This window comes from Paroedura picta, chromosome 1, assembly GCF_049243985.1.
Source record: "Paroedura picta isolate Pp20150507F chromosome 1, Ppicta_v3.0, whole genome shotgun sequence".
In the NCBI taxonomy this organism is placed as follows: Eukaryota; Metazoa; Chordata; class Lepidosauria; order Squamata; family Gekkonidae; genus Paroedura; species Paroedura picta.
Window position 1 is genome coordinate 17,952,010 of NC_135369.1, and position 68,043 is coordinate 18,020,052.

The window sequence follows — 68,043 nt, forward strand, 5'->3', positions numbered from 1 at the left end:
AGCTTGTTTTGCACAAGGGCAAGTGGGGCATTGCGGTGAATCTGCATCGAGAGCTAGAGGTATGGGATCTTTGTGGCAAGAAGATTTGCTCCTTCCTTTGAAAGTTCAGGGTTGAGAGGGAGGACTTACAAGCTGCAACAGAGCCAAAAAGGAAAGAGAAATTACAGGGTTCCCTAAGGATTTCTAATGGGCCCTGCATTCTGTTAAATAGATTTTCAAATGATCTGTGAAAGATGGAAGGGGGAGAAGACAGCAGTGATAGAGGGAATTTTCCAGGTAATGCAAAAACCATCCGCTTCTGTACAAGATGCATATTTGTAGCTGGGATGCAAGCCAGCCGTTTATAGGCCAAAGGACAAGAGCAAAAGCCGAAAGGCAGGGCAGGTTGGGGGCGGAGGTGGGGTGAGCTAAGAAGATTGTGGAATACCGCTTGAGAGAAAAAAATAAACAATTTTGTGGAATGTGAGCAGAGAGGTTTAGGCAGTGACAGGATCCAAATAGGTGGGGTGGAGAAAACAGGTTCATTTGTCCGGGGCAGCCCCAGATGCAAACACATTATAATAATATGCTCTATTTATTTGCTAAAATATTTATATTCCACCCTTTCCTTCACAGCTTAAAGCAGCTTATACTTCCAAAACTTTTAAAAAAGACCTTGTTTTAGGGCTGCCATTTAGCCCAAAAGGAAATCTGTCCATTGACAGAAGAACCATCTTGGCCTAGTGGTTAAGAGTGGCCACTTCTAATCTTGCAAACCGGGTTTGATGGCCTATTCCTCCATATGCAGCCCGCTGGGTGACCTGGGGCTAGTCACAGTCCTGATAGAGCTGTTCTCACAGAGCAGTAATGACAGGGCTCTCTCAGCCTCACCTACCTCACACAGTATCTGTTGTGGGGAGAGGAAGGGAAGGCGACTGTAAACCGCTTTGAGGCTCCTTTGGGTCGTGAAAAGCGGAGTATAAAAAACAACTCTTCTGATGGAAATTTGATCTTCGGAAACTAAGAGATTAGGGTTGCCAATTCTGGCTTTGAAAGTTCCTGGAGATCTGGAGGCGATGCCTGAGGGTTTGGAAAGGGGAAGATACTCGACAAGGACATGATGCCATACAGTTAGGGGATGCCAGTCCCAAGGTGGGACTTGAGGCTCCCCTGGTTATACAGCTCATTTCCAGGCAACGTGGATCAGTTCCCCTGGAGAGAACGGCTGCTTTGAGGGGTGGACTCCACTGAGCTCCCCCCTCTGCCCCAAATCCCACCCTCTTGTAGGTCCACACTCAAAACATTTCCCAACTCAGAGCAGGCCACCCTGCCATGCACAAACGAAGCTTATACCTTAAATAAAACTTGATTGGTCTTAAAGGCACCGCTGGATCCAAACTTTGTTCTGCCGCTTCAGGCCAACAAGGCTAGGTGCCAACTAGAAATTTAGATTTCATTGGAAATTCAGGACCTGGGTTTGCAGCTGCCTCAAACAGGCACTGAGTTGCATTCTCCCAGTCTCTGGACCAGGGGTAGTCAAACTGCAGCCCTCCAGATGCCCATGGACTACAATTCCCAGAAGCCCCTGCCAGCATTCGCTGGCAGGGGCTTCTGGGAATTGTAGTCCATGGACATCTGGAGGGCCGCAGTTTGACTACCTCAAACCTCACGGTCACATGGCCTCCTGGAACCTTCGGATGCATTCCAGTTCTTCTTGTCGCCATGGCACCGAACAACCGTTTTTTGAGTGAGCTGGTGGCTTTGAGAGAGGCCTGCAGGTCTTTTCCTTCCTTAGAGGGTAGGAAAGAGGCAGGTTTTTCAAGCCCCTCTTTACCTCACAGAGTAGAGGCACCTGAGGGAGGGTGGTTTCTACCCGCTGGCAAAGGAAAGACGGTTGTGGAGTAAGTTTCCTTGGGGTAGAGCAGACTTTCTCCACTCTTCTACCGTTGAGAAACCCCTGAAACATTCTTCTGGCTTCCAGAAACCCCAGAAGTGGCAGAATAGGATTGGGAAGCGTAGCTGTGGATAAACCCACCCATGGCCCCTTCCCTCCCCACCCCCTGCAGGCCCGCATTGGCCATTTGGGGTGGGGGTGGGTCGACATGACCACATATGGTCATATCATCCAATTATCATTATCATTATCATTATCATTATCATTATCGTTATCGTTATCGTTATCGTTATCGTTATCATTATCATTATCATTATCATTATCATTATCATTATCATCATTATTATTTAGATTTATTTCCCGCCATTCCCCATAGGCTCGTGGCGGGTCACAGTAGTCTTGTCCCCATTAAAATACCCATTAAAAGACTTTAAAACAATCCCAACATGGCGGAAGCTCTCATTATTCCCACAAAAATATTCCCACGTATGGTCATATCATCCAATAAACTATAAAAAATATATTAACATTTAATTAATTCCCACCCATTCAGAAGCTCTTCCAGGGCCATCCAGAAACCCCAGGGTTTCATGAAACCCTGGTTGAGGTAGCCTGGGGTAGTGACTGAAATGTACCGCAGGTGCATAGCTCGTCCGTATAACAACATCATGTGGCAGGCCAGCACTTCTATTCTTGCTGTATTGAAGGTGGGCAGCTAAGAGTGATTATTATTTATTATTTTCATGTATACTCTACTTGCTCATTGGGAAACAACCTTAACCTCATCTCCTCAGAGCTTGGAAGCTATGCAAGGAGAGCCATCTTAGTGTAGTGGTTAGGAGTGCGGACTTCTAAGCTGGCAAGCCAGGTATGATTCCCCAATCCTCCTCCACATGCAACCAGCTGGGTGACCTTGGGCTCGCCACAACACTGGTAAAGCTTTTCTGACCGAGCAGTAACTACAAGACAATCTCATGTAGAAGCAACACTAAAACCCGCCAGCAACCAGAGGCTGTCCAGGATAGAGTCCTTGTGCAGAATCAGTCAGAGAGAAGCTGGAATGTGAACTTGGAACATGGTACACACAAAGTGTACTAAGCCACAACCCCACTGAAAGTGAGGTCCTGGATGATCATGGTATGTGGAGGTGCCCATATACCTTCTGTTTACCAACAGGCTTCTGAATGGAGCAAATTAAGGACAACGCTGGAGAAGATGATGCTGCCACAGACAAGGTAATTGTAGATTTTCCAGCTCTGGGTTGGGAAATTTCTGGAGGTTTGGAGGTGGAGCCAGAGGAGGGCACAGTTTGGGGAAGGCAGGGACAGAGTCCACCCTCCAAAGCTTTCATTTTCTCTAGGGCAGTGGTTCTCAACCTTGGGGTCCCGACCCCAATTGGGGTTGCCTGCGGTGGCGGTGGCCAGTGATGGGCAGTGGCAGCAGCAGCAGTAGCGGTAGCAGGTGGTGGGCGGCAGTGGGCGGCAGCAGGCAGCAGCAGGAGGTGGTGGGGAGTGGCGCTGGCGGCCAGCAGTGGCAGAGCCGCTGCAATGGCCACCTCCACGCTGCCTCGATCATTCTGCGCCTGCACGCATGTGCACACTGCCAACACCCCCACAGTTGGGGTCACAGCCAGAAGGCAGTTGAGAACCGCTACCCTGGGGGAATTGATCAGCTTTAATTCCAGAAGAATCCTAGGGCCCACTGGGAGGTTGGCAACCCAAATTGTGTGGCGCATTATCTCTGAGAGAGGTTTCATTCCAAAATCCAAATTATTCAGTTATTCTCCAATTTAAATGTATATGTTTCTAGCCCCTCCTAGGCAGCCTCATTTTTACAAAATGTTGGCACACCATCCCCAAAGGCCAACGACAGATAAAAACTAAGGGTAGTTTAGTGATAGAATTTAGAGACATTCTCTTATATTTAACAGTGCTAGGGAGCTAGTTAGTTTGAGAACTTTCTCTAAGTAAGATGAGTTGAGTTCTAAAACCAGACTATTCTTCATATTAAAGTTCTTTTAAGCCATTTCAATTTTCTTAGACAACCAGCGTGGTCTAGATCAGGGGTAGTCAACCTGTGGTCCTCCAGATGTCCATGGACTACAATTCCCATGAATGGGACTCATGGGAATTGTAGTCCATGAATATCTGGAGGACCACAGGTTGACTAGGACCACAGGTTGACTACCCCTGGTCTAGAGAGCAAGCAAGGGAACTTGGTTAGAGTGATGGAATAGGATTTGGGAAACCCACCTTTGAATCTCCACTCTGCCCTGGGGGCTAGCTTTGCGACCCTGGGCTACTCACATATTCCGTACCTACCTCAAAGGGTTGCTGTGAGGATAAAACGCAAGAGAAGAAAATGACATCTGCTTTGAGACCCCATCTGGGAAAATGGTGGCATATAAATAAAATATAGATAGATAGATGGATGGATGGATAGATGGATAGATGGATAGATGGATGGAGAGAGAGAGAGAGAAAGAAAGAAAGAAAGAAAGAAAGAAAGAAAGAAAGAAAGAAAGAAAGAAAGAAAGAAAGAAAGAAAGAAAGAAAGAAAGAAAGAAAGAAAGAAAGAAAGAAAGAAAGAAAGAAAGAAAGAAAGAAAGAAAGAAAGAAAGAAAGAGATTTATTGTATATGGCCAAAGGCCTTTACAAAGGATAACAAACAGTAAAATACCGTACCAAAAATAGGATTGTATTTCTCCAGTTAATTCATAAAAAGAATGGGTATTATCTTGGCAAAGAATTTGCGCTTACTTTATGTAAGTAAATTCTGTAAGTAAATTCTGATACTCTTGGTCTGTGGACACTGAAATATTACAGGCAGGGGTCAACCAGGAATTGGAGATGTATTAAATAGAAGCCAGTGGTCCATGCCTAATAAACAAAAAGTAGCAATTAATTAATTATATTTTTAGCCCACCACTCTCCATGGACTCCAGCAGTCCGTATAAACCCATTAAAACCCCTACCCCATAAAGCCCCACATAAATAACATGGGGCAGAGGGAGTAGTGCTCCCTCTGGGACCCCACAAGGGATAAATCCTTCCCCACAGCCCCCCTCTGTGTCCAGTTGTGGAGAGAGGAACGCAGCCACTGAAGGGCTGTCCCCCAAATTCTGGCCCCAGCAAGGTGGTAGGCCAACAACTCATGGTTGATCACGTCAAACGCGGTTGACAGATCAAGCACCACGAATTTGGCCAAACCACCTGGTGGTTTAAGCTGGTGCCGGAGATCATCTACCAAGGTGGCCAGCACCATCTCCATCCTGTGGCCAGGACAGAAGCCCGACTGGTATGAATTGAGCACTAAAGCTTCCTCCAAGTAAGCCAGGAGCTGGTCCAGCGCAGCCCTTTCAACCACCTTGCCCAGAAACACAAGATGCGAGACTGGGCAGTAGCTGGCTGGGTCCAACAGGTCCAGCAATGTGTTTTTTTTTTCAGCAAGGGACAGACTGCTGTCTCTGAGTTTGTGCAGAGTGCCTTTTGTTCACCCTTAAAGGGTCAATCTTGAGTTCTGGTACCTCTTCAGTTGAGAAATGAAGCAATGCATTGAATGTAACAGGAAAACCCTGGCCAAGGCTGGGAAGGACATCGGCCAGATTGAAAACCGTGAAATGTCATTGTGCTGTTGCAGGACGAGTCATCTGATGTGGAAGCGAAGACTCCGACAGGGTGAGAAGAGGGTTCCGGGTAATATGGGGCCACTGGGAAGGACGCTTGTGGTGTAAATTACAAGACAGCTAAGTGGGCCATGGTGCTGTTCGGGGATAGTAAAGAATCTTGCTTGCTGTTTTCTAGAAAATAGCCAGGCCTGCCAATTAAGGTAGAGAAAGTGGACAGAGATTATCTGTCTCCCATAATATTGGAACTCAGGGAGACTCTAAAAAAGGCAGTAGTTTCAAGGCAGGCAAAAGGAAACACTATTCTGTGCACCTGGATGATGGGATGTTTCCAGGTACCTTTCTGTAACTCATTGCCACAAAATATGGCAATTCTGTGCAGAATTGCATAAGGTCTACATTAAACTGCCTCAGATGCCAACCAAATCATTCTGTGGATTTTTCTGCAGTCTGGGCCCAGTGTACCTAAGGGATCGCCTCTCTGCCTACACCTCTCGGAGAGCCTTACGCTCTGCTACTACCAACTGCCTGGTGATCCCTGGCCCCAAGGAAGCTCTCTTGACCTCAATCAGGGTCAGAACTTTCTCCATCCTGGCCCCCACCTGGTGAAACAAGCTCCCAGAGGAGATCAGAGCCCTAGCAGAGCTTAAACCGTTCCGTTGGGCCTGTGAAAGGGATCTCTTCCGCCAGGCATTTGGTTGAGGCAGACCTGAATTCAGTCACTTTCCATTGGTCCCTGAGCCCCCTTTCCACGAGAAACGACACCGACATGTCCATCCCACAGGGCCGTCAGGATGTTACAGTTCAAAACGGGATGTTGTTACCATGTTTGTTCTCCTGTAATTACTGTTTCACTATTGTTCAATTTATCAAGTTATCTGTACTGTTCTTTTTTCCCTCTCCAGTTCCATGTAAACTGCCCCGAGCCTCAGGGAAGGGCGGTATATAAATATAATATATAATAAATAAATATTTGTATCCTACTGTTCCTCATGGCTGGCAGCTGCTTCTCAGTAGATTTACGGTTGTCCTGCGATTGGTCTAATTCTTTTGTTTTGTTTTGCAGCATGCTATTGGTATTTTCTAGTTCTGCTTTCTAACACTGTAACACTCTCCCTACCAGTTCATTGTTCGGTCGTTCTGTTTCGTGCTCTACTATAACCCAGGATGCAGCTTCCGCTTCTCCACCTCAAGAGGTACCAAGGCTGAGCAAGATGTGGGTGATTTCATTGCATGGTGGCCACAGGCAAAACCCCAGGCACGAGAGACGCCTGGATGCTTAACTCGGCTGAGGGAATCCTCCTAAACATGGCGTCATTTAATTTGCAGAGAAGAAAATCAGCCCCGGAGAGGCAACTGCAGCAACCTTTGAAGGGGCTTCCCGGCACCATGGCCAAGTAAGAGGCTGAAGTGGGTTAGTGGTACATTCTCCAGCTCCGGGTTGAGCCAGTTCCCAGGACGGCGTTATATAAATAAAATAAATAAATTCATTTCCAGAGGTTTGGGGAAGGGAAGGGAAGGACCTGAGCACGGCATAATGTCATAGATTCCATTATCTGTTTTCCCCAAGGGAATGGGTCAGCTGTTATTCCAGGAGATCTCCATTTCCCAATTGGGAGGTTGGCAACCCTTGTTAGTAGACAAAGTTGCCAGTTCCAGGTTGGAAAATTCCTGAATGGTGGGGGAGGAGAGGTTTGGGGGAGGGACTGACAGGGACATAATCAGTCCTCCAAAGCAGCCATTTCTCCTAAGGGGAAACTGATCTCTGCAGTCTGGAGACCGAGACATCTCCAGGCTCACTTGGATTTTGGCAACCCGGTACCCAAACCCTCAGTAAGCCTCGGGAGATTCAGCGTTTTTTTGAATGAAAATGGCTTCTGTTTAGGTTTTGCCAGCTCTGGGTTGAGAAATACCTGCAGATTTGGGGTATGGAGCCTGGGAAGGACAGGGTTTGGGGAGGGAAGGGAGCACCTCAGGGTTTAATGCCATCAAGCCCACCCTACAAAACTGTCATTTGCTCCAGGAGGCAATCTTGGACAGCTCGAAACCAGCTGTAATAGCAGGATATGTCCAGGTCCACCTGGAGGTTGGCAGTCCTACTTCTCTTCATCATATGCACAAAGTTCTTCCCAGATTCACTAAGTCTGCTGGTTGGAGCTGCTTCCCTAGCCCCGCGCGGAGCCGGTTTCCTGTTCCCTTGATTGGTATTTGGCTAAATCAATTAGTGCCGCCCAGGGAAAGCAGATCAGCTTTCACAGATCTCAAGGCTTTTTAGTGGGTCAGTACTTATACAATTTCCAGAGCTCACTCCCTTGGGAGATCATATTCTCCCTGACCTCCCCACTTAAGGCTTGTTAGTATAGGAAGCTTAGAACTACACAAAGTGTGAGTGGGGCAGAGCTCCCTAGGGGGACAGCTGGGCAAGCTTCCAGGGGTGAAACTTGGACTCCTCCGTGAACATTGAGGTGCGTGGCTTCCTCGCTGTGAGTGGAAGCAAAGCTCCTCCGCTACGGAGAACACCTACAACATCGTGTATTAGTACAGTCCCGTGATTGGGAAATAACAGGGCAATGGAGCCAGAACCGAACCACTGCCCAGTTCTCAGTGGGGAGGGCAGTGCAATATATCTGTCAATGTATGGCCCACCTGGATGAAGTCCATTTATCAGAGCCATTTGGCCTGCATTTAAACACGAAAGGTTGCTCCAAGTAATGGCTGCAGATCTCCTGCTATTGCTATCGATCACTCAGGGGACAGAGATAAGTTCACCTGGGGAGAAAAATGGCCACTTTGGAAGGTGGACTCTTTGGCGTTATATCCCACTGAGGCCCCTCCCCCCTGCAAACCTTGCCCTCCTCAGACTCCCATCAGCAAAATCTCTCAGTAGACTATAATGCAATAGAGAGCTTTGCCTCCTTCTGAGAGCCAGTTTGGTGTAGTGGTCAGGAGTGCGGACTTCTAATCTGGCATGCTGGGTTCGATTCTGCACTCCCCCATATGCAACCAGCTGGGTGACCTTGGGCTCGCCACGGCACTGATAAAACTGTTCTGGCCAAGCAGCGATATCAGGGCTCTCTCAGCCTCACCCTCCTCGCAAGGTGTCTGTGGTGGGGAGAGGAAAGGGAAGGCAACTGTAAGCCGCTTTGAGACTCCTTCGGGTAGAGAAAAGCAGCATATAAGAACCAACTCTTCTTCTTCTTCTTCTAGAGCAGGGGTGGGCAAACTGTGGTTCTCTAGATGTCCTTGCACTACAATTCCCTTGAGCCCCTGCACGTACTGGAGATACATGGTTTGGCCAGTGCTGCCGTAGAGTCAACCCTACAAAGCAACTGTTTTCTCTGGGGGAACTGGTCTTGGTCATCTGGAGATCAATTTTAAGAGCAGATCTACGGGTGCCCAATGGAGGTTGGTAACCTTAGCTATCAAGGGCAGAGTCTGCACTTACTTTGTTTATTCCATTGCCAATCCTGTTGAATTCAAATCGATTTGAACTCTGGTCTTCCTCTTCCCCCCCCCTCCCCATTGAAACAGAAAAGTGTTCTGCACGTGGTTAGGATAGTTCAGAAGGGGGGGAGCCAAGCCTCTTTCTTTCTTTTCTTGAAGGGGGGAAGAGGAGCCAAGCAGGGTAGCCTCTTTCTTTTCTTGGAGGGGGAGAGAGAGGATTGAAGAAGGCAGAGGAGGGAGAAAAAAATCCAAGATCGACAGAAGTTGAGAGAAATTAGGAGCTTCTCCTTTAAGGCAAGCTTGTCACATGAGCAGCTTTGGCCAATCAGGGGTTCTCTACCACAGAGCTAAGCCCAGATTCAAAACAGCCTGCTTTCTCAATTCGATTCTTAAAATATTGAGCATTAAAAGCATTCTAAAGATATTGCACAATAACGGTAAGGTCACTCCGGATCAATCCTTCTTGTTGCAGAAGGAATATTTAAATCGCCCAAAATCAAAACGGAAATCGCATTCTGTGTAAACGGCAGGGACTGAATCGACCTGGGGTTGGAATAAAAGCTCCGTGCAGTTTACACCAAGCTATAGAGTCCCCTTGTCAAAGCAGCTGTTTTCTTCAAGGGAACAGTTCTCTGTCATCTGGAGGACAAGTGGAATTCCAGGAGATCTCCAGGACCCACCTGGAAGATGGCGACCCCATTTATTTTAGGGACTAATGCTTATCTGGCTTTGACCAAGGCTTTCTTTCCTCCTAGGATCCGCACCAAGGACTCTTTCACCGCCTGGGACAAGGTAAGCAAAGGAATTTATCTCTTTTTTTTTCTTTCCATCATCTCTGAATAAGCATTACAGTGTATTCAAGTACCAGGCACAAGTATCTGGCACAAAACTGGAAATGATGTCATTGCATCAGGAGGATGCTCTAGGATTTGCCCCGTACTCTCTAGAAGCTTTGCGCCCTTCTTTAAGATCTTGGATGCGGAATATTCAGCAAAACAGAAGCTGACTGAAATGTCCTTTTGTATTTCTCTCTGCCAGCCTGACTCTTTCCTCTGACAATGTTCTTGCAGAAACCAGCATCAAGAGGAGGAAGAAGTAGAAGTATTCGCCCTCCCAAGTACGGAACTGCACCTACTTGGAACTAAATGGCAAGACTCACAAACGTTGCCCAGAATTCAGCCGTGAGGACAGCATTCTCTTCAAAGAAAGAGCAGGGACCTTGCCGAGTGGGAGCACTTTGTATTCCCCCACCCGGGAAGTTCAACAGTTCCAAGCTTAAGAGCTGATTTCCTTTGGGTGGAACATAATCCCCAACCCTGTTCCCCCCTCTTGCTCCCAGATGCAGAAAGCTCTTAGGAGCTCTGTGGGGAGATGCCCAGCAGCTACCTGGAGGTTGGCAATCTTACTCGGCAATCAGGCAGCTCTGAGATTCACAAAGGGAAAAGGAATCATCTCAGCCCAGGTGCTATGGGCTGGATGGATGCCCTGGGCCCATTCCATCTTCTCTCAGCACCAAAATACTCTCACCACTGATGATACAGATCCTCTTGAGTCAACCCTCTGTGCTGCAGGACAAGACTCTCAGCCCCGCCACACAAACACACACACAATTTGCCACCGATTTTCCTTTATATTGTTGGTTGATGTACAGTTGCCTCAACATTCCAGGCCTCTTGAAGTGGGCCCTCTGGGCCCTCATTGTCCCATGCCTTTCTCTTTTCCCCCAAGGATAGATTCAAATGTATTTAAAAGGGCGCCATATGGAGGATGGAACAGAATTGTTCTCTCTTGCCCCAGAGGGACGGACCAGAACCAATGGGATGAAATTAATTCAAATGGAATTCCGTCTAAACCTCTGGAAGAAGTTCCTGACGGTTTGAGCGGTTTCTCAGTGGAACAGGCTTCCTCGGGAGGTGGTGGGTTCTCCATCTTTGGGAATTTTTAAACAGAGGCTGGATAGCCATCTGATGGAGAGGCTGATTCTGTGAAGATCAAGGGGGTGGCAGGTTACAGTAGATGATTGATTGGGATGTGAGTGTCCTGCACAGTGCAGGGGGTTGGACTAGATGACCCATGTGATCCCTTCCAACTCTATTATTCTATGATTCTATGAAATGGGTAGCCGTGTTGGTCTGAAGTAGCATACTGAAATCGGAGTCCAGTAGCACCGCCTTTAGCCGCTTGGAATGGAACCCCATCAACCTTACAAATTTTATCTTTGTTGGTCTTAAAGGTACTACTGGACCCTGATTTCTTTCCCCCCAGTTTACACAATATTGTGTTTCGATCCAAGTGAGGGGTCCCCCTGTATGCCCAGGAGAACCAACTCTGGGCAGATTGGCAGAAGATTCCCTCTTGGCTTGCCCCTGTTTTTTCCTCAAAGCTGAACATGTGCTTGACTGGAACTTTCTGTCTTTCTTCAAGGTTTTCTCGGCTGCTCAGCAGCCTCAGCGAGAGTGACGAACAACTGGTTTCCCAGGTCAGGACTATAGATTTTGCTCCCTCATCCCTGAACCGCTGGCTTTACAGGGACTCTAGACAGAGGGCTGCCAACCTCCAAGTGGCGCCTGGAGATCTCCCGCAATTACAACTGATCTCCAGCGGCCAGAGAAAATGGCCGCTTTGGAGGGTGGACTCCATATCCCAGCTGAGCTTCCTTCCAGCTTTGAAACCTGCCCTCCCCTGGCTTCACCCCCAAAAAAAAAGAAGAAGGAGAAGGAGAAGGAGGAGGAGGAGGAGGAGGAGGAGGAGGAGGAGGAGGAGGAGAAGGAGAAGGAGAAGAAGAGTTGGTACTTATATGCTACTTTTCTCTACCTGAAGGAGGCTCAAAGCGGCTTACAGTCACCTTCCCTTTCCTCTCCCCACAACAGACACCCTGTGGGGTGGGTGAGGCTGAGAGAGCCCTGATATCACTGCTTGGTCAGAACAGTTTTATCAGTGCCGTGGTGAGCCCAGGGTCACCCAGCTGGCTGCATGTGGGGGAGCGCAGAATCGAACCTGGCATGCCAGATTAGAAATCCACACTCCTAACCACTACACCAAACTGGCTCTCGGAAATCTCTGGGAATTTCCTAACTTGGGGCAGATAGTGTTGCCAGTTTTGGGTTGGGAAATGCCTGGAGATGAAGCCTGGGGAGGGCAGGGCAAAGGGAAGGGAGGGAATCCCAGCCAGGTTCTGTGCCATAGAGTCCCCCCTCCAAAGCAGCCATTTTATACAGAGGAGGAGCTCTCTGTTGCCTGGAGACCAGTTGTAATAGTGGGAGATCTCTGGGCCCCACCTGGAGGCTGGCAACCTAGGAGGGAGGTAAACTGGGAGATAACTATATAGCATTGCTTAATCCGAAGACCTATGTATTCCTGCATGCCATTTTACCCCTTCTAATCTCTGTTGTTGTCACCGCAGGCATCAGAGCCGGAGCTTCCGAAAGAGGTGTCAGAGGATCTCATCCCAAGGTATTTAACCAAGACACAGGATGTCTGAAATCAACAGCCAAGTGTACAAGCGCTGCCAAAAGTGTAGTAGTTGGGAGATTTTCTGGTCTGGGCATCTGCCCCAAAGTGAGAGAGAATGCATGTTGGGCACCAACTTTGGGCTGGCAAATTCCTGGAGACGTGGGGATAGAGCCTGGGAAGGTGGGATCCACCAGGATAGTCTCTATGGCATTATACCACAACGATCCATCCTCAAATCCCAGCTGCCGAAATCTCCTGGGCTTAATCTGCACTTACTTTGTTTATTCCATTGTGGGTCCTGCTAAATCCAGATCAATTTGAACTTGGGTCTTCCTCTCCCCCCCCCCCCCGCCCCTTGAAACAGAAAAGTGTTCTGCACATAGTTAGGGAAGCTAAAAAGGGGAGGGGGGAGCCAAGCGCTGCAGGAGTCTCTTTCTTTTCTTGAAGGGAGGTGGGGAAGAGGATTGGAGACAGCAGAGGAGGGAGAAAAAAACCTCCTTGTAGCATAGTCCCATAGAGTCAGTCCTCCCAAGCAGTCATTTTCTCCAGGGCTGAATCTGCACGGAGCTTTTATTGCAATCCCAGGTCGATTCAGTCCCTGCTGTCTACACAGAATGCGATTTCCGTTTTGATTTTGAGCGATTTAAATTTCCTCTCTGCAACAAGCAGGATTGATCCGAAGTGACCCTACCTTTCTCCCGCGATATCCAGGAGTGGTTTTAACCCTTGATATTTGAAAAATCGGCATGAGTAAAGGTGCAGCTCTCTGCTTTCCCCGAAATAACTTGTTGCTGCCTCGTGGTTCTAACGCTGTAACAAGGAAGCCTGATTGGCTGGGTGCCAGTTCAAAGAATTCTTAGTTCCTTGTTGCAAGATTTAATTTTAAAAAACTTTAATGTGACTATGCTCCACAAGCCACACTTCTCGCAGCAGAAATTTGCCTCATTCGGTGAGAGGCTGCTGCTGTCTTGTCTCGGCTCTCCTCTCACCCGCAGATTCAGTCCTTGTGAGGTAGGAGAGGCTTGAGGGATCAGGGAGAAAGTACTCTTAATTCTCTGTCCTCGTCTCCGCTCGTCTCGCTCTCCCTCCCCCTCATGCGCAGCCTTGTGCAGATGGGTTTCTGTTCCTGGGGGGAGAGCACAAAGACTCTGGTTCAAAGCAATCTTAATTCAGCAAGATCGAAAGCAGGGGGGAAAAAAGCTCCGTGCAGATTCAGCCCAGGAGAACTGACCTCTGCCATCTGTAGATCAGTTGTGACCCTGGGAGATCTCCAGGCGCCACCTGGAGGCGCACGCATGATATGAAGCACAGATTCCACACCCACTTGCTGGGCTAGTCTCTACAATACCAGTTCAATGCAGATGGGGAATATGGTTGCCAACTTCCAGCTGTGACCTGGAGGTCTCCTGGAATCATTTCCCATGGAGAAAATGGCTGCTTTGGAAGACACCATCCCCTGGTTAGAGTTTTGTCTCAGAGAGAACATCTCCTTGACTGGAATTTCTTTCCTTCTTACAGGCCGCCTCTCCAGGAACAGCTCACTGACCAGGGGATAGTGCCTGTGAATTTCACTGCTCTTTCACTCCAAGATCCCGAAGAGGTGGGCTTTTAAAGCATATTTTTATAAAGGGAAAAGGGATATGGTGAATGGTATTGTGCAGGCAGGCAGCTTTCAGAGTTCTAGTGTTATTTGTCTGTAAAAATGTCAGGTGTTTTTCTTTTTCCTCCCCCTTCATGCTGCATCTTTTGGTGGGTGATTGTGAAATTCAGTAGGATGCTGTTTTTATTTCATTTGTTATGTGCATGAGCCAATTTTATTGAATTGCTTATTGCATGGACTGTTTTGGAATCTTCATTACATTGACTGGTTATTTAAGCTACAAATTCAGTATCTTACCTTTCTGTCTTCACAAGAGCCATTAAGGCAGCTAACAATTTAAAAACCACATTTTAAAATGAATGCAATCAACCTCTCCCCAAGATGTATATATCACATTTTAAAATTAATTAAAATAGAGTTAAAATGCAAACGAAGACCTAAAAACAGCACTGTTAACATGGGACAGTAAGGGGGGAATCACCGAAGGAATGCCGACCAGACCAGAAAAGTCTTGGCCTGCTGGCAGAAGATGGCAATAGAAGAGGACAGGAGAATCTCCCTGAGGAGAGAGTTCCAGAGATTTGGTGCCATGGCTAAGAAGGCCCTGGCTAGACTTTAGACTGGAGATCTCCAAGGAATACCAGGGTTCTTACACGGAGGCAGGTTATGGAAAATCATCTCTGAATGTCTCTTGCTAGAAGAAGAAGAGTTGGTTCTTATATGCCACTTTTCTCTATCCAAAGGAGTCTCAAAGCGATTTACAGTCTCCTTCTCTTTCCTCTCCCCACAACAGACACACTGTGAGGGAGGTGAGGCTGAGAGAGCATTGATATTGCTGAAGAAGAAGAAGAGTTGGTTCTTCTATGCCGCTTCTCTCTACCCGAAGGAGTCTCAAAGTGGCTTACAGTCGCCTTCCCTTTCCTCTCCCCACAATAGACCCCCTGTGAGGGAGTTGAGGCTACTGTGATTTGATGGTACTCCTCACCACCTCCAATGTGTGTAAGGGAGCGGGCAATTCTCATCTATTTTTCCCCTTCCATAGCAGACCTCTGCCCAGACTTGAGAGCCAGCTTGGTGTAGTGGTGAGCAGAGGCCTCTAACTTGGAGAACCGGGTTTGATTACAACTCTATGATTCTATGATTCTGGCATTATATTCCCCAACTCAAACCCTGCTTTCCCCGGGCTCCATCCTCAAAGTGTCCAGGTATTTCCTAGCTTCACATCCCTACCCTCAGAGTATTTCTAGGGTTACGGGGAGGTATTTTGAGTTGGAGAGCAGAGGGGTGGCCAAATTGTGGCTCTCCAGATGTCCATGTACTACAATTCCCATCAGCCTTGGGCTGATCCTGCGTTGAGCAGGGGATTGGACTAGATGGCCTGTATGGCCCCTTCCAACTCTATGATTCTATGATTCTGTGGTAGAGCCTCTTGTGGCGCAGAGTGTGTAAAGCAGAGTGTAAAGCAGCAGGCGTGCTGTTTGAAGCTCTGCCCATGAGGCTGGGAGTTCAATCCCAGCAGCCGGTTCGAGGTTGACTCAGCCTTCCATCCTTCTGAGGTTGGTAAAATGAGTACCCAGCTTGCTGGGAGGTAAAACGGTCATGACTGGGGAAGGCACTGGCAAACCACCCCATATTGAGTCTGCCATGAAAACGCTAGAGGGCGTCACTCCAAGGGTCAGACATGACTCGGTGCTTGCACATGATTCTATGATTCTAGCCCCTGCCGGCACAGTTTGGCCACCCCTGCATATACTTCCACAGATGAAAATCCTTCCATGCCTGGGAAATGGGGGACAGGATCCAACATCAAAATTGCTTCTCCCAAGACGAACTATGGGGGGAGGGGGGGGAGAAGGGTGTGTGTGATTTAACTGTTTCCTGCCCTGCAGTTTTCTGAGTGAGCACCCTCACTCATGCTGGGGTGGAGGAGCAAGTTGCTGCAGTGGGGTGGAGATTCTCTTTCTGGAAGTGGTGTCCTCATCTGGAAATGTTATTGCAGATACCAGCCGTGGAGACAGTGGAGACTAAGCCACAAGGGCTGATGGATCAAGTCCCAAGGTATGGAACTCAAGCAGCCTCTGGGGTACCATGCCCTGGAAAGAAACATGCATGGCCAAAAATATAGGTAGGGGAACAGGCCCTTCTTGCAGGATCTGTCATTAAGGAGGGGATTTGGAAAAGACATTGTCCCCCAACTAGGGTTGCCAGCCTCAAGGTTGAAAAGCAAAGCAAAAAAGCAGAGTCCAATCAGCCAAAGAAGTAGGAAGGAGAAAAGGGCTAAGGACAGTTAAGAGTAATGTAATGCTTCATCTTTAATTGCAAGCCAGAAGGTGTTCTGGTAAAACACCCGTTTTCAAAAGGTGAATTCTTCTTCAGTGGCTTTGGATATCTATTGCATATCAATAGGATCTGTAGTTCCAATCAGTCTTCGGTGGAGCATCAATGTGTTCATCATTCTGGTAGACTCACATCACATTGATCCTCACCAAAGATTGATTGGAACCATAGGGCCTATTGATACGCAATAGTAATTCAAAGCCACTGAAGAAGAATTCACCCCATGAGAACGAGTGTTATATGGGAACTCATTCCGGCTTGCCGTTAAAGAAGAATTATGCTATTCTTAGCCGTCTCGTCAGCTTTTTTCCCCCTTCCAGCCTCCAGGTTTAGCCAGGATATCTTCTGGAATTAAAACTGATCTCCAGACTACACAGATCTGTTCCCATGGAGAAAATGGCTGCTTTGGAGGGTGGGCTTTATGGCCCTGAGGCCCCTCCCCAAGCCCCACCCCCTCCAGAAGCCACCCCAGATCTCCAGGAGCTGGCAACCAACTGCTACCCAGGAGGTTCAAACGCTACATGATTAGAAGCTGAACCCTTTTGTTTTTTAATGCTTCAGTCATCCATCCCTGCTCCCACTATGGTGGGGAGTCTCATGGCTCTCAAACTGTGGGCCTAGAGGGGGAAAACATGGCATTCCCCTGTTTCTCCTGACTCTGTATGGCCCCAAACATACTCTGCAGAAAAGGGTCTCTCCCCCACTGTTTTAGGTTCTGGGGCTTTCTTCTCCTCCGCCCCTGCAGGGGTTTATGGCACAGAGGTAGGATGTGAGGTCAGAGTTTTTTCTTCTTCACACAGTCCATCAGCAGCACATTCCTTCACCAGGATCTTTTTGTTTCCTTCTCCTCCCAGCACTTCCAGTGATGCTGAGATCATGACTGATCAATCCACCAGTTCCCTTATTGAGCCCAAAAAGGAGGTAGGGGAACGCACGGCTGGCGAGAGTTGGAACTTATTGAAAAGTGTTTCCGGAGGGATGAATGAGTTCCCCTGGTGGCCTTGAGCCTTTCTGCTTCACCCCTTTTCATTACTCAGGTTCCTGCTACGTTTATGCCCTAAACGTATATGGGTGCGAAACTGACGTTAAAAACTGTATTAACATAACCAGAAGCATTTGGTGCCAGGAAGCCCCGTCCAAAAATGAGAAAGAAAGGAAGAAAAAGAAATAAGAAAGGCATGGAAAGAAAGTCTCACGAGTCTGGGCTTTTCCACATTCTCATTTTCCTCACTTGTGTGTATTCCTGTTGCTTTCGAGTTATTGTCGTCTTTCTGTTCTGTGGGCGTTTTGCACCCTCTAGTGGTCAATTCAATATTACATGGATTTACGTCTGGCATAAAAACTGCAGGGAGATGTGTGATGTAATATCTAATCAACCACATGTAAATTGGGGGAGGGACCTTGAAGCAACAGGAATGTACCAGTGAGGAAAATGAGATGTGGAGAAGCTCTTTGATTCGCCCACGGGAAAAGCAAGGCTTCCAATTGGCCATTGGAGACCTTTAGGCAGCTGGTTAAAAATGTTGTTTTGGCAGCAGCTGCCACCACAACACAAAGATCTTCAGAGGGTGACTAAAGATAAGCGGCACGGCCATTTTGTGGCAGCCATTTTGTGGCTTCATCCACCATGCTATGCCCACCAGAATTACCAAGGAGTTGGCAGGCTCAAAAAGGTTAGGAACCTCTGCGTGTCAAGTTAACCCTTTTGAGAACTTTGCAGTGAATTTCAGAGGTACTGAGAGTCCTTGAAATCTGGTGGTGACCTCTGTCTAAATGCCAAGGAGTGCTGGTGGGAAGGAAGGCCCTTGCAGGACACTTTGTGAAATGCTCTCTCTCTCTCTCTCTCTCTCTCTCTCTCTCTCTCTCTCTGGATCCCTTTTTCCTCACTCAGGATTCCTCATTTGTCCCCCTTCGTCGAGATGCAACCATTCACAGCGTCCATTCCCAGATACTACTTGCAAGTGACTCCGTTCCTTCAGTGACAGGTGAGGGCACAGCAGGGCCAAGAAGAAGACTTGACGTGAAGGAGTGAAACAATAAAGAAAGTTTATTCACTGTTGACTATTTATTCTTTCAAAATATTTCCATCAGTGGTGGGTAGGCAAAGCTCAAAGCCTTTCATCAGTGGCTAATCCCTCCTAATGTTCGCAATAATCTCAATCTATGTTCTTTATGAAGTTATCATTCATCTTACAATACAGATTGGCCATAGGCTCAACAGCTATTTGGAGTAAGGGATTAGCCTTTGAACTTGAAAGGGGATATTAAAATATCCGGACCCCATTTTGGCTATCCCCTACTGATGAAAATATTTCAAAAGAATAATAGTCAATGGTGAATAAACTTTCTTTATTGTTTCACGTGGAGTCTTCTTTCTTCTTGGCTTCGTTGTGAGACCGATCCACCTTCTTTCTGCACTTATGGATTGACAGAATAGCAGGGACAGGAGAAAAAGTTTCCCTGAAAAGTAGCTGGTGACTGGAGAGAGGTAAGGGAATATGACATGATACCGCCCAATGTTCTAATATCTCAGAAGCTAAGCAGGGCCAACCCCTGGGAGGGGAAACCACCAAGTAAGGCTCTGCAGAGGAAGGCTGTGCCAAGCCACCTCCGCTTCTCACCTGCTTTGAAAGCCCCTTGCTGGGATTCTTGTTGTACCCGAAAGAGAGTAATGTCACGGTGCTGGTTGCACAGAAGGGCTGTTCCCTTCCCCACAGGGGTCTGAACACTGTCTGTTTAAGCATGGACTGGGTAGCGGCCTCACAGAAATGCTGATTCTGTGAATTTAGGCAGATTGTGAGTGGGTGGGCAGAAGGGACTGTGTCCATGCTTGGCTCTTGTGGCCCTTTCTTGCATGCCCAAGGAAATGCCGATGGCCACTTTGGGGTCGGGAGGCAAATTTCCTCCAGGCCAGACTGACCAGGGATTTTGGGGTAAGTGATTTTATTGTGAGGGAGGCATCTGGCCATGGAATTGGGGTCACTGTGGGTGGGCAGGTAGTTCCTGCATTGTGGGGGGTTGGATTAGATGACCTTGGTGGTCCCTTCCAACTCTATGATTTCTATGACTTCTACCTCAAGCCTTCAGGCTAGGGGAAGTTCCAGGAGTGAAATACATCACAGGTCTTCAGAGAGGTGCAACCACAGATTTAGCTGGTTGGCTCTACCTGGTAGGTGATGTTCAGTTCACTGTTGCCCTCCTTTTGTACTGGCTGTTCCACCCACCTCCATCTCTCTTGTGGAGTCCCACTCCCCCATCTCTAGAGGAGGCTGCCCATAGCACCTCTGCATAACTCATCCCTCTGGCTTGCTTTGCCTCCTTCTGAGAGTCAGTTTGGTGTAGTGGTTAGGCGTGTGGACTTCTAATCTGGCATGCTGGATTCGATTCTGCGCTCCCCCACATGCAACCAGCTGGGTGACCTTGGGCTCGCCACGACACTGAGAAAACTGTTCTGACCGAGCAGTGATATCAGAGCTCTCTCAGCCTCACTTTGAGTCTCCTTCAGGTAGAGAAAAGCAGCATATGAGAACCAACTCTTCTTCTTCAGTAATCTCAGGGCTCTCTCAGCCTCACCCACCTCACAGGGTGTCTGTTGTGGAGAGAGGAAAGGGAAGGCGACTGTAAGCTGCTTTGAGCCTCCTTCGGGTAGAGAAGAGCAGCATATAAGAACCAACTCTTCTTCTGCTTATCAGGGCTTTTGGCAATGTTTAATTTGAAGGCGACTAATTCTTTTTTAAAGAACGCCAGCCCATTGTATCCCCTTTCCTCTTCCTTGTTTCCTTCCCTAACTCCGATCTCAACCAGGGATGTCCTCCTCTATCTGGAGCATGGGCCAAAAGATCACCCACTGGAGGATGGCCAACCAACGTGGATACCATATCGATCAGCTAACTCAAGTGAGTGCAAACTGGGGCAAGGAAAGGGGGACGGAGTGCGAGGGGGGGGGAGAGCGGGGCCAGCTAGGGTTGCCACCGATCCCAATATCTGGGAGGGCCCTTCCAACTTTATGATTCTAGGAATTCCCTTGGAGAAGATGGCTGCTTTGGAAGGTGGACTCTGCTGAGGTTCCTTCCCTCTCCAAATCCTCCTTTCCCCCTGCCCCAGCCCCAAAATCTCCAGGAGCTGGAGATGGCAACCCTAGCCTCTGGAGTCTCTGTTTACGGTCAGACTTGGGCAAGGGGAGGCCGCCCCTTTAACTCACTAGTGCTTTCTTTTATAGGACAAAGTTCTGAAGAGTACAATTTTGAAACATGAGCGGGATACCAAAATAGCCGTGAGTCTCTCGCGCCCTTCCTGACACTGATGGGGTACCCTATGAACAGCCATCTAGCAAATGCCATCTAGTTATCCCTCCTAGCCATTTCCATCCCAAGGCAAAATGGTTAGCCTTAGACCGCAGAGCCTTCGTGTGCTTTGAACTCCTCACTGTATTCTCACTCCCACCCGGGAGACTGAGATAATAGACAGGCAAATTTCCCAGAGGCCCCTTGGGCCTTCCGCTTCCTCTATTCTCTACCTGGCTCAATCAGCCTGAATGATTGGGATCAAAGTTTGTAAAGCTCAAACTCAAATTCAAAACTTTTAAACGACTGGAATCTTTTTTTAAAAAATCCAAGAAAATATGTCAAGATTCAAAGTTCTGAAGTGCGGAATTTTTGTTTAAAAAGTTTGGTGGGGAATTTGGAGTGAAGGAGCATTTAGTGGTCAAGGTCCAGTTTCAAGACTTCATACATGCACTGTGGGTCGAGGCTGCAAGTTCTTGGGCAGGGAATTTGTCCGTGTCCACGTTCAAAAATTAGGATCTTAAAAAAAAAAACACTCTGCAATGACAGGGATTTCACTCCTCTCTTTTAATGATGTGGGACGTTTCTGTTACTTTCTTCAAACGTCGGCAAAATTTTGTTCTGTTCTTGGAGAACTTTTAACAAGTTTGTGACCACACCTGGGCCAATTCCATGCGTAGGAAAGCCCTGGACAGACGCTGCCTATGGGCCACCTCTTCTCCTCTGATTGCTCCCCGGACCCCTGCATTCCCATATTCTGTCCATCAAAATGCCATCTAAATAATTCTATTTTTCATCCCTCTTTTCATTTAGGGAAGGAGGTGGTGAGAAACTAACCTGCTTATATATGACATTTAATTATTTAAAATGTTTTAAAGCTTAATATTTATTGTCTTTTTTATGTATTTTAACACTTTGTAAAGCCACCCTGAGCCTCTGGGAAAGTTAGGGTATTACCTGAGAAACAGCCTCTCTAAATGTGCCCCCCAGAGAGCACAGGTAACATCAACAAATTGGTGACCCTTGGCCCTAGGGAAGCTTGTCGGATCTCGAATCAGGGCTTTCTCTATCCTGGCCCCCACCTGGTGGAACAAGCTCCCGAACAACATCAGAGCCCTGCCAGAGTTAAAGCAATTCCGCAGGGCCTGCAAACTGGAGCTCTTCCGCCAGGCTTTTGGTTGAGACAAGGGAACAAATCTGCCCACCAGAGCCCATTTCGAGCAAAACGAAGGTATCAGTTGATTCCAAAGTTCCAATTATCCCCGGGAGGGGTGCCCTGCAGCTCTGCTAGGGCCCCACAAATCCTTAAACTGGCTCTGGTGCTACAGGCCCCGTGAATCCTTAAACTAGGCTTGCTCTTTTCCCCTCAGGTGCCTCTGCCCCTTCAGGAAGTGATAGAGGAGGAGGCACTGGAGATCCTGAAAGATACTCTGAAAGGTGAGGCACTCCAAAGGGGAGCTCGTTATATGTGCAAGTGTGTTGGGGGGGATGGGGAGAGAAAGCGTGTCTTTGTGCACATAGAGGCACACTTCACACCCATGCCGTCTCTGCCATCTGACTTCAACGTAGGCCTTGTTCACCACTTGTTCCCCCTACTTTGATAGTCATTGGCACCCTTGTGGTCCTTGAAAACTATTTGGTAGTAAAACATTATTTGAAACAGACTTGGGCCCATTGCATTCAGGAATACAACAGGTACTAGGTTAGGGGGGTGGAGTGGAAGAACTCTGCGGAAGGCCTCCACCTCCCCACAGAGCCTGGAAAGGCTGCAGGCAGCTGTTAGGGAACTCATCAGCAGGGGCAGCTCTAATGCGGCCAGGATCTGCAGCCTCCAAGCCTCGGAGGGAAGGAGGAGGGGGTGGTCAGGGGTGGGGGACAGAAGGCGATTGGCTGGCGAATGGAGAGACAGGCCGATGGAGGAGGAGGCACTTAGGGGCGGGACAGCTGCCCTGAGGGGGTGTTAAGTGGCACTTAAGCCATGAGACACGCTCCTCCTCCAAGGCCTTACCAGAAATATATAGTGGAACAGATAACAAATTATTCAGAGTTACTGGAGAAGATTTATATTGTTGAAAACAAGTTACAACAATCCAGGACTCGTTTTGACTCGGGCACATCGTAAACAAACATTACAGAACTTTTAGCCATCGTCAGCTTGGCTTCCTTGCTTCTCTCCTTGACGTTCGGGCTGACGGGTCTCTCTTTCTGCTTGACCTGTTATCATCTCTGTTCTCGGGGGAGAGAGTGGAGCCCCTGGCAACAGATCACGTCTCCTGAAGGAGACCCTCAGCATCCCCAGTTCCTGAGGCTCCTCCTGCTCTGGAGCCTCCTGGGTAGCCACACCTGGTCACAAGACCCCTGGGATCAGAAGGCCCAGGCCCCACAAGTAATGTTGTATGCAGCAACGGCCGAATCGGCCGTTCCAGGCTGACGCAGCCAGCACCACGCCGATTCGGAGGGTGGCGCAGGGTGGTAAGGCAGCAGACATGCAGTCTGAAGCTCTGACCACCTTGAGGCTGGGAGTTCAATCCCAGCAGCCGGCTCAAGGTTGACTCAGCCTTCCATCCTTCCGAGGTCGGTAAAATGAGTACCCAGCTTGCTGGGGGGTAAACGGTAATGACTGGGGAAGGCACTGGCAAACCGTATTGAGTCTGCCATGAAAACGCTGGAGGGCGTCACCCCAAGGGTCAGACATGACTCGGTGCTTGCACAGGGGATACCTTTACCTTTACCTTTTGGGCAAGATGCCGTGTTCAAATGTTGTTCATGTAAGATGCTGGAGTTCGGCTGCAAGGCTGTGCTCCAGATCCAGGGTCGCCCAACAAGCAACCTTGGAACAGGGATCGTACGCATCCTCTTTCATGTCACTGCATTGCGCATGATATCTAAAGCGCTGTGCCTAGCACAGCGTGTGGTTTCAGAACATGGACGCATCAGAGGTGCATTTTGAATGCTTGCTAATCTCTTAGGACAGGTATATTTATAACTACAAAGAATAACTCCATCCTAAGAGTCTAAATTGGGGAAAGGCAGGCAGTCACAGAGAAAAAGAACCCAGAAGGCCAAAGGAAGATTTCAGAAATGGACAATTGTGTGCGGGCGCATGTTTGGCATGCTCAAGCTGTGCTCAATATGAGAATTTGGGTTCATCTGTGAAAATTTGGAAGGGGGGCACCCGCATCCAGAGATTCCGGGCAACAATTCATCCTTTCTCCTTTCCCTTTACGGATAACTTAATAGTTGTAAACAGTAGCTATACAGTGATGACAGTAGAACAAGATGCTAGAACAGTAGGACAATGGTGAGAACAGGAATTTAACTAGAGTGTCCTGATGGCCCCATGGTGTTTATAGGTAAAGGTAAAGGTATCCCCTGTGCAAGCACCGAGTCATGTCTGACCCTTGGGGTGACGCCCTCCAGCGTTTTCATGGCAGATTCAATGCGGGGTGGTTTGCCAGTGCCTTCCCCAGTCATTACTGTTTACCCCCCATCAAGCTGGGTACTCATTTTACCGACCTCGGAAGGATGGAAGGCTGAGTCAACCTTGAGCTGGCTGCTGGGATTGAACTCCCAGCCACATGGGCAGAGCTTTCAGACTGCATGTCTGCTGCCTTACCACTCTGCGCCACAAGAGGCTCTTATGGTGTTTATAGCGCTAGCTAAATTGACACGTGCTGATGGTTGCAGGTGGGTTTTCTCCAGGGGCTGAGAGGGGCCTACAGGAGCAGTTTCAGGTCAGGATAGTGCCACAGGGGGAGACATAATCCCTTCTTCCCCACATGCTTCAGTCCCAATCCAAATGGGGTTCCTGAACAGCTGGGAATCATGTTCCCAGCAGAGAACTCCAGATAGGCGCCTGCTATCAGCTTCACAACATGTGAATCCACTTGATCTACTTGGCGTCCTGTTATGCCTTCACTAATAACGTGGCTCAAGTCCAGTATTAGCATGCCCTGAGGTGGGGCAGCAGCTAAGGCCCAAGGATTGTACCACAGGAAGGATGCAGAGGCAGATGGGAGGCAGAAGAGTAGGGAGAAAGGAAAGTGAGCAGGGGCAGAGGAGAGGAAGGGGATCTTGGGAATGCTCTGCCTCACAAAACCTGGAACTAGCCATGACGTGGCTGAACTAAGGCTTGATCCAAAACTGTATTCTGGTGAAGAACCTGTTATGTCTGTGGACATTTGGCCACTGATGCAAATGAGGGCTTCTGCCAGCCAAGGAACTAGCCAGTCAAAGGAACCTGTTACGGTCCAACCAGATTGCTTTGCTTAGAGCCAATCCGATTGCTCTGCTTAGGGCCAATCAGAGGTGGCAGCAGGCTGCCTGAAAGTTATAAAAGTGCATGAGTTTGCCTGTTTTCCTCTGTTAGAATCATAGAATCATAGAGTTGGAAGGGGCCATACAGGCCATCTAGTCCAACCCCCTGCTCAACGCAGGATCAGCCCTAAGCATCCTAAAGCATCCAAGAAAAGTGTGTATCCAACCTTTGCTTGAAGACTGCCAGTGAGGGGGGAGCTCACCACCTCCTTAGGTAGTTGTAGTCTGTTGCTGGAGTTGCTAAATAAGAAGAGCTGTTCTGAAGAACTGGAGGCTGTGTTCACTGAACCTGCAGACCTAATAGAACCTATTAATTTAGGCAATACATCAAATTCACTGTGTCCCTGCATTTCTCTGTCCCACCCACCATGTCTCTTCAGCCTACCAGAGGCATCTTGGAACGAACCATCATCTCACGTTGCAGATGGAGGAGCAGGCAGAAAAACTGCACCTTCGGCTGAAGGGGAGGGGAGTGATCGACTAAGGGGGCCACGTGCTTAAAGAAGGCTCCCTCCACTGCACCCATGTGCTCCCTCCTTCCTCCCAGAGAGCCAGCAGAGCTCTGAGAAACTGGGAGTGGGAGTAGAAAGAGTAAAAGATGCCTATTTGTCCAGTGGTGTCCAGTTCTTTCCTGTTTGAAGGACAGGGGGGCAGATATGAAATGGCCTGTTGACAGGCATGTCTGTGAGTGCTTTGATTCTGCAGGTGTGATGAGCCAACTTGGGTAGATAACCAAAATCTGAGTCCATCCAACGTATTCTAGTAGGTAGTCAGCCTGGGAAATTAAGAGGACAGAGGTTGAGTCTGGTGGCACCTTTAAGACCAACAAAGTTTCATTCTGGGTATGAGGCCTTGAGATTAAAATGTTGTCCTATTGCTTCAGACTAATTTAAGCAAAATTAATTAATGTCTGCTTATCCTCTGGTGCCTCACTCACCGTGTTTCTGTTATACAAGGCAGGAGCCAGAGATGGGGCTTTTCCATATTCCATGTATTTTGCTCCCTCTAGTGGTTGCTTCAACATAAAACAGACTTATTTCCAGTTTATATCCCTGTGGTTTAAATCAACAGTGTAATAAAAAAAAAAAGAGCTGTTTATTAATACACCTTGGTTCACTACCAGAAGGAGTCGCAAAATGGCTTACAAAATGGCTTACCTTTCCCTTCCTCTCCCCCCAACAGACACCCTATGAGGCAGGTGGGACTGAGGCAGCTCTGAGAACACTCAGCTGGCTGCATGTGGAGGAGTGGGGGAATAAAATCTGGCTCTCCAGATTAGAGTCTGCCACACTTAACCGCTACAGCACACTGGCTCTCAGAACTAGAAAGACACCTGTTTTATGTCAAATTGGCCACCAGAGGGAGCAAAATGCATGCGAAACAGAGGAGGGGTAACCCTGAAGAAACAGGAATTTAACAATGGGTAAACTGAGATTGCGGAAAAGCCCATTGACTCAGCAGATACGTCTCTGACAGGGGCATTGTCCAACCCAGAAGAGTTTGCCGGTGTTCCCACTGCTCAGTGTTTCAGTTTCCAAATTAGACACAGTACTAAGTGACTCGGAGAGTGCTTCTTACTTGTGCATTGTCTGGGTCCTGTTTTAGGATCTGAGCTATGCTGGCTGCTAAGCAACATTTGGGGCAAAACTGCTTATTTTTTTCTGTTTGCTTTCTCTACTGCTCCTCCCCACAAGTAGACTTAATGTGGTTTACGATAAATAATAAAGTAAATAAAACCCACACCCCTCCTTCTTAAATCCCCTCCACATAGCTAACTGGACCAGGAAACGGCAGGGGAGCCAAAGAGGAGAAGGGAGGCCCACATTACCCACACCCAGCTTGTACCCAGTGGCAATCAGGCACGGCTGCAGAAACGGCAGAGGGGTAGGGTGGGGGAAGTAATGGCAGAAGCATTAACACTTTGCTCAATAGACAGCATACTTCCTTTGCAACCTGAGGAGGATATGGGGTAGAAATGAAGCAGAGCACCCCGCCAGTAAACGCACATGCACACAGATATAAAAAATTAATCACAAGGAAGGATCAGATCTTCTTTCTTGTCAGAGATCCCCTGAATTAGGGGCTGAGCTGTCTCAAGAGTGGCACTTAATCTGGAATAGACATAATTTATTCTTTCTTTTTTTTTTTTTTACAAAGAATCGGGATCAGGGTCATTTCTCAACCCCATTTTCATGCAGTGGTTGCACAACAAAAACGAGGTGTTGGGGGTAATCTTGGCGCAGCAATGCAGATACCGGCGTTAGGAATTCTACAACCAGTTTGGCCTGCTTGTAGATTTCAGGCGGTTTCTGTCTCCGCGGCAGGTCCTTCCGTTCTCAGATTTTTTTCCCCCAAAGGATGCCTTTTCCCATCATGCCTAGAGGTGCAATGAATCACGGGCCTTGTGGTTTTATGAAAGTAACACGTGGAATTCACTAATTTACGGAACTGGGAATTTATATGTAATGGATATTTAGGGCGTACAACCAGAAGACAGCCCTGACTGGGGTGGCAGGGGCTCATGGGAATTGTAGTCCATGAACATCTGGAGAGCCACAGTTTGACCACCCCTGGGCTAGGCTAACCTCATTAGATCTCAGAAGCTAAGCAGGGTCACCCCTGATTAGTATCTAGATGGGAGCTCACCAAGGGAGCCCAGGGTCACTACACAGAGGCAGGCACCTGCCAACCCCCCTCTGGATGTTTCTTGCCTTGAAAATCTCACCATGGATTGCCTTAAATTGGCAAGGACTTGACGGCATTTTCTATCACACCAGCACATGGTCTTAGGTGGACTCCAAAGAAAATTAGATCAATTTGTGTGGGGGGGGGGGAGAGGGAGATCAGTGCTTATGATCTGCAATAGCTAAATGGAACCTCCATGATCAGGGGCAATGTTCTTCTCTGAATGCCAGGGAGGCAACAAGGGATGAAGTCCTCTACACCTTGCTTGCCCCTTGGCCTTACCAGGGCAAGTGATTGGCACCTGCAGGAAGGAGGATGTTGGACTGGACAGGCTATTGGTCTGATCCCTCGATGTTTCTTGGTTTCTGATGTAAACACCTAGGGGAGGGGCCATGGCTCAGCAGGAGGGCCTCTGCTTTGCATTCAGGAGGTCCCGGGTTCAATCCCCGTCACCTCCAGTTAAAAGGGCCAGGCCGTAGGTGACGCAAAAGACTGAGAGCCCGGAGAACTGCTTCTAGTCTGAGCAGTAGACAATACAGACTTCAGTGGACCAAGGGCCTGATTCAGCACAAGGCAGCTTCATGCATGTTCACGCAAGAACCCCAAGATTCATGCAGCTAGGTCTGTATGGGGAGGTAGGGGGATTGCGTCTTGAATAAGCCTCCTCGATTCCGAAAGGAAGGTGAGTTTGTGGTATGGCCTGCAAAGGGGGGCTCAGTTATTCAAAAACTACATTTTCCAGTTCTGAGTGTCCAACTTTCCAGGTAAGGTTGGCGTTCAGGTAGGAAGTGTGCGGAGGGACAAGGTAATTAAATTAACTAACCATCAAAAGTCGTTATTGCCTTCCAGGCCAGATTAGTCACTTATTTTTAAAAATAAACATTTGTTGGAAACTTTGAGGACAACAACTTCCCATTTTTTGTGTTCTTGCTAGGTACCAGGTCCTTCTTCAAGGCGGGATTTTGGGTGGGGAGGGGTATGAAGTCCAGAGAGCCCGCAGCTTGCCTCTGGCCATTCTGGACTCGCTTCCCAGCCCTTCCCCACATCCCCAGTACTGGGACGGGGAGAGGCCGGGACTCTCTGTCTCCGTCGGAGTGTCGTGTTGACACAGGGATCCAGAAGCCACCGCAAAGCTCCGCTCTCAAATATTTACCTGCGGGCGCTCCCCCAGCCCCCTCTGTCTGCTTCCCTTCCCACCTCACCCCCTCCTAAACACACAGCCCTGTTTCTCCTGGTGCCCCTCAGCCCCCTTTCCCTATCAAGGGACCCTTTGTCTGGCAACCTGCTCCTCCCCGTGCCAAGGCTGCCCTCTATTTGCACTCCTCTCTGCGGTGCCAAGCCTTCGACAGACACTTGGTTTGGGATAGATGTGTGTGCGTGGGGCTAGGCCAAACCCCCACACCCCAGGCTGCCGTGTGACTACCCCTCCCTTGGGCCCAGATCTCTGCCATGCCCGGGGGGCTTTGCTCACGCTGCGCCCCTCCAGGGACAGCGTACTTGGAAACAAATAGCTGGATAAGGAAGAGGCCTCTGAGCATGTGCCAAGTGTCCTTTGCACGCTATTGAGTGAATGAACAGATGAGATCAGGAGGCGGGGCATCCAGGCCGGTTTCAGTCCTCTTAGAATCATAGAACCATAGAGTTGGAAGGGGCCACACAGGCCATCTAGCCCAACCCCCTGCTCAACGCAGGATCAGCCCTAAGCATCCTAAAGCATCCAAGAAAAGTGTGTATCCAACCTTTGCTTGAAGACTGCCAGTGACTCTTGTTTCCATGTGACGAGAAACCGACTTGGGGGGCGGGGGGCGGGGGTAACCTGAAGTCTCTGTTCTTCAGATTATTCAGGACAAAAACAAAGACAGGAGAGTCCTTTGTTGGCAGTGGTGGTGGGGGAGCCGCAAGTGGGCTGGGCCAGAATAAAAGGGTGGAGCCTCTTACTGGTGGGTGGAGCAAGGTCATGGGAAGGTCCACGGTCCCCACCCCATCCCACTCCCAGCTTTTCAGGTCTCTGTCCCAGAGCGAGCCCAGCTCCCCAGCATCCACGACGCCAGTCCCGTCCCCCCCTCAACGGCAACGGCAAGACTTCACAATCATGTTGCTGAGCTGCTGCACTTTGGGAGAGCGGCCGACGTAGTAGAGGATGGTCAAGGGCTCCAGTTCGTGAGGGACGCAGCAGGGGGCGGCGGAGGCTTCGGGGTTCAGCTTGTTGTACAAAGGGAGCACCTGCCCAATGGGAAACAGAGAGGGGGTCAGGGAGGATGCGTGCTTGGGATCCGTGGTCCTCTAGCTCCTGCGTTTGACCAAAGATCTTAGCTCAGGTAACCAGCCGCCACCCTTTTCCACCTGGGGCCTGACTCCAGGAATCCTACTGCCAAACACCCCTGTCCTGCTCCACTCCCCATAAATCCCTCGTTTTGGTGAAGCCTTTGCTTTAAAATCTGCAGTGTTCTAATCCAGGGGTAGTCAACCTGTGGTCCTCCAGATGTCCATGGACTACAATTCCCATGAGCCCCTGCCAGCAAACGCTGGCAGGGGCTCATGGGAACTGTAGTCCACGGACATCTGGAGGACCACAGATTAATTTTAAGAAGTGTCAGTCAGCTAAAAGGATGCCCCTAATTCATCAAGCATCAGGTTGTGGCTTTTAAAAAATGTTATTTTAAACAGGAGCACTTATACAAACAGGAAACAGCAAGCGTTTTCTTAGAAAACAGGTTTTCCTTTCTTTAGGACTCAGGAGGGAATGCCTCTTCTAGAATGGTTCCTGTCTGACACGTTTTGGGGTTATTCAAGAATAATTTACCTTCTTCCAGATGGCAATACCGCTTCCAAAATGCTACGTACTGTAACAGATCCATTTACCCTTCTCACATCCAGAAAGGAATGCCTCTTCTAAAAATGGTCCCTGCCATGAAGTGTATGGGCATTATCCAAGAAGAAGCTTTCCTGTTCTGTCATCCGGAGAAGAGCTGGGTTTTTGTATCTCTCTTTTTACTCTCCGAAGGTGTCTCAAAGCCGGCTTACAAACACCTTCCCTTTCCTCTTCTCACAACAGACACCCTGTGAGGCAAGTGGGGCTGAGAAAGCTCTGAAACCTCTGGCGGGCTCAAGGTCACCCAGCTGGCTGCAGGCGGAGGTGGGGAATCAAACCCGGTTCTCCAGATCAGAGGATGCCGCTCTTAACTGCTAAACTACAAAACTTCAGGCCGGAAGACCTCTCCTAGGAATAATGCCTTCAAAGGCGCATGGAATCTAAAAACAAAGGGGGTGTTTTCTTGCTTCTGAACTGCTTCATGCAAATCCAAGCCAACCTGTGCCCAAATAAACAACTGCCCGTATACGTGGCCTTCTCCGTTGTGGCCCCCAGGGAGGTCAGGAAGTCTCCCTGCTCTTCTGGCTTTCTGCAAACTATGCAAAACGGAATTATTCAGGGGGCTTTTCTATGTAGACAATAGGTTAGCACTGTACAAAAGCCTTCCAAAAGTTGCTTGGACAAGTTATTGGGGACTGTGGTCTGTACTACTCTGTACAGTTTGCTGTGGGCTGGATGCTGTGGCATCGTTTGGCATTGTTTCAAGTGTCATGTTACCCCTTACGCTTTGCTTCAGTACTGTTTTTCAGACTTCGGGTTGGTTCTACAACCCAAATCCTATTGCGTTGTTTATTGAATGTCATCTTGAGTAACCAAAGGAGAAATTCTCTATAATGCATGCGGAACATGGAGGATCAGTCATTCAGTTCATAGAATCACAGAATCACAGAGCTGGAAGGGATCTCCTGGGTCATCTATTCCAACCCCCTGCACAATTCAGGACACTCACAAAGTTCAAAGATGAGACACAAGCCACTGTGAGCCAGGTGCCATGGAGCAGAGGTAGTCAACCTGTGGTCCTCCAGATGTTCATGGACCACAATTCCCATGAGCCCCTGCCAGCAAACGCTGGCAGGGGCTCATGGGAATTGTAGTCCATGAACATCTGGAGGACCACAGGTTGACTACCCCTGCCGTGGAGAGCTGATGTTCTGATATTTGGTTAATGCTGCTGAAGAAAATTATGAAACATGCTTTGTTATACCGGAATTCAGTTCAGCATGCATGATACAGAATTTCTCCCTTGGCTTCCAAGGACTGGACAAGAAACAGGACTTATTATTTGATTTACATATTATTGCTTACATCTATATATACACAAACTATATTTTTTGCTGTTATCTTCTTTGTGTGCTCCTCTCCTGTTACTTGAGGATCATCTTGAGAAAGGCAGATTATAAATAACATTGTTTAAAATATATAATAAAAAAGATAATACAGACAAGATAATGGGAAAGGCAGGGCTGAGGGTTGAGCTCAGGGGTCCGTCCACCCTCAGGACACCACAGGAGCCAAATTCTCACCATGTTGTACTGTGTGTCCGTGCTCCATACGTAGCGACAGGTCCCGGCGCAAAAATTTGCCTTGTAGCCTTTGGGTTGGTGGATCCATTTCCACTTCAGATCTTTGCGGAAATCAATGTACAGGGTGCGGAGACAACAACCCTGGTCTGTATTCCTGGGAAAGAGAGCATGAATAGCAGATTCCACTCCTGGGGGTATTTTACATTATGGAAAAGTCGCAAAAGCACTGCTAAAAACGATGTCTTAAATCTCAATTCTGCATCTGTGACTGGTTTCACTGAACAAAACCCATTGTGTTATTTTTGGTTATGCATTGAAAACGCTGCCTGGCGTGTTTTCACCAAGGCTTCTGAGACTTGCTTTTCACCAACTTTTCCTGGGTCATGCTGCCAAGGACACTCCTTTTGTGATGCATAATTGTTAGCATGGTTTCTGACTCCACCCAGTTCTGTATAGTCATCTATCTGTTGCTGCGCTTATTTTTTCCCTGTCTTTTATCAGTTAAGTAAGGGTGGCAGCTGTCAAAAGGTGAACCAGTGAGCTTCATGGCTAAAGAAGGTAAATTTGAACTCAGAACTCTCTGGTCTGACTTTTAACCATTACATTCCACTGGTTCTCCTTTTCGAGCAGATAGTCTAGGGATGCTAAATAGGTGTAGGTAAGAAAGGAGAAGAGCAACAACCAGAGGAAGATGGCTAGTACTTGTTTCCAAATTCACCGTGCAACCACAACAGCCAAAAAACATGATCTCTACCAGGTCTGTCTACCATAAACAGAGGAAGAGAAGGAAGGAAGGAAGGAAGGAAGGAAGGAAGGAAGGAAGGAAGGAAGGAAGGAAAAGAGAGAGGGAAGGAGGGAGAGAGAGATACAGAGGAAGGAAGGAAGGAAGGAAGGAAGGAAGGAAGGAAGGAAGGAGAAGTTGGTTCTTATATGCCACTTTTCTCAACATGAAAGAATCAATCCTGGCTCACCAGAAGTCCACGCTCCTAACCACTACAACAAGCTGGCCCTTAGTGTTTGTGAGCGGATTCTCAAGGTCCCTCAGCTCTGAAATATTGACAGGCTCTAAGAACTGCTAGTGTGTAATGTACATTGTACATGCATTGACTGAAGCAAGGTTAATACATTAGTTCTCAGGAAGCAAAAGGAAGGGGTGGCCATACCATGTTCCAGCCACTAGAGGTCACTCAATCCATGCCTTCCTCTTTCCCTGCTGCCTATGGAACTCAGTGACACAAGGTATCAGGCAAAGGGCCAAATAAAATTGGGAGCAAAGAAGAGACTACATGGCTCTTGGAAACAGGGCCATCTAAAAGGGATGGGGGGGGGGAGCAGGGAGAAGTAAAATTAGCCCCAACAGCCTTCATAAAAGAAAAGCTGGAGGGGCTGATGGAGTCTTCCGCATACATCTTCTGCCGTTTGGTGCTTTGGGGCCCACTGTTGTGCAGATCCTTCCGAATTATTTGGATGCCTCACCTGGTACAGGTCGGAGCATTGGCTGCTCGACGGCGGCGCCCCTTGGGCGGGGGCTCCAGGCGGTGTGGGGGCAGCAGCGTGAGGATCAGGTGGGGTGCCTTGCCGCTGAGGTCTGGGGGTCGTGCACGCCCTTTCCAAGCCTCCTTGATGAGATCGTCATCCAAGCCTGCATGTACGGAAAGTTCTCGTAGGTCTGGGGAGAAGGGCTGCTGCTTCTCCGCCTTCCCTGTCCCCCCAGCGTCAGCCACGTGCCTACCTGCAAAGCGCACCTCCAGCTCTTCGCTGTGGTTGGGGTTAATCGTGTTCCCGGCGGGGACGTAAGTGCAACAAGGGCAGTGCACCCCCAATTTCAGGCCCAGGTTTCTCTCTGGAGAAAAAGCAGGGGAGATTGACAGGTTTCACCAGCACTAGAGGGGAGGGGCCTCGACTCAGTATGAGAGCCTCAGTTTGGCATGCAGAAAGTCCCAGGTTTAATCCCCGGCATTTCCAGTTAAATGGACCAAGCAGTAGTTGAAGGGAAAGACCTCTCCCTGACATCCTAGAGAGCTGCTGCTAGTCTGAGTAGACAGTACTGGACCAAGGATCCGGTTCGGTATAAGGCAGTTTCATGTGTGTTCAGGAGCAAACATCAATGCCACAATAAAGAAAACCTAGCCCTGCTCTTCTGCCTCTTAACAGCAGCAACCTGATCTCAGTCAGTCAGTCAGTTGGTAAACCTTTATTGGCATATAGAACCATCATTACGTAAGGTTAAGATATAAAATATATAACACAAGGGGGGACAAAAAATAGGAATTTTGGTTTAAAACACAACCATTTCGCCTAACAAAACTCAACCTCCACAACTGCCTGAATACCCCTATTGTTCTGAATATTCTTTCTTAAGAAGTTTATCGTTAAGAAGAAGGGGACGACAGAGAATGAGGTGGCTGGATGGAGTCAATGATGCATTCGGTGCAAACTTAAATGGACTCCGGGGAATGGTAGAGGACAGGAAGGCCTGGAGGATCATTGTCCATGGGGTCGCGATGGGTCAGACACAACTTCGCACCTAACAACAATATCGTTAAGAAACAAGCCCCCCCGTTTCTTGGCATTTTGGATTTGTGCCTTTTATCAGAGCACAATGGCTAAAAATCCTGCGACACATTCCATTCCTTCAGAACTATCCGCTAACAACTCTTTGGGGCCATGAGCAGATAATTTATTAGTCCTAACAAGAAAAAAAACATTATTTAGAAAATAGCGAGCAAGAAGAAAGTAAATGGAAAGTAGATTATGGTTTGCCAAGAGGACAATCACGCAGCCTTTGATCATAAGGAATCTTCTGATTTCTCCCAAAAGAGACCGCCAAAGAAAAGATATTCATTCTAGCCGGCATGAACGCATGGCCATGGAAAGGGTTTGGGAAGTTAGCAAAATACTGGGCCATAGATTTCTCAGGGAAGGGAAGGACAAAAAAGGAAGGAGAACAGATCGGGTCATCTCCAGCAATGCTGATTTTTATTCTCAGTGTGCCAGATTGTCTGGTGTATGTATGAGATCCCTTTTTTAAATTATTATTGTTGTTGTTGTTGTTACTCGCCTCTCCCTGGAGAGATTATTATTATTTACAGTAATAAAACCCCAATAAAAACCCCATACATTAAAATCACAACAACAAAACATAATAACCACAATAAATCAAGGGGCTTTACGCATCGGGATCTTTGTTGCAAATTGGTCACTGAATGAAAAATCGCCATTTAAAATAGTGGAATTCGTCGTTATGCATACCTGCCTTTGTAGTGGTATCCAGTTGCGTTTTGTAGAGTTTCCCACAGGCTTCCGGTCTCGGCAGAAATCGCTAGAAAGGAAGCGCTATTGCCGAGCTCGTCCCACCCCTGGCCGTCAAGCAGCCAATGGGCAGCCGTTAGCATGCTCCCAAACAGCCCCTTTCCCCTTAAGAAAGGTTTAAAAAAAAAAAAAACACCCATTGTAACGAATCTGTGTAGATTCGTTGCAACGGAGAGACCCATCCAGCTGCCTAATGTGTTTGAGCTGTCGTTTGATCGTATGATCGTGGCCACGCTGCCTCGAGTGAAAAGAAAAAAATCCCCCCTCCCCCCCTCTCACGGCCGATTTTCGGCTGAATGACTGTGTTAAATGTGTGTGCTTAGTGACTGAAGGGGAGGGACTGAAGCCAGGGAAGCCTCTAAACTGAAAGAGGCTCGCTGGTGCGTTTATCCCCGCTCGCTCGGAGAAAAAAAAATGGCGATCGCTTCACCGGAAGTTTGGAGGACAGGCTCAGGAGGAGGGACTTTGAAGAAACCGCAACAATGTTAACGCCCAGGTCTTTATCGCTAGTGTTACAGATTGTTTGCAAGAGTGTAGCACTTTCCGGAGGGTGAATCCACTTTTTGGGATTCCCCTGAAAGCGCTACAACGAAGTGCTTTTTGCTGATCGGTTTCAGGAGTGTTGCAGATTGTCTACGACGTCGTGCGTTAAGGCAAATCAATAGCGTTTCCAATTAGCAACCATTGTGCGATTTTGAAGCCGTGCAAAAAGCCCCCAAGATACAGCAGAACATATAAGCTCAACTAACCCACCCCCAATTCCCAAACAAGAGGGAGGGAGAATGAGGGAGCAAGTTGGTCTTAGCTACTGTTACAGTAGTATAGGTGTTATGGGGGGCCAGATCGACTTTGCGGCCCAGCCTCAACCACCGGCCTGGCGGAAGAGCTCCGTTTTACAGGCCCTGCGGAACGCTGAAAGCTCCCTGATCTCAGTTAGAAATGGAGCAGGGGAAGATTTTCCCAGCCCTGTGTCTCCACCCTGCCAGGAAAAGTTTCCCTTGCCCAATTCCTGTCTGTATCAAGCTGGGAGCGATGAAGTCTAGTGGCGGGCAGTGGGACCAAGGCAGAAACGGCAGGGTTGTGAAAAGAAGTGGACCCTCGCTGCAAGAAAGAGAATGGCTCCATTTGCCATAATCCCTTAGCCATGAAGGAGATGGTGCAGAGACCGTAGGAACACCGAGATTCAACACCAACAGAGACCAACCAGTTTTTTGAGGTATGAACTTTGGAAAGTCAAAACTCCCTTGGTCAGGGACTCTCCCAAGCGTATACCTTGAAACTCTTTTTGGTTTCCACAGTGCTGCTGGACTCAAAGCTAGCTTTTCTGCTGCACGCCAACACAGCGACCCACCTGAAACTTCCTCCTGAACGTTTGCCCTCTGCGTCACCCGCTGGCCGGGTGACGTGGCTTCTGAGAGGTAAACAACAAGAAGTCAGTGAGTTGTCTAAGATCTTCATGGCTGGAGTCAACAGGCTGCTGTGGGTTTTCCGGGCAGTGTGGCCGTGGGCTGGTCGTTTTAGCCCCTGAGGTTTCGCCAGTAACTGTGTCGAGCATCTTCTGGAGTAGGATGTGGCAAGATGGGAATTTGGCACCAAGAGATCTCCATCTTGCTGTGTCCTGCCTCTGAAGGCGGCAGCCACAATTATGGGCAAAATGTCAGAGATTAAAACAAGAAGACTATGGCCACACAACCTGGAAAACTCACAGGAACCAACAAGAAGTCACTCTGGCCACAGTCAAATTATTTTCAATTGCTGTGCCTCATTGTACAGCAGTTCAGAACTGAAACAAGGCTAAGTAATATCTATATTCATTGGCTTTATTCACTGCTTTTCTCTGCAATGAGGCTCCAAAAGTGGCTTATGTTTTTCTCTTCCGTTTTACCCTAACAACGACTCTGTAACACAACAAAAAGTCCAATAGCACCTTTAAGACCAACAAAGGTTTATTCAAGGCATGAGCTTCCTCAGTCTGAGGAAGAGTGCCTGCACTCGAAAGCTATTCGACTCTTTTTTTGTTGGGCTTTTTCGGACCAACACGGCTACCCACTTGAAACAACCCTGTAAGGTAGGCTAGGCTGAGAGTTCTCCATTGGCCCAAGATAACAAACAAACTTTTATGGCAGAGCAGGGATTTATTCCTGGGTGTTCTTAATCCTAGGCCAAAATTCAGCCTTTCTCAACTTTTTTACTGTTGAGAATCCCCTGAAACATTCTTAAGGCTTCAAGAAACGCTAGAATTGGTGCAATCGTGCAGAATATAGTTTGGAAGCAGAGCTGTGGACACGCCCACCCGGGGCCCCTCCCCTTCCCCCCCCTCCAGGCCCATCATTGGGCATTGGGGGGTGGAGCAACATGACCATATATGATCACATCACCTGATAACTGTTTATCAAATTTTAATATATATATATTAAGATTAAGTAACTCCCACTCATTTGGGAAACCCTTTCAGGGCCCTCAAGGAACCCCAGGGTTTCACAAAACCCTGGCTGAGAAAGCCTACTCTAATTGCTACCCCACACTGCCTGTGTTTGTCAAGGAATGATTTGAAAACAACTAGAAAAAAACAGGTTAAGCACTGATATACTGGGTGAGCGGCAACTCCTTAACTTGAAACTTGCCTAGGCAAAGATCTTTCGCTCAATACAAAAAGGACAAAGTTTCAGGCCAGGGGCACCTTTAAGAGCAACAAAGTTTAATTCTGCGTTTGTGTCCAAAGCTTATATGCAGAATTAAACTTTGTTGGCCTTAGGGATGCCCCTGGACTCCAACGCTGTTCAACGTAAACCGGTTTGAGAGGAGAAAGGTAGCTCTCACCTCTTCTATCCAGCCACTGGCTGACGGTGTCCGTGACGTCAAACGACACCCACTCGGCCCGATCTGTTGGCCGCATCGTCTGGCTCTCCACATAGCGCTGGCTTGGCACAGAGGGCTCCCGTGCCCGCACCACCTGCGGGAAATATAACCTGTCATGAATGTGCCCAGACTCACTCGGCCAAATTGGAGAGCCGGGCCAGATGGAACAACCTCCAAACACCGCTCCTTTCAACGAATAGAACCACCCCCCCCCCCCGTTCATTTTGCTGGCAAAAGCCTTTGTGCGCTTACAGCACGGTGTGAAAGCTATTCTGTTGGTGGGTGCTGTCTCCCTTGTGGCTGAATGCTAGGGGAAACCGAACCGGTTGGATTTCAGGCTCTCAGGATGTGGTCGAAGTCCACCGGACCTCCTTCGGGGAAAACCGTGGCAACCTTCCTGGAAGAGACGTTTCGGAGCAGAACCCAGGAGGAACAGCGATGTGGGAAGGCAGCATGGAGCAGTGGTTATGTCAGAAAAGTACTAGGGAAACCCAGGTTCGAATTGCTGCATAGCTCACAGGACAACCTTGGGCTGGCCACTCCCTTTCAGCCTACCTTACAGGGCTGTTATGAGGATAACAGGGAGGAGGGAAGAGCCGTGAAAGGAGGCTGGGGTACAAAGCTGAGTGGGTGTCAGGACTGCCTTCTGTACTGGGCCCTCACCTGATACAGCTCTACTCGCTGCTCTGTGGCTCGTGCCCGGGGGTTTGGCACCCGGTAGACCCGCAATTCCGCTTGAATGAGGCTGCTGAGGTTGGGCTCGGCTCCGGAGACATCGAAGCGCAGGAGGCGGAAGAAGGGGCTGGGCTGGGTGCTCGTGATGGTGTCTGTGGAGAGGAGAAAGGAGTGGCACCGGGCAGGGAGACTGCCAGCAAACGAGCGGAAGGGGGCGAAGGTTTGCCCATTGAAATACAAGCTCTTTCCATCCCCCCCGTGCCACAATTCTGAGTGCTCGGCCAGGATCATCACCCTGCATTCTCTGTCACTGGCAGTCTTCAAGCAAAGGTTGGATACACATTTTTCTTGGATGCTTTAGGATGCTGTGGGCTGATCCTGCGTTGAGCAGGGGGTTGGGCTAGATGGCCTGTGTGGCCCCTTCCAACTCTATGATTCTGTGATTCTGTTTACGGTTTCAGAGGAACATTACATCTAAGATGCATTTGGCTGCTCTGGAGAACAGGAACCTAAAAGGGTCAACACAAGGGAAATGAGCTTAAGCCTATACAGGGTGGAACATAATTTACAAAAAATTAATATCAGTATTTATTAATCAAGTGAAAAATCCGAGGCTTTTAGCATAGCCTCAATAAAATCAAGACATACATGCATACTAATGCCTTCACTGACCAGACGTGTTTTGGTCTTACCACCTTTATCAATGGTCAGGCATCAAATAAAACCAGCATATGGAAAATATACAATCAATACAATAATCGTTATAGCCAGCTGGCTCCTTTATATATGCAAAGATATATTCAGGACTGTAGGTCTACAGTGCCCATAGGATGTCTTGAGTTTTTAACTTGATTAATGAATACAGGTTCTATATTGTTAAAATGGTGATCCTGTTCATTTCCCTCGTGTTGACCTTCTTAGGTTCTTGATCTTTGTCCGGGTGGAGGATATTTTCTCCTTTTTGCTTTGCACACCCCTGGAGACACCTGGGCGACTGAGAGAGGGACAGGAGAACAGCTCCCACTCACAAAGGACAAAGGCGGGGTGAAACGACCATGGTCGGATAGGGACGGTCATCACCCAGGCTGAATGTGCCCAGGGCCTCATTCCTTCCTTGTCTTTGGCCTTCTAAGAATGTAAGAAGAGCCCTAATGGATCAGACCAGTTGGACCATCGAGGCAATCTTTCTTTCCCCCACAATGGCCTGCCCAAAGGCCCACCAGTGGGACATGGAAACAACAGCACTCCTGTAGCATGCCTTCCCTTTCTGTCCTATAGTATTGGCTACCCAGGGGTTTACTGCCTCTGAGTAGGGAGGCTCCATGGACACATGAAGATGCTTTATACTGTATCAAGTCCCTCAAGCTCAGCATTGTCTGCTCTGACTGGACATATTCTCTAGGGTCTCAGGTTGAGGGCTTACAATTCCTACTTGATACTTATAGCTGGAGATGCCATGGCCCCTCCCCACCGTGACTGTGGACAGACCACTCTCTAGAAAAGTCTTCTAATTTCCCTTTTAAATGAACACAAGAAAAGCTCACCTGTCGGATCAGACCGATGGTCAATCAAGACCAGTGTGTGGTTTCTATTGGTGACTATCCAGATATGAACAAGATAACCCTTGCTGGGTCAGACTGTCAATAGTCTATCTAGTCCAGTCTTCTACCTCACACAGTGGCCAACAGGTTCCTCTGGAGGGCCAGCAACAGGGCAGGGAGGCCAAGTTCTTCCCCTCATAAGAACATCAGGAGAGCCCTGCTGGGTCAGACCAGGGAGGGTCCCTCCAGTCCAGCCTCCTGCCTCACCCAGGGGCCAGCCAGTCCCTCTGGAGGGCCAGCAACAGGGCAGGGAGGCCGAGGCCGAGGCCTTCCCCTCATAAGGACACAGGAGAGCCCTGCTGGGTCAGACCAGGGAGGATCCCTTCAGTCCAGCCTCCTGCCTCACACAGGGGCCAGCCAGTCCCTCTGCAGGGCCAGCAACAGGGCAGGGAGGCCGAGGCCTTCCCCTCATAAGGACACAGGAGAGCCCTGCTGGGTCAGACCAGGGAGGGTCCCTCCAGTCCAGCCTCCTGCCTCACACAGGGGCCAGCCAGTCCCCCTGCAGGGCCAGCAACAGGGCAGGGAGGCCGAGGCCTTCCCCTCATAAGGACACAGGAGAGCCCTGCTGGGTCAGACCAGGGAGGGTCCCTCCAGTCCAGCCTCCTGCCTCACACAGGGGCCAGCCAGTCCCTCTGCAGGGCCAGCAACAGGGCAGGGAGGCCGAGGCCTTCCCCTCATAAGGATATCAGGAGGGCCCTGCTGGGTCAGACCAGGGAGGGTCCCTCCAGTCCAGCCTCCTGCCTCACACAGGGGCCAGCCAGTCCCTCTGCAGGGCCAGCAACAGGGCAGGGAGACCGAGGCCTTCCCCTCATAAGGATATCAGGAGGGCCCTGCTGGGTCAGACCAGGGAGGGTCCCTCCAGTCCAGCCTCCTGCCTCACACAGGGGCCAGCCAGTCCCTCTGCAGGGCCAGCCGCAGGGCAGGGAGGCCGAGGCCTTCCCCTCATAAGGACACAGGAGAGCCCTGCTGGGTCAGACCAGGGAGGGTCCCTCCACTCCAGCCTCCTGCCTCACACAGGGGCCAGCCAGTCCCCCTGCAGGGCCAGCAACAGGGCAGGGAGGCCGAGGCCTTCCCCTCATAAGGACACAGGAGAGCCCTGCTGGGTCAGACCAGGGAGGGTCCCTCCAGTCCAGCCTCCTGCCTCACACAGGGGCCAGCCAGTCCCCCTGCAGGGCCAGCAACAGGGCAGGGAGGCCGAGGCCTTCCCCTCATAAGGACACAGGAGAGCCCTGCTGGGTCAGACCAGGGAGGATCCCTTCAGTCCAGCCTCCTGCCTCACACAGGGGCCAGCCAGTCCCCCTGCAGGGCCAGCAACAGGGCAGGGAGGCCGAGGCCTTCCCCTCATAAGGACACAGGAGAGCCCTGCTGGGTCAAACCAGGGAGGATCCCTTCAGTCCAGCCTCCTGCCTCACACAGGGGCCAGCCAGTCCCCCTGCAGGGCCAGCAACAGGGCAGGGAGGCCGAGGCCTTCCCCTCATAAGGACACAGGAGAGCCCTGCTGGGTCAGACCAGGGAGGGTCCCTCCAGTCCAGCCTCCTACCTCACACAGGGGCCAGCCAGTCCCTCTGCAGGGCCAGCAACAGGGCAGGGAGGCCGAGGCCTTCCCCTCATAAGGATATCAGGAGGGCCCTGCTGGGTCAGACCAGGGAGGGTCCCTCCAGTCCAGCCTCCTGCCTCACACAGGGGCCAGCCAGTCCCTCTGCAGGGCCAGCAACAGGGCAGAGAGACCGAGGCCTTCCCCTCATAAGGATATCAGGAGGGCCCTGCTGGGTCAGACCAGGGAGGGTCCCTCCAGTCCAGCCTCCTGCCTCACACAGGGGCCAGCCAGTCCCTCTGCAGGGCCAGCCGCAGGGCAGGGAGGCCGAGGCCTTCCACTCATAAGGACACAGGAGAGCCCTGCTGGGTCAGACCAGGGAGGGTCCCTCCACTCCAGCCTCCTGCCTCACACAGGGGTCAGCCAGTCCCTCTGCAGGGCCAGCAACAGGGCAGGGAGACCGAGGCCTTCCCCTCATAAGGATATCAGGAGGGCCCTGCTGGGTCAGACCAGGGAGGGTCCCTCCAGTCCAGCCTCCTGCCTCACACAGGGGCCAGCCAGTCCCTCTGCAGGGCCAGCAACAGGGCAGGGAGGCCGAGGCCTTCCCCTCATAAGGACACAGGAGAGCCCTGCTGGGTCAGACCAGGGAGGGTCCCTCCACTCCAGCCTCCTGCCTCACACAGGGGCCAGCCAGTCCCTCTGCAGGGCCAGCAACAGGGCAGGGAGGCCGAGGCCTTCCCCTCATAAGGACACAGGAGAGCCCTGCTGGGTCAGACCAGGGAGGGTCCCTCCAGTCCAGCCTCCTGCCTCACACAGTTGCCAGCCAGTCCCTCTGCAGGGCCAGCAACAGGGCAGGGAGACCGAGGCCTTCCCCTCATAAGGATATCAGGAGGGCCCTGCTGGGTCAGACCAGGGAGGGTCCCTCCAGTCCAGCCTCCTGCCTCACACAGGGGCCAGCCAGTCCCTCTGCAGGGCCAGCCGCAGGGCAGGGAGGCCGAGGCCTTCCCCTCATAAGGACACAGGAGAGCCCTGCTGGGTCAGACCAGGGAGGGTCCCTCCAGTCCAGCCTCCTGCCTCACACAGGGGCCAGCCAGTCCCTCTGCAGGGCCAGCAACAGGGCAGGGAGGCCGAGGCCTTCCCCTCATAAGGACACAGGAGAGCCCTGCTGGGTCAGACCAGGGAGGGTCCCTCCAGTCCAGCCTCCTGCCTCACACAGGGGCCAGCCAGTCCCTCTGCAGGGCCAGCAACAGGGCAGGGAGGCCGAGGCCTTCCCCTCATAAGGATATCAGGAGGGCCCTGCTGGGTCAGACCAGGGAGGGTCCCTCCAGTCCAGCCTCCTGCCTCACACAGGGGCCAGCCAGTCCCTCTGCAGGGCCAGCAACAGGGCAGGGAGACCGAGGCCTTCCCCTCATAAGGATATCAGGAGGGCCCTGCTGGGTCAGACCAGGGAGGGTCCCTCCAGTCCAGCCTCCTGCCTCACACAGGGGCTAGCCAGTCCCTCTGCAGGGCCAGCCGCAGGGCAGGGAGGCCGAGGCCTTCCCCTCATAAGGACACAGGAGAGCCCTGCTGGGTCAGACCAGGGAGGGTCCCTCCACTCCAGCCTCCTGCCTCACACAGGGGCCAGCCAGTCCCCCTGCAGGGCCAGCAACAGGGCAGGGAGGCCGAGGCCTTCCCCTCATAAGGACACAGGAGAGCCCTGCTGGGTCAGACCAGGGAGGGTCCCTCCAGTCCAGCCTCCTGCCTCACACAGGGGCCAGCCAGTCCCCCTGCAGGGCCAGCAACAGGGCAGGGAGGCCGAGGCCTTCCCCTCATAAGGACACAGGAGAGCCCTGCTGGGTCAGACCAGGGAGGATCCCTTCAGTCCAGCCTCCTGCCTCACACAGGGGCCAGCCAGTCCCCCTGCAGGGCCAGCAACAGGGCAGGGAGGCCGAGGCCTTCCCCTCATAAGGACACAGGAGAGCCCTGCTGGGTCAAACCAGGGAGGATCCCTTCAGTCCAGCCTCCTGCCTCACACAGGGGCCAGCCAGTCCCCCTGCAGGGCCAGCAACAGGGCAGGGAGGCCGAGGCCTTCCCCTCATAAGGACACAGGAGAGCCCTGCTGGGTCAGACCAGGGAGGGTCCCTCCAGTCCAGCCTCCTACCTCACACAGGGGCCAGCCAGTCCCTCTGCAGGGCCAGCAACAGGGCAGGGAGGCCGAGGCCTTCCCCTCATAAGGATATCAGGAGGGCCCTGCTGGGTCAGACCAGGGAGGGTCCCTCCAGTCCAGCCTCCTGCCTCACACAGGGGCCAGCCAGTCCCTCTGCAGGGCCAGCAACAGGGCAGAGAGACCGAGGCCTTCCCCTCATAAGGATATCAGGAGGGCCCTGCTGGGTCAGACCAGGGAGGGTCCCTCCAGTCCAGCCTCCTGCCTCACACAGGGGCCAGCCAGTCCCTCTGCAGGGCCAGCCGCAGGGCAGGGAGGCCGAGGCCTTCCACTCATAAGGACACAGGAGAGCCCTGCTGGGTCAGACCAGGGAGGGTCCCTCCACTCCAGCCTCCTGCCTCACACAGGGGTCAGCCAGTCCCTCTGCAGGGCCAGCAACAGGGCAGGGAGACCGAGGCCTTCCCCTCATAAGGATATCAGGAGGGCCCTGCTGGGTCAGACCAGGGAGGGTCCCTCCAGTCCAGCCTCCTGCCTCACACAGGGGCCAGCCAGTCCCTCTGCAGGGCCAGCAACAGGGCAGGGAGGCCGAGGCCTTCCCCTCATAAGGACACAGGAGAGCCCTGCTGGGTCAGACCAGGGAGGGTCCCTCCACTCCAGCCTCCTGCCTCACACAGGGGCCAGCCAGTCCCTCTGCAGGGCCAGCAACAGGGCAGGGAGGCCGAGGCCTTCCCCTCATAAGGACACAGGAGAGCCCTGCTGGGTCAGACCAGGGAGGGTCCCTCCAGTCCAGCCTCCTGCCTCACACAGTTGCCAGCCAGTCCCTCTGCAGGGCCAGCAACAGGGCAGGGAGACCGAGGCCTTCCCCTCATAAGGATATCAGGAGGGCCCTGCTGGGTCAGACCAGGGAGGGTCCCTCCAGTCCAGCCTCCTGCCTCACACAGGGGCCAGCCAGTCCCTCTGCAGGGCCAGCCGCAGGGCAGGGAGGCCGAGGCCTTCCCCTCATAAGGACACAGGAGAGCCCTGCTGGGTCAGACCAGGGAGGGTCCCTCCAGTCCAGCCTCCTGCCTCACACAGGGGCCAGCCAGTCCCTCTGCAGGGCCAGCAACAGGGCAGGGAGGCCGAGGCCTTCCCCTCATAAGGACACAGGAGAGCCCTGCTGGGTCAGACCAGGGAGGGTCCCTCCAGTCCAGCCTCCTGCCTCACACAGGGGCCAGCCAGTCCCTCTGCAGGGCCAGCAACAGGGCAGGGAGGCCGAGGCCTTCCCCTCATAAGGACACAGGAGAGCCCTGCTGGGTCAGACCAGGGAGGGTCCCTCCAGTCCAGCCTCCTGCCTCACACAGGGGCCAGCCAGTTCCAACAACAGGGCAGGGTGGCCAAGGCCTTCCCCTGAGATTGCCTCCTGGCTGTGGGCTTCAGAGGCTTAGTGCCTTTGAATGTAGAGGCTTCCCTCAGCCACCCTGGCTAGTAGTCACTGACAGGCATATCCTCCATGAATCGATCTAATCCTCTTTTAAAGCTGTTTATCCCTGTAGCCATCGCTACATTGTCTGGCAGCAAATCCCACATTTTAATTCTCTTTCTGAGAATCTTACCAGTAAAGCACCAAGGCAACAGGCCTTTCCTGGCATCTGGTAGTCAGTGGCATACTGCCTCAGTACATGGAGTTTCTATTTAGCTATCATGGCTAAATGGCTATCATGGCCATTGATTGTCCTTCTCAGCACCCATCCTTGCCATGTTTTGGCCTTGTCGTTCCTCCTGCCCTGCCCCAAACCACCTCCCGCCCATCCCCCCCATCCCTCACCACACCCCTTACTGTCAGCATGCCCGGGGGGCAACATGTCCACCCGCCGCACTTCCTTGGCGTAGTACTCCTCTTCCTCGCTGCTGCCCCGCCCGTCGCAGGCCGCTCGCTCTCGGGTCAGCTCGCGCGTGCTGTTGTACAGCAGCATCACCTCGGGGGGCGGCTGGTCGGGCACCCCTTGCTCCTCTTCGGGAGGCGTCGCCATCTGCAGCTTGCTGAGGATCTGCCCCCGGATGGCCTCCACCCGCCGGGCCCTGGCCACCTCCAGGTCCAACGTCTGGCAGGTGGAGAGCGCCGAGGCGGTGCCCCCGAGGTCCTCCGCCAACGTTACCCACAGGAGCAGAAACCAGAGCATGGCTAGGGGCACTCCCTGGAAAGCCGGATTCGCTGACCGTGGTCCTCCTGCCCTTGGGTGAGGATTCGCTCCGGTCTGCCACTCGTAGGGGGACGTCCGGATGTCCCTCCGTTGGCCAGGAGTAGGATGAAACGTGACGCTCCCCTTCCAGACAGGCTCGGGAGTCTCGGAGCTTATCCCGACTTGGAGGGTCTTGCAAAATCCCAAATCAGGAGACGTGAGGAGTAGGAACTGCCCCCTGTCCCCCCGCTGCCTTCTTAGCACTGCTGAGCCCCCGGATCTGTCTGCAACCGGCTGCCTTGCTACAATTATGACGGTGCTGGAAGTTTGGCTGGAGCTCCTTCAGTGTTCTCTCTCTCCCTCCATCCCCTCAGTAAACTCCTCTCTCTCACTCTCTTCTCCCCTCCCAGCCTTTCCCACACATCCTCCACCCTCTTCCTGCCACATCTTTCGCCCTCCACAGAGCGGGCATTGATTCTGCCGGCCACAGAGAAGGGAGCGACAGCTCCTGCAAAGCGTGCCTTGAGTTGAGCCCCGTCCGGCCTACCCTCCGGCCCTGCTCAGAATCAGGCAGTTCTCTTTGGGCCTGCTTTTGGAGTCGATCCTTTACAAGCCGATTTATAGAAATGCATGTAAGTGAACCCCTCCCTCTGGGTTTAAAGCCAAGGCTGAGCTATTAAAAGGTGGGGTGGGGGAAACAGGGCGTTCCAAAACAAACCACCACCACCACCATCACCACTACTACCAGGGTTTGCTCAACTGAAAATTGGTTGGATATTGACTAGGATTTCAGATCTGGGTAGAGATTATGGGGGTGGAGCTGGGAATGGGCTTGGATGGACCTCAGTGGAGTATAATGCTATGGACACCACCCTCCAAAGCTGCCATTTTCTCCAGGAGAACTGATCTCTGTTGCCTGGAGATGAGTTATAGTTCCTGTAGATCCCCAGGTCCGACATGGCAATGGCATCCCTAATATTGACCCCACCTGAGCTGGACCTAGGCCCTGCTCTAGATGAAAAGAAATCTCTCTGCTTATATATTACAGGTGAGAATGACTCCAGGAGAAAGAAGCTGGAGGCCATGGCTAAGTGGTGCAGCATGTGTCTCACAAGCAGGAAGTCCCAGGTTCAAGACCCAACATCTCCAGGTGAAAGAACCAGCCAGGAAGTGACGTGAAAGACCTTGGCCCATGACCTTGAAGAGCTGTATGCAGGCAAGACTGCATACAGAAAGCACCAAGTTGAATCGGCATCTCCTGTTAAAGTGATCAGGTAGTAGGCGGTGTGGATGATCTTGACCTGAGACCCTGGAGGGCTGCTGGCAGTCTGAGTAGACAGGACTCACATGGCAGACCAGTATAATGACTCAGCAGAAGGCAGACTCACGTAGCTCAGTGACATGGCATGTCCTTTGCTCTGTGCCTGTGCCTTGTAAAATACATCCTTCTTTGGACAGTTTGACCCTATTGATCAACAGTCTTAATTCATACATATGTCGACAAGTGTATGTGCTCAACCATCAAGCAAAAGGAAGAGTCACCCCAAAACTCAGGCGATTCAGATGAGAAAGGGTAGCCATGAAATTGTTAGAAATTATCCTTAAGTGTAAAGGAGTGTTGCAGGAATCAATGAAGACGAGGGGGTTGGTTTTTATACTCCACTTTGCACTGTCCGAAGAAGTCTCAAAGCGGCCTATAATCGCCTTCCTTTCCTCTCCCCACAACAGGCACCCTGTGAGGTATGTGGGGCTGAGAGAGCTCTGTAGAACTGCTCTATGAGAACAGAACAATCAGGGCTGTGACGAGCCCAAGTTCACCCAGTTGGCTGCATGTGGAATCAAACCCGGCCCGTCAGATTAGAAGCCACCACTCTTAACCACTACACCACGCTGGCTATAAAGATAATTCAAATGATGGTAATTCCCTTCAGAAGTGAAAGTTGGGTAATGAGAATGGCGACAGGACGAAAACTGATTCTTTTGAAATGTGGTACTGGAGGAGAGTTTTAAGGATATTGTGGTTCTAGCTCAAATCAAGCCTGAACTCTCTCTACAAATGAAAACGGTGGTTATATTCTGGGGAGGCCAGAGTCATTGGAAAAGACAATAACAATAAGAAAAGTTGAAAGGCAGCACTGGAAAAGAGGAAGACCCAACACAAAACAGATCATCTCTGTCAAGGGAAGCCACAATCATCAGTTTGCAAGGCTTCAAAGGGATTAATGATTGGATGTTTGGAAGTCATAAATCCATAGAGTAGCCACAATTCAGAAGGTGACTTGATGGTACTTAACACAGAGAGGTGAGCAGAAGCTTAGCAAAATGATTAAGAAACTGAGCTGCAAGCTTCCTGGGTGCAAATATTACTCTTTAGGCCACCTGCCTGCAACCCTGTTGAATGCCGGAAATGGATTGTGTGGAGGTGGGTGGCGATCTCAAATGCTTCCACCCTCTTTTTTGTTGTTTTAGTTGCGCCTAATAAAAAAGTATTAAATAGTTTTATTTTCTGGATGATGCTTGCTTTTCCTTCGCAGTTACCTACAAGAGTCGAGAGATGCAGTCCCTATGACCCACTCTGGTCACAACATTCTGTACCAACAGTAGCTCGTGGACAGTCTTCAAGAACAGCTCCATGTAGAGCGTTTTGCAGTAGTCTAATCTAGATGCTACTAAGGCGCGCACCACAGAGAAAGACTAGACAAATGCATGGAAAGGAACAGGTCGATCAGTGGCTTTTAATCAGGGTAGTGCAATGGAACGTAAAAGTCCAGAAGCGGTATACTTGTATCAGATGCTGATAACAACCCTCCCTTAGCTGTGAACTTTCAATCAGTATCTAGATAACCAGTGTTGGAAACAGGCAGCTGGGCCCATAAGAAGAAGAAGAAGAAGAAGAGTTGGTTCTTATATGCCGCTTTTCCCTACCCGAAGGAGTCTCAAAGCGGCTTACAGTCGCCTTCCCTTTCCTCTCCCCACAATAGACACCCTGTGAGGTGGGTGAGGCTGAGAGAGCCCTGATGTCACTGCTCAGAACAGTTTTATCAGTGCCGTGGTGAGCCCAAGGTCACCCAGGTGGTTGCATGTGGGGGAGTGCAGGATCAAACCTGGCATGCCAGATTAGAAGTCCACACTCCTAACCACTACCCCAAACTGGCTCTCCGGTTAGGCATATCATCCAGTCCAGTAGGGCTCTTCTTGTGAGTCTATTGGGGTCGTGCACCTCGGATCGGTTCGGCCGCTTCGGTGATCATTGAGGCGGCCGAACCAAGCCGAAGCGCACAACCCTAGATTAACTCGCATGCAACCACAGAAGTGAACCGACTCCAGATTTTCAAGTAGATTTATGAGACTACACCACGGCACATGCCCAGCCTCCACTCAGCTGTTAGGCTGGTATCGATTGCGGGTTTCTCTGTGTCTCCTGGAGAGATTGATCAAACACTTGGCTGCAGCAGTAATGGGGGCAAGCCAACCCATTATCCACGGGCAGAGTAGATGGCCCCTGTCAGCCCTCCAAGCCCTTGGCAGTATGTCCTGGCCTTGAGCAGCTTAATTATCATAGAAGTTCGCTCTTGTTTCCACCCCCCTCCTTCTTTTATCTTTAAAAGTGTCGGATGAACATCCTCCAGGGAGAAATAATTGACAGGTTCATGCCCCAGCGGCTGGCAGAGATGGGATGCCAGGGTGGGGGGAACACAGGGATGAGATCGAGGGCAGAATGATGTCTGTCAAGAACCTTGCTTGTTTTTATTTCCCCACTTCCTCCCTATCATTATTGTTCAGTTTTCCAAATCTCTTTCCTAGCGGATTCCACTGGACCAACCCACCTTGCCCTTAAAAGAGCCAAACTCAAAGGTCTTCAACTCCTTCAAGTACCATATCACAGGCAAAATATTGGCAGGTGCATCATTTTCTCATGCCGGGCTGGACTAACTTACATAGTTTGTTTAAACCTTTGTATACCTCCCTTCTCTAAGGCTCAGGGCGGCTCACATAGAACGTAAACAAAACAATATATCAAACACTGACTATAATGAATGAAGGGTAGTAGTAATAATAACAATAAACAGAGAAAGAGAATTTCTGGGCAGAAATCTTAAACAGAGGCAGTCCTAAAAATTAATATAAAGGAATTTTAATGGACAAAAACAATTTTAAAAGGTCTCTAACAACATACATACAATTAAATCTAAATCAACCATACAGGTGAACAGAAAAGGATGATCAGGTGCGATAGTGGAATTAGATTTTGGGTCAATTAGAGGAATACTTAGGGCCTTTTCGCACGGGGATCTTTGTTGCAAATTGTTTGCGGAATGAAAAATCGCCATTTAAAATAGTGGAATTCGTCGTTATGCATACCTGCCTTTGTAGTGGAATCAGTTGCGTTTTTTAGCGTTTCCCACAGGCTTCCGGTCTCGGCAGAAATCGCCAGAAAGGAAGCGCTATTGCCAAGCTCGTCCCGCCCCTGGCCGTCAAGCAGCCAATGGGCAGCCGTTAGCATGCTCCCAAACAGCCCCTTTCCCTTTAAGAAAGGTTTAAAAAAAAAAAAACAGACCCATAGCAACCAATCTAGGTAGATTCGTTGCTACGGAGAGACCCATCCAGCTGCCTAATGTGAGCTGTCGTTTGATTGTATGATCGTTGGCACGCTGCCTCGAGTGATAAAAAAAAAATCCCCCCCCCTCTCACGGGCCCGATTTTCGGCTGAATTTATGTGTGAAAAATAAAGGGACTTTATTTCAGCAAACGGGCTTTTATGTGGTTTGTGCTTAGTGACTAAAGGTGAAGGACTGAAGCCAGGGAAGCCTCTAAACAGAAAGAGGCTCGCTGGTGCGTTTATCCCCGCTCGCTCGGAGAAAAAAAAATGGCGATCGCTTCGCCGGAAGTTTGGAGGACAGGCTCAGGAGGAGGGACTTCGAAGAACCAGCAACAATGGTAACGCACAGGTCTTTAGCGCTACTGTTGCAGATTGGTTGCAGGAGTGTATCGCTATCCGGAGGGTGAATCCACTTTTCTGGATTCCCCTGAAAGCGCTACAACGAAGCGCTTTTTGCGGGTCGGTTTCAGGATTGTTGCAGATTGTCTACGACGTCGTGGGTTATGGCAAATTAGTAGCATTTCCAATTAGCAACCATTGTGCTATTTTGAAGCCGTGCGAAATGGCCCTTACCATCCAACATGCAGAGGGAGAGGGGTTCTGGAAGAGGAGCTCACCAGCAATCTGGGTAGTGCATAAGGGAAAGCCAAGCATGAGAACAGCAATGGCTTGTCTCTGCTCTTTTTATAGCAGTTTTTGTACCTCAGGGGCTAGGGGGTGAGGCAGGGCATGGAGACCCCAAGACAAAGTTTTGATGTGATCCATAGGGCATGTCAAAGAAACAAAGGCTTGTTAATGGGCAAACCAAACTTCGATAAGGAAACACCTAATGAATCATTAGGGGAACTTCTGGAGCTGGTGAAAGACCCTGAGCAAGGCCTCTGGAGTGGACTATATCTGCCTTCTGGAGGGAGTCCAGGTGTGGTGGAGTTTCTGCTAATGGGATTTAGACGTGTCAGTAATTAAGGACAGGAGGAAGCTGCTAGAAGGACTACTTCACCAGGAAAAGATGTTAGGGTGAAACAATACAGGGTAGTTGATTAGGTCAGCCACTGGTCCAAGTGTTGTCCCATTCCTGTTGTGGGGGGGAAGGCACAACGCCCAGCCCTACTGTGCAGATAACAGCATCAGTCCTGTGACAGCTAGAAAATCTCTTGCTGGAGACCTGGCTTCACACAGAGCCCACTTTTGGCTTATTTCTGGCACACAAACCATTATGGGTAGCCTTGCCTTGGCCTGACCTGTCTTGCTTATAAGGTAAAGGTAAAGGTATCCCCTGTGCAAGCACCGGGTCATGTGTGACCCTTGGGGTGACGCCCTCTAGCGTTTTCATGGCAGACTCAATATAGGGTGGTTTGCCAGTGCCTTCCCCAGTCATTACCCTTTACCCCCCAGCAAGCTGGGTCCTCATTTTACCGACCTCGGAAGGATGGAAGGCTGAGTCAACCTTGAGCCGGCTGCTGGGATTGAACCCCCAGCCTCATGGGCAGAGTTTTCAGACTGCACGTCTGCTGCTTTACCACAGTGTGCCACAAGAGGCTCTTCTTGTTTATAGTGAACCAGAAATAAAATGGAGGATTGCAGACGCTTTCCTCTTTGCACAGTGACGGGCATAACTGGGGCGTATCAATGGTGTTTATCCCCAGTGTCCCTACTGAGAACCAACAAGTTCCTCCGGAAGGACAAGAACAGCACATAAATCACTGTGTCTAGTCTACTCTCCTCCATGAATCTATCTAAGCCCTTCTTTAAGCTGCCTATTCTCGTGGCCATCACGACAACCCCTGGCAGTGAATTCTATGTTTTAATCACTCTCTGTGTAAAGAAGTATTTCCTTTTGACCATTCTGAACCTACTGCCCATCAGCTTCATCCACATCAACCAACTCTAGCATCTGGGATTCAGAGGCAGTTTGCCTCCGAACAGAAGCTTCCTGTCATAAATGGCTATGGGGGCACTTGCCTCCTGGGACTTTACCTACGTGTAGAGAGACATTTGTCTGGAGGCCTTAGAGTTTGTTTTGAATTGGTTCTTTCTTTTCATGCTGCCCTCCGGCAGCCAGAAATCCCCACTGCTCCTCCTTTGGAAAGACTTCCCTTTCTCCCTTCAGAAATGGGTGGCGGGGGTGGGGGTGGGGGAAGGGGAACTGGTTTGGTGCCTTTGTACGTGACGTGTGCAACTACCGCATGCCCTTGGTTCACTTTGCCTAGCGCAGAGGGTCTCCAACCGTTTGCAGCCTGCAGGCACCTTTGAAATTCTGAACGCAGTGTGGTGGGTGCAGCCACAAGATGGCCGCTTCAGGAAACAAAATGGCTGCCTTGGCTTACTTGCCTGTTCTTGTATGTTTTGTGTCCATTTTAATGGGGTTATTAATGGGATTTTTACTGGACATTTGTAACCCGCCACAAGTCTGCCTTGGGAGTGGTGGGGAATAAATGTGACGATGATGAAAATGATGATGATGATAGTAATAGTAATTTAAATCACACCACGAGGATCTTTGTGCACAGATGTTGGGGACTGCTAAACTAACACTTAAAAAAAAATCTTCACAGCCAATCAAAAGTCTTGCTGGGTAAATGGTCCACAGAGTCCCACCCATTTCCTCAAAACACTTGGTAGATGCCAGAAAAAATGTCAGTTGACGCACCATGTGGGGAACCCCTGATCTGGCACATCATCCTCTGACTAGGTTTCAAAAAGGCTGCTGTTTCAACTCCTAGGAGAGGCATTTAAAAAAAACTTTTAAAATGTCTTCCCTTATTTGGACAGCTTGTCCCACCCTGCCCCAAGCGTCCAGTGATGGGCCTGGAAGGCATGGGAAGGCCAAGGCTCCTCTCCTCTCACTTGTTCCCATGCCCTGTGGGCCTGCGGACAGGCGAGAGGCCTACCCCAGCCTAATGCTACCTGCGGCTGCCATGGGCTGGATTTGGGGCTAGAAGCATGAGGCTGGGGCAGGCTCACCAAGCCACTGCAGACCTGGGTGGGCTGCTAGGTGGGTGGGTAGCTGACATGCCTACCCCTGCCTCACGCTGCTGGCTGTCAGTCCAGGTCTGTTCCAGGGTTGCAGCTCTGAGTTGGGAAATTCTTGGAGATTTCGTGATACAGCCTTGGAAGGTGAAGGAAATTCTTAAGGGAAAGACCTCAGGGCCTGGGGGAGAGTAGCAGGCTTATTAACGCCCAAGAAAAGACAGGGCAATGGCTTCTGCAAGTGACTGGAAATGCGCAGGTGAAGATTGGGTCCAATACAGACAGGTTCATCGGTTGTGGAAGAAGTTCCATTGATTGCAGTGGGGTTGCTTACTTGGGCAGATTGGGAGTGGGTGGGCAGGAAAAGTTGTGTCAGTGCGTGCCTAGGGGAACGCCAATCACCACTTTGGGCCTGCAAAAGGGAGCTCTTCCGCCAGGCATTTGGTTGAGACCAGGCACAACCAACAACATCTGCAGGGCCCCTGCCTCCCCCCCCCCCGAAAACTATCAAGGCATTCTGTTCCTGGACCTGTTTGTATTATTACTGTTTAATGTTGTTACTCTGTTATTATCAGTTAGTAATATTAATGAAGAGCCTCTTGTGGTGCAGAGTGGTAAGGCAGCCGTCTGACAGCTTTGCCCATAAGGCTGGGAGTTCAATCCCAGCAGCCGGCTCAAGGTTGACTCAGCCTTCCATCCTTCCGAGGTCGGTAAAATGAGTACCCAGCTTGCTGGGGGGTAAACGGTAATGACTGGGGAAGGCACTGGCAAACCACCTCGTATTGAGTCTGCCATGAAAACGCTGGAGGGCGTCACCCCAAGGGTCAGACATGACTCGGTGCTTGCACCGGGGATACCTTTACCTTTTACCTCTGTTATTATCAGTTAGTAATATTAATGTTATAGTTATATATATATGTATGGTTTCTTGTATCGTTCTCAGTTCCATGTAAACTGCCCTGAGCCTTCGGGGAAGGCGGTATATAAATGTGAATGAATGAATGAATGAACGAACGAACGAACGAACGAATGAATGAATACATTTCCTCCAGGCCATACTGGCCAGGGATTCTGGTTTGTGGGGGGGGGAGGACTTCAACTGGGCATGAATTTGGGTGGGTGGATAAGTAGTTGTGAGTTTCCTGCATTGTACAGGGGGTTGGACTAGATGGCTCTGGAGGTACCTTACAATTCCATGATTCTATCAGTCTAAGTCATGGTTTCTCATCCAGGGTTTCGTGAAATCCTGGGATTTCTTGACAAGTGTTTCCTGAATGGGTAGGAGTTAATTAATATATTTATTTTAGATTTGCTAAGCATTTATTGGGTGATATTATTATTGTTATTATTATTATTACTATTATTATTAAGATTTATTACCGCCACTCCTAGAACCGGCTCATAGTGGGGTACAATTGTCCATATATGGTCTTCTTGACCTACCCACACACTCCCAAAGTGGCCAGTGATGGGCCTAGAAGGGGAAAGGCCCGGGGTGGGCATGTAAACACTATGCTCCCCAACCATATTCTGCACGATCTGGCCACTTCTGGGGTTTATCGAAGCCTGAAGAATCTTTCAAGGGTTTCTCAATGGTAAAAAAGTTGAGAAAGGCTACTCTAAGTAAATACACTTAGGATTGCACCTTTAAATTTTCCTCCTTTCCTTTTCTTCTGCTTCCAACTTAATTATTTCCTGCTTCATCTCAAACGTAAAGTATTAACCTTTATTGGGGGCAAGGAGGAATTAATTACTATTTTTTGCTTGAGGCCAGCAAAGCTTTTGCCCGTACGTTAATATTTATTGATTGATTGCTCATAGTTATTTCATAACTAGGGTTCAAGCCCGTAGCATTCAGGAATACAACAGGTACTAGATTAGGGGGGGTGGAGTGGAAGAACTCTGCGGGCGGCTTTTCCCTGCCCCTAGGACCTGGAAGGGCTGCAGGCAGCTGTTAGGGAACTCACCAGCAGGGGCAGCTTTCACATAGCAGGGATCTGCAGCCTCTGAGCCCTGGAGGGAAGAGGAAGGAGGAGAGCGTGGTCAGGGGTGGGGGACGGAAGGTGATTGGCTGGCCACTGGACAGACAGGCAAGCCAGTTGGAGGAGGAGGTACTCGGGCAGGACAGCCGCCCTGAGTGGGTGTTAAGCATTGAGTGACACTTAAGACATGAGACCATCTCCTCCTCCAAGGCCTTACCAGAAATATTAAGTGGAACAGATCATATCCTTATCCATTGTTCCTCTTAATATTTATGAAACAACCCCGCGGGTGGAGAGTGTCCTGGCTGTCCAAGCTGGAATACGGCCAATCAAGGTGCGGCCAGCAAAGCACATGTGCGTGCACACGAAAGCTCCTACCTTGAATAAAACTTTGTCAGTCTTAAAGGTGCCCCAGGCCCAAAATTTGTTCTTTCTGAGAATGAGTAATCCACCAACAGTGCCGATGAACCCTTCTCCAGATAGGAGGGTTGCTCGGAACAAAAACATTGCCTGGCTTGCTATTTTAGGATTTCCTCTCAAACTGCCACCCACGGCTTTGACCCCTTTCCCCAGATTGGGACTTCTCAGGACTGGCTGAGCGAGTTCTGAAGGAAGTGTAGGGTCAAAGGTGCCGCTGCCCTAGAAGGTTAGGGGAGGCCATTTGGCCCAGGGGACTTTCACCCACCCAGGAACCTAGACCCAGGGGCAGGTCCAGCCCTGGAGCCACACAGCACCGTGACCTTCAATGTGCTCACAACACCTTCTGTTTTTGCCGTGGTGGGCAGGCAACCAAAAAACAGGATATTTGTTATGGCAGGGTACGGTCGTGGGTCAAAAGGCCTGTGCTGACCAAGAATACATCTGCTACTGTTCGGTTTGCCAACTCTGGGTTGGGAAATACCTGGAGACTTTGGGGGCAGAGCCAGGAGTGGATGGGATTGGGGCAGGGAGGGGCCCCAATAGAACATACTGCTATGAAGTCCACTGTCCAAAACAGCTATTTTCTCCAGGGGAACTGATCTATCACCTGGAGATGAGCTGTACAACTGGGGGATCCCCAGGTCCCACCCGGGGACTGGCATCCCTAACTACTATGACAATTGGGGCAGGTCTGATTGAATTCACCTGCAGCGCTAGGCTTGCCAACCTCCAGGTGGCAGTTGGAGATCTCCTGGGATTACAACTGATCTCCAGGCAACACAGATCTGTTCACCCAGAAAAAAATGGCTGCTTAGGAAGGTGAACTCCATGGTAGGGATGCCCAGCCAGGGTTCTGGGGAAGCTAGTGGTTCTGTGAGAGCTGCCCAGGGATTTTGTGGCCTTTCCCAGAGGTTCAGATGGGTGCTGACATCTCTGGAGCCCACTTTCCCTATTGCTCTATAGGCCTAGTCTCTTTCTCCCCCATGGAAACAGGAAATGATTGATTGATTGATTGATTGATTGATTGATTGATTGATTGATTGATTGATTGACTGGTTGGTTGGTTGGTTGGTTGGTTGGTTGATTGGTTGATTGGCTGGATGGCTGGCTTCCACATCTTACTTCCACGGCCACTTCTCTAAAGAGCCACTTTACCCCTTCCGGGGTCCCTCGAAGCCTGAACAATATTTGAGAGGTTTGTACAAGGTCAAAAGGTTGAAAACGGCTGCTCTCTGGCATTATACCCCACTGAAGCTCTTCCTCTCCCCAAGCTCTGTCCTCTTCAAGCTCCACCCCCAAATCTCCAGGTATTTCTCAACCGGGAGCTTATTCCTAGCAAGGCAAGGCATAAGAACCTAGGGCTTCTTTAGGTTTAGGAGGGAAAAGATGGCTAAGGAATCATAGAATCATAGCATCAGAGTTGGAAGGGGCCATACAGGCCATCTAGCCCAACCCCCTGGAAATGGAAGAAAACATGATCAACGTTCATAGAAGATCAGGTGGAAAAAATAGTGAGAAAAAAAAATATCTCCCACTCTGTCGGTCTGTCTGTCAATTGATCGATCGATTAATGGGATTTATATCCCAGTGCTCTCGGAGACCGGCTCGCAGCAGGTTACAAAAAAACAATCCAGACTAGAATTCAAGGGCACAAAATAAAACTGATTGACAATAGATTCATGAAGGAAACAAAGAAAATACTTGAATTATTAGGAATCTGAGAGAAGCCATGTTGGATCAGGCCAGTGGCTCTTCCAGTCCAACGCTCTGTATCATACAGTGGCCAAAACCTAGGTGACATCAGGAGGTCCACCAGTGAGGCCAGAACTCCAGAAGCCCTCCTGATGTTGCCCCCCCCCCACATGAAGAACATAGAGCATCTCTGCTGCAGACAGAGTGTTCCATCTATACCTTGTGGCTAATAACCACCCGTGGGCTCCTACTCCATGTGTTTATTCAACCCCCTCTTGAAGCTGTCTGTGCTTGTAGCCGTCACCACTTCCTGCAGCAGTGAATTCTCCCTGTTAATTACTCTTCGGGTGAAGAAAGACTTCCTTTTATCTCTTCTAAATCTACTGCTTATTAATATTATTACATGCCCACATCAGTCCTTGACCTTCCCTTACAGAAACCATGCTGATTCTTCCTCAATAGCTTCAGTTCATCCATGTGCCGACCTACCCTACCTATTTTATCCTTAATAACAGATGCTACCTAGTATATATTGACATTACTGGCCTGTAATGTCCCAGATCTCCTCTGGAACTTTATTTAAAGATGGAGTTTACATTAGCTACCTTCCAGTCCTTAGGAAGGTGGCCAAATTTAGTGATAGATGGCATTTTTGTTGTTGTTAGGAGATCCACAAGTTCACACTCGATTTCTTTCAGAACTCTTGGATCTATGCCATCTGGGCCTGGTGATTCGCCAGTTTTTCATTTGTCCATCAGCCTCTCAGTATGGAATTCACTGCCAGTGGCCATAACAATGCCCACGAGCAGAGATTTATGAAGCTTTTCATGGTTATCGGCTGCTATTAGCCATGATGAAAGAACCTCCATATTCAGAGGCAGAATCCCCGCATATCAATTTTAAGAGGCAACCTCAGTGGAATCATAGAATCATAGAGTTGGAAGGGGCCATACAGGCCATCTAGTCCAACCCCCTGCTCAACGCAGGATCAGCCCTAAGCATCCTAAAACATCCAAGAAAAGTGTATATCCAACCTTTGCTTGAAGACTGCCAGTGAGGGGGAGCTCACCACCTCCCTAGGCAGCCTATTCCACGGCGGAACTACTCTGACTGTGAAAAATCTTTTCCTGATATCTAGCCTATATCGTTGTACTTGAAATTTAAACCCATTACTGTGTGTCCTCTCCTCTGCAGCCAACAGAAACAGCATCCTGCCCTCCTCCAAGTGACAACCTTTCAAATACTTAAAGAGGGCTATCATGTCCCCTCTCAACCTCCTTTTCTCCAGGCTGAACATTCCCAAGTCCCTCAACCTATCTTCATAGGGCTTGGTCCCTTGGCCCCAGATCATCTTCGTCGCTCTCCTCTGTACCCTTTCAATTTTATCTACGTGGTTGGCCACACAATACAGCTGGTTGATCACCGTGTGAAAACAGGTGATGAATACATATATGGCTGGTGTGATCCAGAAGGGCACATATTTTAAAGTGAAGTATTTTGAGCATGTGCAACTATCTCACTGCTGATTGTCTCCAAGACAATCATTGTCACCGACTCAAGATTTGACGTTTTTAGGATTGGTTAAGCTCCAGAAAGCTGTCTGAACGTCTGTCTCTCCATCTCATTTGAAAAATTAATTAGTTACTGATTCCACAGAAAGTCGAAGAGTTTAGGATTTAAGACACAAGCCCCATTTTGGGAGAAGAGTGACATCTGGTGGTCAACACTTGAAATGGTCAGACTCCACATGGCGGGCATCTCACTTTTTAAGTTCTATTTTATCTATTTCATTTATATTTATATTATTTATATTTATATCTATTCTTTGACTTTTGCCCTGCCAGTTCCCAAAAGAGCTCAGGGCAGCTGTTTATAATTTAAAACATTTTCACCTATCATTTTTACCACATTGTTTTAAGCTTCCATGGAGTTGTTTCTCCAGTTTTATTAAATGGGAAGCCTAAATCAGGGGTAGTCAAACTGCGGCCCTCCAGATGTTCATGGACTACAATTCCCAGGAGCCCCTGCCAGCATTTGCCCAGGGAGGCTCCAGATGTCCATTGACTACAATTACTACAAACCCCTGCTAACATGAACAATTGGCAGGGGCTCCTGGGAATTGTAGTCCATGGACATCTGGAGGGCCGCAGTTTGACTACCCCTGGCCTAAATAAACAATCAGTAATTTATACAGCGTTAAAGACACATTCAGGCCACTGTGAAAACTCTGCTAGGATTCTGCTACTAACCGATTCACACATAATAAATCAAGGTTGGGTCCTGGGTCCCCACCCTGTGTCCTGTGTAACTGCTACATCTAAGTTCCGGGTACTCCTCAATTCCTGCATGTGCCACGCCCAATCTGGATAGTGCTCGTCCTGCTGGTCCTGATCTGGATAGCTCAGACTAGCCCAATCCCATCAGATCTCAGAAGCTAAGCAGGGTCAACCCTGACCCTCCCATTGGGATGGGAGACCTCCAAGGAATACCAGGGAGAGGCAAACCATCTCTGAACATCTCTCGCCTTGAAAGCCCTATGGCAGGGTGGCCAAAGTGGGGCTCTTCAGATGTCCAGGGACTTCAGTTCCCATCAGCCCCTGCCAATTGTTCATGTTAGCGGGGGTTTGTAGTAATTGTAGTCCATGGACATCTGGAGCCTCCCTGGGCCTCTATGAATCAGCTGTGACCTGATGGAGTTTTCCACCACATTTTGGCCACTGAGAAACATCCATGTGCACAACTGTGGGTTTTTCCAAGGGACCAAGTAGCACTCCCACCCCCAGGCCTGTTTCGGCTCATAAAACTGTAGGGAGAGGCTGAAATCCCTACTCCAGGAACAATCTGAATCAAGCGCTACACATGCACAGGAACTGCTAATGCACAATTCATACACGACTTCTTAGAGAGCCAGCTTGGTGTAGTGCTTAGGAGCACGGGTTCGATTCTGCACTCCCTCACATGCAGCCTGCTGGGTGACCTTGGGCTCACTACAGGCCTGATAAAGCTGTTCTGACTGAGCAGTGATATCAGGTCTCAGCCTCACAGGGTGTCTGTTGTGGGGAGAGGAAAAGGAAGGCGATTGTAAGCCGCTTTGAGACTCCTTTGGGTAGAGAAAAGCAGCATATAAGAACTAATTCTTCTTCTACACAGGACACGGGGACAAATCCCAAGCCCAGCCTGTGTTCTGCACAATGCATGGGAACACACATAACACACACAGGACGTAAACCATGTGTGGGGGAAACCACAAAACCACAAAAGTGCATATAAGTTAGGGTTGCCAACTTCCAGGTAGGGCTTCCAATTCTCCTGGAATCACAACTGATCTCCAGCCTACAGAGATCTAATCCCCTGGAGAAAAGGGCAGCTTCAGAGTGTGAACTCTATGGTATACCATAAAGCCTAGGGGAAATGCAAGACCCTTCCTGGGTTCTTCTTCCCCATGAATTTCTCAAGCCAGACGTGACAACCCTAGCATTAGGGTTACCATCCTCCAGGTAGTGGCTGGAGATCTCTAGACAACAAAGATGCCTGGAGATATCTGAGTTGGCTGGTTGAGATCACAAAAATACACAGGAGAGAACAAGTCTCTCTCCCCTCTGATCTATATCAAAACCCTCTTGGGCAGCTGCTATTTACACTTAAACAGCCGGAGACTCATTCACGGTTGCCCCAACTCTGGGCTTTAGTTTTGTAAATCACTTCAGACATACACAGCAGAATGTAAACATACCAAGGAACCTGTAAACAGGGCTGCCTCCCAGACTGTGGGCGGTCCCAGCTTATTTTACAGGCCCAGGCAGGCAGCAGAGACAGGAAGCATTTCTTGCCTCTCGCGTGCTGCCATGCACAACCGGTGGTCACGTTAGTCATGTGTGTTTATTTGGGCTGCCTTTTAGTTTTATTTGTATTTTATTTTAATGGAAGTCTTAATATTTTAGGTGTCAGTATAGCTGGCTCAAGATTGCTTGCCAGCAAAAGGCAGCATATAAATTTAACACCATATTGTAAGGTTGCCAGTCTCCAGATGGTAGCAGGAGATTCGGGAGGACACCTTATCTCCAGGCTTGAGTCCAGGGGCACCTTTAAGACCAACAAAATTTAATCTTGGGTGTAAGCCAGTTTGGTGTAGTGGTTAGGAGTGCGGACTTCTAATCTGGCGAGCCGGGTTCGATTCTGCACTCCCCCACATGCAGCCAGCTGGGTGACCTTGGGCTCACCATGGCACTGAGAAAGCTGTTCTGACCGAGCAGGAATATCAGGGCTCTCTCAGCCTCACCCACCTAACAGGGTGTCTGTTGTGGGGAGAGGGAAGGAAAGGTTAATGTAAGCCGCTTTGAGACTCCTTTGGGTAGAGAAAAGCGGCATATAAGAACCAACTCTTCTTCTTCTAAGCCTTCCGGTACATGCACGCTTCTTCAGATACACTGAGACAGATTTCCTCAAGCCTTACATAAAATCTGTTTTAATGTATTTGAAGAAGTGTGCATGCAAACCTGTACCCAGAGTTAAACTTTCTTTGTCTTAAAAGGGTCCACGGGACCCAAAGTTTATCGTTGCTTCAGACCTACCCGGCTTAATTGATCTCCAAGCAACAAAGTTCCGTTCAGCGGTTGAAAACAGAGAAAACTACAGCACGATGCCCCAAACCCGACCTTAATCAGGCTCCACCTCCAAAACTTCCAGGTATTGCCCAACTAAGAGCGAAAACCCTTGATTCCTTACAGGTTTTTCAGCTCAGTGGGTTTTTCAAGTTGCTGCTGTCCAAATCCTAAAGGTTTGCAGCCGCCCTAAAAAAAAATTCTTAACTTTGGCAACTGTGCGGAGGGCAGGGAAGGAAACATGCAGGGTGAAGCCGAAAGTGGAGAGGGGGGGGGGGACACACCAAGTACGCCCTCCGGGAGGATTCTTAGCAGCGTGACTCAGAGGCAGTTGAAACACGTGGATTAGACTGAGCTGGTTTCCCTGCCCAGGGAAAGGGAAGCCACAACTGCCTCTAGCCTTCCGCTGTGCACCTAGTGTGGTGGGTGTACACGGCTGGTGATGGAGGGGGTGGGGGTTAGGCCAAGGAGGGAATGGGAACAGAGCCTCAGGGCAGGACACTTAGTTGTACGGCGGGTTTGAGATATGGGTCCCACCCTTCTGAGAGACAGAGCCATCCAGGCTCCCAGCAGCAACGATCTAATTATACTTCAAAAGTCGTAGATTACAGCGGCTTCTAAAGCCACCATTCTCCATAGGAGGCCACCTAGTTAATGCCCCCTAGCCATCTCTAGGTAGGGTTATCTACCTCCAGGTGGGGCCTGGCGATATCCCAGGATTACAGCTGGTGACAGAGCTCAGTCCCCTTGGAGAAAATGGCTGCTTCCGAGGAAGGACTCTGTGGCATTATACTCCGCTGAGGCCCCTTCCTGCCCCAAATCCCGCTAGGGTAGCCACGTCTGCCAGCGAGGGGATAGGGTCGCCAGCTTCGGATTGCAAAACATCTGGGGATTTGGAGATGGAGTCTGGGGAGGGCAGGGACCTCAGTGGGGCACTATGCCCCAGAGCTTACCCACCCACAAAGCACCCATTTTCTCCAGGCAAACTCATCCCTGTAGTCTGGAGTTGAGGCGTAATTTTGTGGGATCCCCAGGTCCTACCTGGAGGCTGCAATTCCTAATCAGAAATCAATCCCCGAAGATGAAGAGGAAGAGTTGGTTCTTACATGCCGTTTTTCTCTACCCAAAGGAGGCTCAAAGCTGCTTACAGTCTCCTTCCCTTTCCTCTCCCCACAACAGACACCCTGTGAGGTGGGTGAGGCTGAGAGAGCCCTGATATCACTGCTCGGTCAGAACAGTTTTATCAGTGCCGTGGCGAGCCCAAGGTCACCCAGCTGGCTGCATGTGGGGGAGTGCAGAATCAAACCTGGAATGCCAGATTAGAAGTCCGCACTCCTAACCACTACACCAAACTGGCTGAAAACAAACTGGAGAAAACAGCTACTTAGTTTAGAGGACGGACCCCATGGCATTACACCCAGCTAAGGTCCCTCTCCTTCCCAAATCCGCCAAATCCTAGGCTCCACCCTCCAATCTCCAGGGATTCCCTAACTCAGAGTTGGCAACAATACTTGGGAAATGTCTGAATGCTGAGACGGAGGGACCACCTGACAAGTTCCACATGGAAGAACTGATGCCAAGGGCAGCAGATATTTTTTTAAAGGCCTCAGGATGGCTTCACCTCACGCCAGGCCTCAGGCGCCCAACCAGACCATGATGCGGAGACCCATGAAATAATCATCCACAGGAGGCCTTTTGAGCATGTGCAAAGTGACTCATCAGGCTATGTTTTAATTTGGCACGATGGTACGATGAATCATGAGGCCTGAGAAACGCGGTCCAGATTCTCTGTGTGATGCAACCTCTTGCATTCTTACCAAGCCCCTCTTTTCTGAGACAGGCCAACCTCTTTTATTTATTTAAGAAAATGATTTTCTCATCCCGCTTCTCCAAATTCGAATAAGCAGTGAATCCAAATTTGAATAGCCAACCAATGAGTTGTTTTTTAAAGCGTTTAAAAAAAAATCAATTTTTAAAAAGTTTAAATTAAGTCAAACATCAACAAGAATAGATCACCAGAAAGCAAACCTTTACAAACAGGGGACCGAAGAGAAAAGAGCACAGCTGTAAACCTCCCAGTTTTTAAAATCTTCACCTAATTAGCATCTTCACTTTCATGAACATTATCTGTTCCACTTAATATTGCTAGTAAGGCCTAGGAGGAGAAGCTGGTCTCAGAGCTGGTCTGAGAGCCAGTTTGGTGTAGTGGTTAGGAGTGCGGACTTCTAATCTGGCATGCCGGGTTCGATTCTGCGCTCCCCCACATGCAACCAGCTGGGTGACCTTGGGCTCGCCACGGCACTGATAAAGCTGTTCTGACCGGGCAGTGATATCAGGGCTCTCTCAGCCTCACCTGCCTCACAGGGTGTCTGTTGTGGAGAGAGGAAAGGGAAGGCAACTGTAAGCTGCTTTGAGCCTCCTTTGGGTAGGGAAAAGCGGCATATAAGAACCAGCTCTTCTTCTTCTTCTCTTCTTCATGTCTTAAGGGTCACTCAGCCCTTAACACCCACTCAGGACGGCTGTCCCACCCAAGTGCCTCCTCTTCCAACTGGCTTGCCTGTCTGTCCAGTGGCCAGCCAATCACCTTCCATCCCCCACCCTTGACCACGCCCTCCTCCTTCCACTTCCCTCCAAAACTCGGAAGCTGCAGATTCCTGCCATGTGAGAGCTGCACCTGCCGGTGAGTTCCCTGCACCGGGCATCCAGGCTACAGCCTTATCAGGTCCTGGGAGGCCAACCGCAGAGTTCTTCCACACACACACACCCCAATCTAACACCTGCTGTATGCCTGAATGCAACAGGCTTTGCCCCTAGTCTTAATACAAGTGCCAGACCCTCCCTGCGAGGTGGTGATGGGAAGTGCCATTAAGTTGCAGCCGATTTACGGTGGCCCCGTAGGGCAGCCTTTTTCTACCTTTTGACTGTGGAAGGGGGCGCTGGAAACCATCTGGGAGGTAGTTTGAGGGAGGAATAGGCCTCCAGGATCCTCCTCCTTTCACTGTCATGGTAACCACCTGATTATGGCCCCCCCCCCAGGTCAATGGAAGTGGCCAATTTCCTACTTTTAGGCAATGTTGGGAATAGCTTGTGGCTGAATCCATCAAGGCAGGAATGCAGGGGGAAAGCCATGGAGTTCCTGGGATGTTCTCACGGAGCCTCAGGCCTCCTTGCTGTGGGATTTTCAAGGCAAGAGACTTCACGTAGCAACCTGGTTGTTTCCACCCAGATACCAACCAGGGCTTCCTCAGCTTGGCTTCCAAGATTCAGCCTGCCTGAGCTATGTGGAAGTTCCGGCAGGGCCTTGATGTCTTCAGGGATCTCGTTCCGCCAGGGGGAGGCAGGACTGGGAAGCCTCTGGCCCTGGTTGAGGTCCGACATGCCTCTTTGAGGCCAGGGATCACCACAGAGGGGGCGGAGCATAAGACTCTTTTGGGGGTATAGGCAGAAAGACGGCCTCTCAGGTACACTGGGCTCAGACCATGTCTGGCCTTGAAGGTAAGTTTTGCTCCCCTTCCCGAGTGTGAGTTCTCTTGTGCTTTCTGTGCCTGGGAGGGGACAGAACCTCCATGACTATTTCCCCCTTAAATCACCTCCTCGAGCCTGTCAGTAAACACACTTGATGATGTTACGTCTGGTAATATGGCACCGCTGAGGAAGAGGCATGGCAGGGGGGTGAGGCCAGCCGACATCACTTCCAGAGCTCTCCACAGCCTGAACAATTATTTCAGGGTCTCCTCCATGGTCAAAAGGTTGAGAAAGGCTGGATGATACACTTCATGTAATATGGTTGTAGACAGAATTATTTTTAAAAATTTTGAGAAATACTGAGAAATTACACATCCCTACAGTCAATTAGATATAGTCAAGTGTTTTACGAGAATCTTGTTAGAATTATAACTCTGCATTTTGTGGCTCCATTTGCATTGAATCAGAAATGTGATTTGAGCTCTTTTGTTTACACTGTATCTTGAAGCAGTTGGTTCTTATATGCCGCTTTTCTCCACCCAAAGGAGTATCAAAGCAGTTTACAGTTGCCTTCCCTTTTCTCTCCTCACAACAGACACCTTGTGAGGGAGGTGAGGCTGAGGGAGCCCTGATATCACTGCTCGTTCTGAACAGCCTTGGCGAGCCCAAGGTCACCCAGCTGGCTGCATGTGGGGGAGTGCAGAATCAAGCCCAGCACACCCCTAACCACTACACCAAACTGCCTAACCTGTGAATATTAGAGGTTTGCTGCTGAAGCTTGTAAATGTTGTATAATGAAAAGCAGGGTATAAAAACCAGCTCTTCTTCTTCTAGTTTTCCTTCATTGACACAATGAAGTTTCTTGTGCTGTGGCAGTTGCTGTTGTCAAAGCAATGTAAAAAATCTGGGGGTCGGTCCAAAGCCTTGGTGGCAAACATCCTGTCTGGCAAACCCCTCACTCACTTTCTAAAAACTTCTGGCAAGCACCAGGGAAGGTGTTGACAGGCACAATGGCACCCATAGGTGCCCATGTTGGGGATCTGTGCCCTCCAGGGTTAGCTATTAAGTCAGTTACTCCTTGACTGCACTTTCAATCACCCATCATGGCCAAAGGTCTGGGAGAACAAACTCGGGTTTCATCCGGTGCCCGAGAATCAGAATATAGGTGCCAGGTGAATAGGTGGAGGGAAGACATGACGCAAGTGAGGCATCCCCAGAGAGAGAGCCTATTGTATAGAGGCTACTCATCTCCCCTCCGAAGAAGAGTTGGTTCTTATAGGCCACTTTTCTCTACCAAGAGTCTCAGAGCGGCTTATATTCGCCTTCCCTTTCCTCTCCCCATAACAAGACATCCTGTGAGGGAGGTGAGGCTGAGAGAACCCTGATATAACTAAAGATGAGTTGGTTCTTATATGCCACTTTTTTCTCCCCGAAGGAGTCTCAAAGCGGCTTACAGTCACCTTCCCTTTCCTCTCCCCACAACAGACACCCTGTGAGGTGGGTGAGGCCGAGAGAGCCCTGATATCACTGCTCGGTCAGAACAGCTTTATCAGTGCTGTGGCGAGCCCAAGGTCACCCAGCTGGCTGCATGTGGGAGCATGCAGAATCAAACCCGGCTTGCCAGATTGGCACTCCTAACCACTACACCAAGCTGGCTCAGAAGACAGGGGAAGACAGAACAGGGACTCTGAGGAGGTTACCACTGATTGGGCTTATTTGTATGGGAAGAGGTGGTCCTAAAAGATGGACCAGGCTCAGGCCTCCGGGGACATATAAGGGCCATGAATAGCACCTTCAGTTGAGCTCAGAAACGCACTTACAGCTCATAATGCTCCTTCGACACTGTCAAGATGCGCTCCCAATCATCTTTCCCAGTCCGCAGCCCCGCAGCTGCGCTTTGCAGCACCTGACATTTCCAGCCTTCCCAAGCCAGCCCACCAGTAGTTTTGTCCCCCAGAGATAGACTGTCTCTATCCACAGAGGTTCTATGTGAGCATCCGATTATACCATGTTTGTCC

At 49.9% G+C, this 68,043-nt stretch overlaps 2 protein-coding genes across 3 annotated transcripts; one reads left to right on the plus strand and one right to left on the minus strand.

Moving 5' to 3' along the window:
- Window positions 1-1,698: 1,698 nt before the first annotated feature.
- Window positions 1,699-25,553, plus strand: CATSPERZ (catsper channel auxiliary subunit zeta). 2 transcript variants are annotated; one of them, XM_077324243.1, is made up of 17 exons: window positions 1,699-1,777; window positions 3,050-3,108; window positions 5,513-5,550; window positions 6,622-6,694; window positions 6,828-6,895; window positions 9,698-9,734; window positions 10,013-10,059; window positions 11,367-11,421; window positions 12,346-12,395; window positions 13,914-13,995; window positions 15,995-16,053; window positions 17,187-17,253; window positions 18,224-18,317; window positions 20,137-20,228; window positions 20,552-20,605; window positions 21,986-22,052; window positions 25,313-25,553. In XM_077324243.1, the coding sequence occupies exons 2-17, from the start codon at window positions 3,058-3,060 to the stop codon at window positions 25,414-25,416; spliced, it is 1,038 nt and encodes a 345-aa protein (XP_077180358.1). In that variant the 5' UTR covers window positions 1,699-1,777; window positions 3,050-3,057; the 3' UTR covers window positions 25,417-25,553. The 2 variants fall into 2 exon arrangements, with proteins under 2 accessions (XP_077180358.1, XP_077180352.1); XM_077324237.1 differs by having other exon boundaries at window positions 1,723-1,880.
- A 30-nt stretch (window positions 25,554-25,583) lies between these two features.
- LOC143831171 (transforming growth factor beta-2 proprotein-like) lies at window positions 25,584-46,295 on the minus strand. Its single transcript, XM_077324246.1, has 7 exons — window positions 45,953-46,295; window positions 38,847-39,010; window positions 38,145-38,277; window positions 33,745-33,855; window positions 33,489-33,654; window positions 32,013-32,166; window positions 25,584-29,840 (listed from the first exon to the last, which is right to left on the minus strand). Exons 1-7 carry the CDS (start codon window positions 46,293-46,295, stop codon window positions 29,682-29,684), a joined length of 1,230 nt encoding a protein of 409 aa, XP_077180361.1. The 3' UTR covers window positions 25,584-29,681.
- Between the last annotated feature and the right edge of the window lie 21,748 nt (window positions 46,296-68,043).

Bases quoted from the DNA above. Each gene is read 5' to 3' on its own strand.
- CATSPERZ (XM_077324243.1), top strand. From the start codon at position 3,058: ATGGAGCAAATTAAGGACAACGCTGGAGAAGATGATGCTGCCACAGAC. The intron at 11,422-12,345 runs GTCAGGACTATA...TTGTCACCGCAG, and splicing joins ACGAACAACTGGTTTCCCAG to GCATCAGAGCCGGAGCTTCC. The intron at 18,318-20,136 runs GTGAGGGCACAG...GATCTCAACCAG, and splicing joins CTCCGTTCCTTCAGTGACAG to GGATGTCCTCCTCTATCTGG.
- LOC143831171 (XM_077324246.1), bottom strand. From the start codon at position 46,295: ATGCTCTGGTTTCTGCTCCTGTGGGTAACGTTGGCGGAGGACCTCGGG. The intron at 38,278-38,846 runs GTGAGGGCCCAG...TATTTCCCGCAG, and splicing joins AGCGAGTAGAGCTGTATCAG to GTGGTGCGGGCACGGGAGCC. The intron at 33,856-38,144 runs GTGAGAGCTACC...CTTTTTCTCCAG, and splicing joins CCAGTGGCTGGATAGAAGAG to AGAGAAACCTGGGCCTGAAA.